This window comes from Salvelinus namaycush, chromosome 22 (assembly GCF_016432855.1).
Source record: "Salvelinus namaycush isolate Seneca chromosome 22, SaNama_1.0, whole genome shotgun sequence".
NCBI lineage: Eukaryota > Metazoa > Chordata > Actinopteri > Salmoniformes > Salmonidae > Salvelinus > Salvelinus namaycush.
The window spans coordinates 29,825,766-29,897,854 of record NC_052328.1 but is presented as its reverse complement, the minus strand read 5'-3'; the positions used below and the strand labels follow the sequence as shown (position 1 = coordinate 29,897,854).

The 72,089-nt window shown below is 43.5% G+C and overlaps 3 protein-coding genes and 1 long non-coding RNA gene across 7 annotated transcripts in view; 1 reads left to right on the top strand and 3 right to left on the bottom strand.

The window, feature by feature from the left end:
- Window positions 1-12,866, bottom strand: part of LOC120017963 (protein Wnt-8b-like) — a 14,252-nt gene extending 1,386 nt beyond the window's left edge. The window contains exons 1-5 of the mRNA XM_038960923.1: window positions 12,793-12,866; window positions 11,903-11,936; window positions 10,156-10,294; window positions 2,450-2,575; window positions 2,012-2,154 (exon numbers count right to left, since the gene is read on the bottom strand). Coding sequence (XP_038816851.1) covers window positions 2,012-2,154; window positions 2,450-2,575; window positions 10,156-10,294; window positions 11,903-11,936; window positions 12,793-12,866 — 516 coding nt within the window. The remainder of the gene's footprint in view (window positions 1-2,011; window positions 2,155-2,449; window positions 2,576-10,155; window positions 10,295-11,902; window positions 11,937-12,792) is intronic.
- A 24,760-nt stretch (window positions 12,867-37,626) lies between these two features.
- Window positions 37,627-46,223, bottom strand: LOC120017745 (acyl-CoA desaturase-like). Of its 4 annotated transcripts, none has more exons than XM_038960705.1 (6): window positions 45,995-46,223; window positions 45,449-45,723; window positions 44,219-44,349; window positions 42,860-43,065; window positions 40,532-40,764; window positions 37,627-40,102 (listed from the first exon to the last, which is right to left on the bottom strand). In XM_038960705.1, the coding sequence occupies exons 2-6, from the start codon at window positions 45,672-45,674 to the stop codon at window positions 39,903-39,905; spliced, it is 996 nt and encodes a 331-aa protein (XP_038816633.1). In that variant the 5' UTR covers window positions 45,675-45,723; window positions 45,995-46,223; the 3' UTR covers window positions 37,627-39,902. The 4 variants fall into 4 exon arrangements, with proteins under 4 accessions (XP_038816633.1, XP_038816634.1, XP_038816632.1 ...); XM_038960706.1 differs by having other exon boundaries at window positions 45,449-45,718; XM_038960704.1 differs by having other exon boundaries at window positions 45,449-45,718; window positions 45,963-46,222.
- A 901-nt stretch (window positions 46,224-47,124) lies between these two features.
- LOC120017962 lies at window positions 47,125-68,029 on the top strand. Its single transcript, XR_005472164.1, has 3 exons — window positions 47,125-47,264; window positions 60,420-60,570; window positions 67,270-68,029. It is a non-coding gene; the product is annotated as an uncharacterized LOC120017962 (long non-coding RNA).
- Window positions 68,030-69,041: 1,012 nt separating this feature from the next.
- LOC120017744 (DNA damage-inducible transcript 4 protein-like) lies at window positions 69,042-71,077 on the bottom strand. Its single transcript, XM_038960701.1, has 2 exons — window positions 70,784-71,077; window positions 69,042-70,496 (listed from the first exon to the last, which is right to left on the bottom strand). The coding sequence occupies exons 1-2, from the start codon at window positions 70,959-70,961 to the stop codon at window positions 69,982-69,984; spliced, it is 693 nt and encodes a 230-aa protein (XP_038816629.1). The 5' UTR covers window positions 70,962-71,077; the 3' UTR covers window positions 69,042-69,981.
- Window positions 71,078-72,089: the final 1,012 nt, after the last annotated feature.

The window sequence follows — 72,089 nt, the reverse complement described above, 5'->3', positions numbered from 1 at the left end:
TTGTTTGGGATAAATTATAGATGGGCTATGTACAGGTGCAGTAATCTGTGAGCTGCTCTGACAGCTGGTGCTTAAAGCTAGTGAGGGAGATAAGTGTTTCCAGTTTCAGAGATTTTGTAGTTCGTTCCAGTCATTGGCAGCAGAGAACTGGAAGGAGAGGCGGCCAAAGGAAGAATTGGTTTTGGGGGTGACTAGAGAGATATACCTGCTGGAGCACGTGCTACAGGTGGGTGCTGCTATGGTGACCAGCGAGCTGAGATAATGGGGGACTTTACCTAGCAGGGTCTTGTAGATGACCTGGAGCCAGTGGGTTTGGCGACGAGTATGAAGCGAGGGCCAGCCAACGAGAGCGTACAGGTCGCAGTGGTGGGTAGTATATGGGGCTTTGGTGACAAAACGGATGGCACTGTGGTAGACTGCATCCAATTTATTGAGTAGGGTATTGGAGGCTATTTTGTAAATGACATCGCCGAAGTCGAGGCTCGGTAGGATGGTCAGTTTTACGAGGGTATGTTTGGCAGCATGAGTGAAGGATGATTTGTTGTGAACTAGGAATAATAACATGAAAATTACAGAAATGAAGTAAATACTGTGTAAACTCCAGACAGAATCTGTTGTTGCCATTTAATTATTATGTAAATACCAGGCAAATACCAGGTGAAACAGGAGTGTAGAAAAATGTATAATTACTCAAACTTCTTTTTAAGATGGGGACGTGGCAACATTGTCTGATTTGGTCTCAGGAAATCAGTTGTGTAAGTATATGTGGCTGAGTATGAATTTGTTTTAAAGAATCAGTTGTGTAATGTGAAGACCATTGGCTCTTGATTGATGTGTTGTCAAATGAACCCATTGCACACTCAAGCCTTCCCATTTGACAAAAAGACGATGTATTTACTAAGGGAGAAAGGATAGGTTCAAGGTTCATGCTGGAGTTTTTGTGGTCCCCCTCAATATTTCCTGACTTCACCCCGACACAGATGTCAACAGATGTCGGTTGAAAAGGAACATTTATTTTCAGGGAGGGGGGGGGGGGGGGGCTTTCTCGCGAGGTGAGTGCCGAATCAAAGTTTCACATTGAGACACTGACTGTCCCTCCTGGAATGAGAGGAGTATTTATTAGGCAAGGCCATTGTCAACATGTTTTCTGCCATGAATACACCCAATGAAGAGTCTACGGAGAGTCTATTGAGTGGCAAAATGAAAAAAGGGTGAATTTCTTTTTGTTACAATGATGCTCCAGGTGCTGTGGGGCTCGGAGGGGCAACGAGGCCCCAACAGGAGGGCTCCTAGGTGGGGTAAACAAAGACTACTCCAGCCTCTCGCTTGTGGTCCTCCGTCCCTGACTAAGGACTCCTTAGGGGCCACACAAAGACCAACAGAATAAATGTTGGATGCTTATTGCAAGAATAAAACTAAAAACTACTTAAAGAAAGCGGGCAGGCATAATACTGGCCCTGGTCTGCAGTGTGTGGCACCATGGGATACTCTAATTAAGAACTAGCATCAGTGATCCTGAGATTCTGAAACTTAAGACTTGTCATAATAAAGGACATTCATTGACTGGTAAACAGGCCCTTGTGGTACAGCGAACACACTGTGGTTATTGGAGGACAAGTGGCAGCCCACTTATGGGGACGTGAAAGGGATGCTTGGGTGGTATGCTTGCTGTATGCTGTAATACTCAATGAGCAGACTGAGAAAGAAAGAAATTATTCTAAAGGTACTTTACATTGAGCAGTCGGTCAGTTGGGGGTTGAGTGGGAAACTCAAATATCTGACCCTCCACCTTGAACTACAAGAGCTCCCTCCTATGGCAATTGCACTGATTCAATCTCAACATGATCTGGGTTTTCAGAACAACCAGAAAACCAAGCTCTAAATCTATCTGGAATCATGATAATATTTCACTATATCATCAAAGTTTTTTAAATTGTATGGTATTGAGGGATAGCTTACCCCTTCCATCACCAAGGTGTAAAGTTAAAGTAAAGTTAACTAAATACTGTACCTTGCGTCCAGCCTCGTTGTTGTGGAGGTTCATGGCGGCCCGTGCATCCTGGCCTGTCTCCAGCGTGTCAACAAACTGCTTGGAGATGGCCTCACCAAACCCCACGTTGTCACTGCAGCCCCCCCACTGCCAGCCTGTACCCCCTGGGGAAACAAGCAGGAGACATCAGTTTGTCTGTATGAGAGGATGGCTCACCATTTTTGATGAAAAAACATGGAAGGGTATTATTTCCAAGGTACTTTAAAAAATACCTGTTTTGTTGTTTTGCCTACAACCGAATCACATTACATGAATACAACACATTGTGAATACAACACAGCGTGAATACAACGCAGCGTGAATACAACACAGCGTGAATACAACACAATGTGTACACAGCTGTTTCATCTATGCAAGTCTTGTAATGATCTGTGTGTGGATTTTTAAATCTTCTCTTACCCCTTTGTCCGTTCCTGGTGTCATCACAGGCACAGTTGTCAAAGTCCCCCAGACTGCAGTTCCTCGTCAGAGTGTACATGACCCCTGCTGAACTGATGGCATGGACAAATGCTGTCTCCCTGTTCGCTGTGGAAAAAAACATATATTATATATAACATATATAACATATCATAGTCACTTTACAAATGACCTCGACTAACCTGTACCCTCGCACATTGACTCGGTACCCACTGTATATAGCCTCGTTATTGTTATGTAAATGATATTTGATTTAGTAGCAATGATTACTGAACTGATGGCAAGGACAAACGCTGTCTCTCGGTTCGCTGTGGACAAAAAACAAATATTATATATAATATTATATGACATTATAGTAGTAATGATTGCTGAACTGATGGCAAGGACAAACGCTGTCTCTGTTTGCTGTGTGTGAGAGAGACATTTTAAATGCACTCAGGAATACCTTCTCCTGAAGAGGTCATTCCTCTCCTCTAGTCATTATCTTCAGAGTGGGGCTTCTATTTCAACGCCTCTCACTCAACAGTATCCTTTATCTCCTATCTCTCCTGGTAATTAACACATTGGCTCTAATTGCCATTGGCGTGCCATATTTTCGCAAGGCCCCTGAGCAGTGTCCTGTCGATGGGTGGCTCAGTAGGATGTTGTGAATTGGATTTGTAGCATAGTTTTAGCCAGGGTGACCGTGGGGTTGCTGTAGTTTTAGCCAGGGTGACCGTGGGGTTGCTGTAGTTTTAGCCAGGGTGACCGTGGGGTTGCTGTAGTTTTAGCCAGGGTGACCGTGGGGTTGCTGTAGTTTTAGCCAGGGTGACCGTGGGGTTGCTGTTGTTTTAGCCAGGGCGACCGTGGGGTTGCTGTTGATTTAGCCAGGGTGACCGTGGGGTTGCTGTTGATTTAGCCAGGGTGACAGTGGGGTTGCTGTTGTTTTAGCCAGGGTGACAGTGGGGTTGCTGTTGATTTAGCCAGGGTGACAGTGGGGTTGTGTTGTTTTAGCCAGGGTGAGAGTGGGGTTGTGTTGTTTTAGCCAGGGTGACAGTGGGGTTGTGTTGTTTTAGCCAGGGTGAGAGTGGGGTTGCTGTTGATTTAGCCAGGGTGACCGTGGGGTTGCTGTTGTTTTAGCCAGGGTGACCGTGGGGTTGCTGTTGATTTAGCCAGGGTGACCGTGGGGTTGCTGTTGATTTAGCCAGGGTGACAGTGGGGTTGCTGTTGTTTTAGCCAGGGTGAGAGTGGGGTTGTGTTGTTTTAGCCAGGGTGACAGTGGGGTTGTGTTGTTTTAGCCAGGGTGAGAGTGGGGTTGTGTTGTTTTAGCCAGGGTGACAGTGGGGTTGCTGTTGTTTTAGCCAGGGTGACTGTTACAAATCCCGCCGAGGATGGTGCCTCTTCCCGTTCGGGCGGTGCTCGGCGGTCGTCGTCTCCGGTCTACTAGCTGCCACCGATCCCCTTTTCTGTTTTCTTTTGAGTTTGTCTAATTTGTATCACCTGTTTTGTGTTTAGGGTAGGGGGTTATTTAAACCCAGTTGGCCCGCCGACTTTTGTGCGGGCTTGTTTTTCTGTTTGTGTTGGTGGTGTTTCGTATAGTGGATTTCATTCCTACTTTTATTGGACAGTATTTTGACGCGCCCGTTGTTTGTGTGGCGTCGCCGTTTATGTGATTATTTCTGGGTGAAATAATAAATCCACTCGATTGAGATTACCCTGCTCTCTGCACCTGACTCTTTCATGTCCACCATTGGAATTGTTACAGAAGCCCGCACCAGTCATGGAGTCAGCAGAAGCAGCAACCACCCCTCTTCCATCGATGGAGGAGCGTGTCCTTCATCACACCGCCGTTCTCCATCGGATTGGGTCGGCGATGGACATGATGATGGAGAGGATGGAGCGATGGGAGAGGAGTGGTATCCCGACGTCGCAACCTACTCCTTCAACGTCGGCATCTGGTTCAGGCGCATTGCGTCTCGCGCTCCCAAGGGAGTACGACGGAGCGGTGGCTGGGTGCCAGGGGTTTTTGCTCCAGTTGGAGCTCTACTTGGCCACCGTTCATCCGACTCCCTCTGGAGAGGAGAGTGTTAGCCTCCTCATCTCCTGTCTGACGGGTAGAGCCCTGGAATGGGCTAACGCGGTCTGGAACGGCCCAGACTCGGTTCGAGACCACTACCCAGAGTTCACCCGCCGCTTTCGGGCCGTATTTGACCACCCTCAGGAAGGCCGAGCGGTGGGTGAGCGACTATTCCACCTCAGACAGGAGACGAGGAGTGCGCAAGACTTCGCCTTGGAGTTCCGGACCTTGGCTGCTGGTGCGGGGTGGAATGACAGGGCCCTGATGGACCATTACCGATGTAGCCTTCGGGAGGACGTCCGTCGGGAGCTAGCTTGTCGAAACACTACACTCTCCCTCGATGAGCTCATTGACATGTCTATACGACTGGACAACCTGCTAGCTGCCCGCGGGCGTTCAGAGGGGGTCCTGTCAGTTCCACCTCCCAGCCCTCCCGCTCCAACTCCGATGGAGTTGGGAGGGGCTGCATCTAGGGGGGCCGGAGGAGGTGGCTTCTCTTGCACCTATTGTGGCCGAAGAGGACACACTTCGGACCGGTGCTGGAGGAGTGCCTCTGGGAGTAGAGATGGCAGGCGGAATACTTCTCGGTCACCCCAGGTGAGTAGGCACAAGACTCACCCAGAGCTTCCTGTCGGTCACATGTTTTTGGTTATTTTTTTCCCTGCGTTTTTCCCCTCTCTCCAGCATAAGGCGCTAGTAGACTCAGGCGCAGCTGGGAGTTTTATGGATCGCGGACTCGCCCGTAAGTTGGGTATTCCGTTGGTGCAGATAGACCCACCTTTCCCTGTGCACTCCTTAGATAGCCGACCGTTAGGGTCAGGGCTGATCAGGGAGGCCACGATTCCGCTGGACATGGTAACGCAGGGGGATCATAGGGAGCAGATTAGTTTCTACCTTATTGATTCACCTGGGTTTCCGGTGGTGTTGGGGGTTCCCTGGTTAGCCATTCACAATCCCCTCATTTCCTGGAGACAGGGAGCTCTTCAGGGGTGGTCAGAGGAGTGTTCAGGTAGGTGTGTGGGAGTTTCCATCGGTGCCACATCGGTGGAGAGTCCAGACCAGGTTTCCACTGTGCGCATTCCCCCAGAATATGCCGATTTGGCTATCGCTTTTAGTAAGAAGAAAGCGACCAAATTACCACCTCATCGACGGTGGGATTGCGTGATAAACCTCCAGGAGAACGCTGCACTTCCCAGGAGTCATGTGTACCCATTGTCACAGGAGGAGACGTTGGCTATGGAGACATATGTCACGGAAACTCTGAGACAGGGGTTCATTCGGCCCTCCATGTCACCCGCCTCCTCGAGTTTCTTTTTTGTGAGAAAGAAGGAGGGAGGTCTGCGTCCGTGCATTGATTATCGAGGTCTAAATTCAATCACAGTGGGATTTAGTTATCCGCTACCTCTCATCGCTACGGCAGTGGAATCATTCCACGGAGCACGTTTTTTCACAAAACTGGACCTCAGGAGCGCGTATAATCTGGTGCGTATTCGGGGAGGAGACGAGTGGAAAACAGCGTTTAGTACCACATCAGGCCACTATGAGTACCTCGTCATGCCGTATGGGTTAAAGAATGCTCCAGCCGTCTTCCAATCCTTTGTAGATGAGATTCTCAGGGACTTGCACGGGCAGGGTGTGGTAGTGTATATTGATGACATCTTGATCTATTCTGCCACACGCGCCGCGCATGTCTCCCTGGTGCGCAGGGTCCTTGGGCGGCTGCTGGAGCATGACCTATACGTCAAGGCTGAGAAATGTGTGTTCTCCAAACAAGCCGTTTCCTTCCTGGGTTATCGCATTTCCACCTCAGGGGTGGTGATGGAGAGTGACCGCGTTAACGCCGTGCGTAATTGGCCGACTCCGACCACGGTAAAGGAGGTGCAGCGGTTTTTAGGGTTTGCCAATTACTACCGGAGGTTTATCCGGGGTTTTGGCCAAGTGGCGGCACCCATTACCTCACTGCTAAAGGGAGGGCCGGTGCGTCTACAGTGGTCGGCTGAGGCAGAGGGAGCTTTCAACCAGTTGAAGGCACGGTTTACTGAGGCTCCCGTGTTGGCGCATCCGGACCCTTCATTAGCGTTCATAGTGGAGGTGGATGCGTCCGAGGCTGGTGTTGGAGCCGTGCTATCACAGCGCTCGGGCACGCCACCGAAGCTCCGTCCCTGTGCTTTCTTTTCTAAGAAGCTGGGTCCGGCGGAGCGGAACTATGATGTGGGGGACAGGGAGCTACTAGCTATGGTAAAAGCCCTGAAGGTGTGGAGACACTGGCTTGAGGGGGCTAAGTACCCTTTTCTCATCTGGACTGACCACCGCAATCTGGAGTATATCCGAGAGGCGAGGAGACTGAATCCGCGTCAGGCGAGGTGGGCCATGTTCTTTACTCGTTTTAGATTCACGATCTCTTACCGACCAGGTTCCCTCAACACTAAGGCCGACGCGCTGTCTCGTCTCTATGACACGGATGACCGGCCCATCGATCCGACTCCCATCCTTCCCGCCTCTTGTCTGGTGGCCCCGATGGTATGGGAGGTGGACGCGGACATCGAGCGGGCGTTGAGGGTAGAACCTGTGCCGTCCCAGTGTCCGACTGGCCTTAAGTACGTACCGCTTGGTGTCCGTGATCGATTGATTCGGTGGGCTCACACACTACCTTCTTCGGGTCATCCGGGGATGGAGAGGACAGTGCGGGGTCTTAGAGGGAAATACTGGTGGCCCACCTTGGCTAAGGACGTGAGACTCTATGTCTCCTCCTGCTCGGTATGCGCTCAGAGTAAGGCTCCTAGGCACCTACCGAGAGGGAAGTTACAACCCCTTCCGGTTCCACAACGGCCATGGTCTCATCTCTCGGTAGATTTTTTGACTGATCTTCCTCCATCTCAGGGGAACACTACCATTCTGGTCGTTGTGGATCGGTTCTCTAAGTCCTGTCGTCTCCTCCCATTGCCTGGTCTCCCTACGGCCCTACAGACTGCGGAGGCTCTATTTACCCACGTCTTCCGGCATTACGGGGTGCCGGAGGACATCGTATCTGATCGAGGTCCCCAGTTCACGTCCCGAGTGTGGAGGTCGTTTATGGAGCGTCTGGGGGTCTCGGTCAGCCTCACCTCTGGGTATCACCCCGAAAGTAATGGGCAGGTGGAAAGAGTGAACCAGGAAGTGGGTAGGTTTCTGAGGTCGTATTGCCAGGACCGGCCAGGAGAATGGGCGAGGTACGTCCCGTGGGCGGAGTTGGCTCAGAACTCACTCCGCCACTCATCAACGAACATGTCGCCCTTCGAATGTGTACTGGGGTACCAGCCGGTCCTGGCTCCGTGGCATCAGAGCCAGACCGACGCTCCTGCGGTGGAGGAGTGGGTACAGCGCTCTAGAGAGACCTGGCGAGCGGTCCAGGACTCTCTCAGGCAGGCCAGTGAACGGCAGAAGAGGAGCGCTGACCGCCACCGCAGTGAGGCCCCTGTGTTCGCACCAGGGGACAGGGTCTGGCTCTCGGCCCGAAACCTGCCCCTCCGCCTGCCCTGCCGGAAGCTGGGGCCGCAGTGTGTGGGGCCATTTAAAGTCCTGAGGAGGATAAACGAGGTGTGTTATAGGTTACAACTTCCCTCTTACTATCGTATTAACCCCTCGTTTCATGTGTCTCTCCTCAGGCCGGTGGTAGCTGGTCCCCTGCAGGAAGGTGAGGTACCGGAGGTCCCTCCTCCCCCTCTCGACATCGAGGGGTCCCCGGCGTATAGGATACGAGCCATTCTGGACTCAAGACGCCGGGTGAGGGGCCTGCAGTACCTCGTGGACTGGGAGGGGTACGGTCCGGAGGAGAGATGCTGGGTACCGGTGGGGGACATTTTGGATCCGTCCCTCTTGAGGGACTTTCACCGCCTCCATCCGGATCGCCCTGCTCCTCGCCCTCCGGGTCGTCCTCGAGGCCGGGGTCGGCGCGCTGCAGGAGCCGCGCGTCGGGAGGGGGGTACTGTTACGAATCCCGCCGAGGATGGTGCCTCTTCCCGTTCGGGCGGTGCTCGGCGGTCGTCGTCTCCGGTCTACTAGCTGCCACCGATCCCCTTTTCTGTTTTCTTTTGAGTTTGTCTAATTTGTATCACCTGTTTTGTGTTTAGGGTAGGGGGTTATTTAAACCCAGTTGGCCCGCCGACTTTTGTGCGGGCTTGTTTTTCTGTTTGTGTTGGTGGTGTTTCGTATAGTGGATTTCAGTCCTACTTTTATTGGACAGTATTTTGACGCGCCCGTTGTTTGTGTGGCGTCGCCGTTTATGTGATTATTTCTGGGTGAAATAATAAATCCACTCGATTGAGATTACCCTGCTCTCTGCACCTGACTCTTTCATGTCCACCATTGGAACTGTTACAGTGACAGTGGGGTTGCTGTTGTTTTAGCCAGGGTGACCGTGGGGTTGCTGTTGATTTAGCCAGGGTGACCGTGGGGTTGCTGTTGATTTAGCCAGGGTGACAGTGGGGTTGTGTTGTTTTAGCCAGGGTGAGAGTGGGGTTGTGTTGTTTTAGCCAGGGTGACAGTGGGGTTGTGTTGTTTTAGCCAGGGTGACCGTGGGGTTGCTGTTGATTTAGCCAGGGTGACCGTGGGGTTGCTGTTGATTTAGCCAGGGTGACAGTGGGGTTGTGTTGTTTTAGCCAGGGTGAGAGTGGGGTTGTGTTGTTTTAGCCAGGGTGACAGTGGGGTTGTGTTGTTTTAGCCAGGGTGACAGTGGGGTTGCTGTTGTTTTAGCCAGGGTGAGAGTGGGGTTGTGTTGTTTTAGCCAGGGTGAGAGTGGGGTTGTGTTGTTTTAGCCAGGGTGAGAGTGGGGTTGCTGTTGTTTTAGCCAGGGTGAGAGTGGGGTTGTGTTGTTTTAGCCAGGGTGAGAGTGGGGTTGTGTTGTTTTAGCCAGGGTGAGAGTGGGGTTGCTGTTGATTTAGCCAGGGTGACAGTGGGGTTGCTGTTGTTTTAGCCAGGGTGACAGTGGGGTTGTGTTGTTTTAGCCAGGGTGACAGTGGGGTTGTGTTGTTTTAGCCAGGGTGACAGTGGGGTTGTGTTGTTTTAGCCAGGGTGAGAGTGGGGTTGTGTTGTTTTAGCCAGGGTGACAGTGGGGTTGCTGTTGTTTTAGCCAGGGTGACAGTGGGGTTGCTGTTGATTTAGCCAGGGTGAGAGTGGGGTTGTGTTGTTTTAGCCAGGGTGACAGTGGGGTTGCTGTTGATTTAGCCAGGGCGACCGTGGGGTTGCTGTTGATTTAGCCAGGGTGACCGTGGGGTTGCTGTTGATTTAGTCAGGGTGAGAGTGGGGTTGTGTTGTTTTAGCCAGGGTGACAGTGGGGTTGTGTTGTTTTAGCCAGGGTGACAGTGGGGTTGTGTTGTTTTAGCCAGGGTGACCGTGGGGTTGCTGTTGATTTAGCCAGGGCGACCGTGGGGCTTGCTGTTGATTTAGGCGAGGCGACCATGGCGGCTGTTGGGTTGCTGTAATGATCCTTTTGACTGATGAATCTCATGACTTAACAAACAAATGCCATCCTTCGGTCTGTTATTAAAGGGCAGATCAAATGAGTCAGCATATACAGTACTACATTACTTTTGAACATATAGTGTCCTACATATCTTCTGGTCAAAAATAGTACACTATATTCATTTGCTCTTACCGCTGCGGAGGCTTCTGTGTGTGGACAGCTGCAGGGCTCTCTCAGGGCAGTTCCATCGGTCCCAGGCAAACTGATACTTACACTCCTCGATGCCGCTCTGAGCCCCGGCCGCTACGCTGCTGGAGTAAATCAGGTACACCTTGAGGAACACAGAGTATATCATCAGGTCACTTAAAACTGAATAGGTTCAATCATGACCATGGGAAGCAACACATTCTAGGGACATTTACTTCCATAACCCTAAAAGTCGTAGTGTATACAAGATTTTTGTTTTTTTTAACAACGGTGGGAAAAGTCTTAATACAATATTAATTCAACTTTTTTAACCTGTTTCACAACCCCTGAATGAGTTGGAATCCCAAGCCCTATTCTTTACAAGTTCACTATGTCCACTTGGCTTGTTCGCCTAGCTCTCTGGTCCTTGTTGAGACTGTGTGAATGATATGTCTCAAGTGGCTTGTGCAGAGACTGAGCCACCACCTCTCTGCTTCTCACTGCGGTCTGGTGGGCTAATGATGACCACCCACCACATCATAGTACTGCACAGGCCAGCACTGCCTTCCCTGCCACTACTGCCTCTAGTTTATTCACACGCAACACACATTATCTAATGCCTCTCCTCCTCTAGTCTAGTCTAGATCTATCAACCCAGGGAATCCTACTGCCTCTAGTCTAGATCTATCAATCCAGGGAATCCTACTGCCTCTAGTCTAGATCTATCAATCTAGGGACCTCTACTGCCTAGCCTAGATCTATAGGTCCCTGAGTTGATAGAGCCAGCCTGGTCTCATAGACTAGACACAACATAGTAAATGTAAATCTGGGACACTCAAATTAGTATGATATGTTACGTTTGGTATGGTTACATAAGGCAGATGGTTACTTAAGGAAAAAATGAAAGTAGGGTGGTTGGTCGGGCCTATAACGCAAACGTCTAGCGACCCAAAAGTTGCAAGTTCGAAAGTCATCATGGACAACTTTAGTATTTTAGGTAATTAACAACTTTTCAACTACTTACTAGTTTTTAGCTATTTTGCAACTACTTATCATGTTAGCTAACCCTTCCCCTAACCCTAACCCTAACGCGTTAAGCTAACTTCTAAACTTAACCCTAACCTTAACCCCTAACCCCTAGCCTAGCTAACATTAGCCAGCTAGCTAATGTTAGCCACCTAGCTAGAACTCGTAACATATCATAGGTTTTGCAAATTCGCAACATATTGTATGTTTTGCAAATTCGTAACATATATAATACGAATTGTATACAAATTGTATACAAATGGATACATACCATACAAAACGTAACATATCATACTAAAGGAGCATCTTTGATTTACATATAGAATATAAGAATTGCTCTAAGACCAGGTTGCCTCTATACACACTGAACAAATAACTCTCCATGCCTCTACTATCTCAGCCCATGGACATTCAAAGCTTCTCAGCCTTAATAGAGTCAAGAGCCATAGATAGAAACCCAAAAGGTCACCATTACACTGATTAGGCCTACCCTTGCTGTTGTTACAACAAATCAATGATGAAAGGACATATTTATATTTATATGTACCCATGACAATCTCATTCTGGAGAAATGCAGTCTATTTAGAAACAGAGGGGAAAGAGAGTAATGTTCGCAGACAGCAATATGAGATCCTTACAGGGGTGGTCTTTGCTCTCTTTTTTGGGATAGGGAAGAAGGGAAGGGAAAGAGGGATCTGGCCAGAAGATCAAAAGAATGTTGGCTTACCTTAGGTCCAGTCATAAGGAAATTATTCACTGACCTGGAAGAGGAGACAGCTTATTAACTCTGGGAATTAAGAGTTGTCCTTCAGCCAGGGAAGGAATTCCACAGCTCCCTCACTTAAGTCTCTCATTAGTTATCTTTAATAACATTTAATAACATGGTACGATAGCATCATTGGCTATCTTAAATAACATGGTACTGAAGCATTTATTAGCATACTCTCAGAAATTCCGTGTCCTTCAGTAAAGGGAGGGATTTCTTTGCTCCCTCATTAGATAACTATCTTTAATAAAATGTAATAACATGGTACTAAACCATCATCAATCTAAATCATTGTCTCCCATATGAATGAAACCCCCGCCTGCTGGTCAATAACCATGCTGGTAAAGTGACATTTCTTGGGGATGTTATATCCAAAATACCTAAAATAAAGCCCTACGCTAATTATGATAAAAGTATTAATTTATACTGACAAAATACATTGTTACTGGTCACATACACAAAAACTCAAGAAAATACAGTGGGATGAAAGTATATTCATGAGTAATAAACATGCAACAAACAAGAATTTTAGGAAAATATTTAATTATAATCATTTAATAATTGTCCATGCCTACATTCTCATAAAGGAAAATCAAGAAGCCTAACTGTTTCCCAGTCCTGCACCAAATGATGTCATTTGGTAAACCATTTTGGAAGGTAAAAAAACTGAACAGAAACTCACTTTTTAATTTGATCAGTAAATAGAAAAACATTTCAACATATAAATCATGGAATTATTTATACATTCCAATAGGCCTATGTACCAATATTTCATGAACGACCTTCCTATCACATACATTGCATCAAATCAATGAGGCAATCACAAAGAATCCAAAATGGTTCAAACTCACCAGCTGCAGCAAGACGTTGTCATGTGAGACATCAAAATTAAGATACAGTAAAAGACCTCCAAATGCATGAACATCCTGCCAGAAGAGACGAGAGAGGATAGAGATGGCATGCACATTCAGCAGCTCTCTAAAGGAGAAGAGAGGATATAGCGAGAGGCTACCAACCCTACATACATACACAACTCCACTGGCTGTATATGCCAAGGTTCTCATGCGGGACTCACTCGAGGGGGGCTCTGAAACGGACCCACTCTCATCCCAACAAGAGATTATCTACTTAATTAAAGATGTTCCCCTTCTTACTCCCTCGACCAATCAGAAGGAGCACACCGAGGAGAGACTGAAATTATCAAAAGGGCACCCTGGGCCTCGCGCGGAAAATAGCAGCCCGAAATCTCTTTTTCGTTGCGCGGCCTTCTGAAGGATTCAGGATAAAGTTAATTAATATTAAACCGGCTGAAAACGACTGATCTCTAATAGATCTGTCGGTGTTTGCGCCCTGAAAAATGTATTTACACACCGTCTTGAAAGAGTTTGATACAGTGGGAGCTGGTAACAGTCACGGATTACTGGTATTATATCAATGGAACAAACATGAGATGTTATTTGGATACTGTGTGATTTTTGGAGAGTTGTGCTTTTTTGGAATTTTGCCCGATTTTACAAATGCCACGTCCGATTTAATCAATTGTTGTCCCTCTAAAAACAAACATAGCCTAGGCCTAATTAACATCCCATTGTTTTAAATTCAATGTTGAAGCATTGTTGACATTTTACATTTTCAAGAAGGCGCTCAGTTTCCCCCAAGTTATTTTCGAATTTTTGATGTAAAAGAAAATATAGGCCTATTAAAACGAATTTTAAATGATTTAACCAAAAATACATTTTAGGGAAATAGTTTTAAAACAACATCAATCAATCAATCAATCAATTTTATTTTATATAGCCCTTCATACATCAGCTAATATCTCGAAGTGCTGTACAGAAACCCAGCCTAAAACCCCAAACAGCTAGTAATGCAGGTGTAGAAGCACGGTGGCTAGGAAAAACTCCCTAGAAAGGCCAAAACCTAGGAAGAAACCTAGAGAGGAACCAGGCTATGAGGGGTGGCCAGTCCTCTTCTGGCTGTGCCGGGTGGAGATTATAACAAAACTATGCCAAGATGTTCAAAAATGTTCATAAGTGACAAGCATGGTCAAATAATAATCATGAATAATTTTCAGTTGGCTTTTCATAGCTGATCATTAAGAGTTGAAAAACAACAGGTCTGGGACAGGTGGCGGTTCCATAACCGCAGGCAGAACAGCTGAAACTGGAATAGCAGCAAGGCCAGGCGGACTGGGGACAGCAAGGAGTCACCACGGGCGGCAGTCCCGACGCATGGTCCTAGGGCCCAGGTCCTCCGAGAGAAAGAAAGAGAGAAGGAGAAAATTAGAGAGAGCCAAGATTTTCAAAATGTTCATAAATGACAAGCATGGTCAAATAATAATCAGGAATAAATCTCAGTTGGCTTTTCATAGCCGATCATTAAGAGTTGAAAACAGCAGGTCTGGGACAGGTGGCGGTTCCATAACCGCAGGCAGAACAGCTGAAACTGGAATAGCAGCAAGGCCAGGCGGACTGGGGACAGCAAGGAGTCACCACGGGCGGCAGTCCCGACGCATGGTCCTAGGGCCCAGGTCCTCCGAGAGAAAGAAAGAGAGAAGGAGAAAATTAGAGAGAGCCAAGATTTTCAAAATGTTCATAAATGACAAGCATGGTCAAATAATAATCAGGAATAAATCTCAGTTGGCTTTTCATAGCCGATCATTAAGAGTTGAAAACAGCAGGTCTGGGACAGGTAGGGGTTCCGTAACCGCAGGCAGAACAGTTGAAACTGGAATAGCAGCAAGGCCAGGCGGACTGGGGCGGACATCAGGCGGACATCAGATAGCCTATTCATATTGATAATTGTTTAGCCTAACATAATCAATAATGCACTAACATTTCCACATCAGTAAGATCCAAATTAATTAGAGATCGAGTATTCATGTTGATTGTTTTGGTGGTGGTAAGGCATATTAGATCCCTTAACAATGAACTGAAGACATATTATGCCTTCTCGAAAATGAGTTGATAATTAGCCTAATACAAATCGAGGAAAAAACTTGTTTATTTATAGCATAAATAGCTAGGTTTACATTCCATTGTAAACAGATTTTCATGAAAATATTTTAATTCCAGAAAACTGACTTGTGGATTTTAAAAAAACAGTACGTAATGACAGTGCACACAAAATGTACTTTCTCTGCTTAAGTTTTCATGTACCAAATAGCATTTTAAAGTTCAGTGTTTTCCATCACATTTTAAGCTCTACTGATATTTTGTCACAAAAACTGTTATATTAAATAGCAAATGTGCCTCTTTGGTCTTGCCATGTGCGCTCTAGCCAACAGCTTGCAGATACAGTGCAGGTAGGCTGTGTGGCTAGTCTTACAGTACATGATCAGATTATTATGGATAAGAGCAATAATATTTTTATTTGTCAAATGGCAGTCAAGCATCAATCATCATGTCACCAGAATAAGACCCTCAATATTTATTGGAAAGGAGCATCAAGATCACCTTGCACTTTCACCACCCTGTCAAATTCATCATAAATTATTTCATCTGTAGCCGAATAAACGGCATGCTTTCCCAACAAGTAATAGTGGGAAGACCACACATGTCATCATTTGACTCCAAGTTTAATTAGATATTATGGTTATTATATCAATATTTGCCCATAAAAGCGTTTCCACCCCAATTTCTCGCATAATTAATGTTACTGACACAAAAAGATCCCACGATGTCAAATGAACGAACAAATTATCTGTTGGCATTCATAAAATAGTGCCGAAACGTCCTGTTTCCGTCACAGCTGTAGTAAGGAAAGTGCAAGTGATGTGCTTGATACTCCTTTCCAATAAATATTGAGGGTCATATTCTGGTGACATGATGATTGATGTGGCTGCCTTTGATAAATAAAAATATTATCCCTCTTATCCATAATAATCTCATAATGTAGGTAGTTTACCAGCACTGTATCCGCAAACTGTTGAGTAGTTGTCTAGAGCGCACGTCAAGTCCAGAGTGGGCACATTTGCTATATAACGCAACAGTTTTTGTTACTAAACCATCAGTCGAGTTGAAATGTGATGGAAACCCATTTAACTTGTATGTTTTATTCTGTACATGGGAATTTAATGCAAAGATTTTTATGTGCACTACGTCATCACGCACATACTTTTATCCCGCAATAAGTCAGTTTTATGAAAACACATCTCTTGTGGGAAAATGTGCATATTATTTTATGCACATTTAAAAATATTCACATGAAAATCAGTCGCACATTGGATGGAAACCTAGCTAGTGTTGCAAATTACTGTTGCGCATTACCGTCAATGTCCTTCCTCAAAATTATGACATTAGTCCTTTATGAGAATTCCAAGCCCCCTAAATTTCCATCCAATTTGCAACAGATTTTCGTGCGAATATTCTGAAATCCGCATAAAAACATGTGCATTTCCCCACCACATATGTGTTTCCATAAAATGGACTTGTTGCCGATAAAAGGCTGTGCGTGGTGACATAGTGGGCCTACACATACAAGTAAATGTTGAGTTAAATTCCCATGTACCGATTAAAAAACACAAGTTAAATGGGTTTCAACTGTATGTTTTTTTGTTGTGTTATTTAGTGTGTGTGCCCACTCTGGTGTTGGCACGTGTGCTCTAGCCAACAGCATGCAGATAGTGTGCGCAGATAGCACGGTTGGCTAGAGTGCATGTATTATAGCCTACATAATGAGAATATTATGGACAATGGAGCGAGATTCGTCAAATGGCAGCCAAGCATCAATTTATCATGTCACTAGAAAAATTGAATAAGACCCTCGATATTTATTGGAAAGGAGCATCAAGCTCATCACCTTGCACTTTCACCACCCTGTGAAATTCATCATCATTTATGTCATCTTCAAGTTTTAATGTCACATGCACAAGTACAGTGAAATGCCTTTCTTGCAAGCTTTAAACGCAACAATGCAGTAACCATAATTTATTTAATCTGTAGCCTAGTAAACTGCGTGCTTTCCCAACAAGTCATATTGGGAGTAACACACGTCATCCCATGACTCCAAGTTTACTTAGATATGATGGTTATTATATCACTATTTGCAGGGGGGCAACTTTGGATTTAAAACATTTTTTAAATCTATTTATTAAAAAATAAATAAGGGATAGATCAGCTTTATTATTGCATAAATGTAATTGTCTGCATCATTTCCAATATACCTTATATATTTTTGTAAATACTTATATATATGTAAAACTATGTTTTCCTTTATTATTTACCCCTAACCCAACCATCCCTCCCCTAATTGGAGTAAACTAATGGACAACAACACTTAGACTTCTACTTACAGCTTATACATACTATATCCATTTTACGGACACAGTATATTTTACAATAGTTATCTTTTGTTTGTTTTTAGTCCCATCCTTCAGCTCCACTCAAACCCTCCCATCTATCTCTGAACACCATCCAGTTTGGATTTCTATTTGCCATATATTTGTCAACTGTGCTGTGATGTTTCACAAAAGTTCTGGACCTTTTTATTCTCATAGATTCTACATATTGTAAAATATATATATATTTTTTGTTGCTAAGAGTATTATTATATTATTGAGCAATTGACTATGACTTTTTAAATCAGCCAGCAGTGCTATTTGCAGAGGGGGACGTAACTTGGCAGGGGGTCTGGGGGACCTCCCATGGCCCTTCTAGCCATCTCTATTTAGAACAACAAAAAGTAAACAAAAATGCCCACAGTCATCAAGCTAGGTAAGAGATTATTAAATATGTTTAAGTGATTGATATGACTGAACTAGATCCATGATAATTCAATAATCAATATTGTGTTGCACCTTTAACCAATAGCTTAACAAATGAACAACTCCTACAAATAAAGTACAAAGACAACTTTTGATCCTCTATATCAAATTTCAGCCAGATCGCCCAGCCAACCCGAGCCGCCTACACGCCCGACCCCCACCAGTCTATTCAATAACTCAACCCTCGCCCCAACACAACTTCCTTCCCATCTTTTTTTTATGTCTCAAGGGAAAGGTTTGGAAAACAAAATGTTAATAAGAACACAGATAAACCTACACATTAACACACAGAAGCAGTACACCCTCCATATAATTCATAGCATTGGCCTAATACTACTACAGAGCTCTTTTTACTTCCACACAATATAGCTGGGTCACCCCGTCCTGCCCCTATGGGTCCATGGCCCTGCAGCGCCCCAACCCAAAACACCCCACTCAACATTAGGATCTTAGTGAAACATTCATTATTGGTTTCAGGTGTGTTAGGCCAAGGACAGAGTGACAACCAACAGTACGGCAGACACCCAGGCCCGTTACTGAGCAGCCCAGCAGCTAGGGATTGCCTAAATAGGTATCTCCCCTGACGTGGGCATGTTTTCAATACAGACTCCTTTTGTCGTACAGTATTCCACAGAAGGCATTCAGACCTTATGAATGTAGCACAGTATACCCTCAATCTTAAAACACATCTAGTGAAACTGTATATAACTGTACATTTCTTCCATACATTGTGGGAGAATAACCAACCGTCCCATTAATGGCAATGCATTTGTTAGTCACTATAAATACTAGGTTACACAGTTTCTTCTGATAACAGTCTCCAGTATCAACATTTCCAAGCAAACAAAAAAAGGGAGAAGGGAGAATCTGTAGACATGCTGAGATAAAAGAAAATACTCTTTGCCAGAATTCAGCCAGCCTTCACAAGACCACAGCATGTGCAAATATGTCCCTTTTTGTGCTTTACACCTCCAGCAGAATAATACAATTTCTAAGTGTATGATATTCAGTTTCACTGGCATATAGAACGTTCTATGGATGGTCTTAAACTACAGTAATTTATGTCTGAGATGATATGAACATGACTGGGCATTCTAACACATCTGTATCCATTCATCATCAATAGCGTCTCCCAGGTCTTCCTCACATTTTTGTTTTACATGTTTTGTGTCATCGGGAAAATCCTCTATCAACCCCTGATACAGTCTGGAAATCAACTTTGGGTGTTTGTCAGGCTGCCTTAAAATAGCATCTGGCTTGTCCAGTGTTTGCTGGACAGAGAGAATAAAGTGTTGTATCTGCAAAAATTCACCTCACCTCTGTCACAGACTGGTCTTCCCTGGCTGCCTGACCCTGATGAGACCCCTGTCACCATCTGATCCTCCTAAAATGAGGCATGACAAAGAAATACCTTGGTGTACATTTATACATTATATTATCCCAAATAGAATCAATGGTTCAATAATTGAAATGACCATTATTCCCAGATCCCAGACTTTAGCTTTAAGCTGCTGTCCTGTAGCTACTGTAGGTCTACCTTTTAACTCAAGATGGAACTTTGTATCATTCACTGAATATACTGCAAAATTCACCTGAGCTCCATGGACTGGTCTTCCCTCGCTGTCTGATCCTGCTGGGACCCCAGTCACCATCTAATCCTGCTAAAACATGATGAGCATAGTGCTGTGTACTAACTGCACTAGAGGGCTGCGGTCCAGACGAGATCATTGATCATTGTGGTGCGGTCTGCATTTTTCATGCTCTAGGCAGGAGCAGGCGTGTCACGTTCTGACCTTAGTTCCTTTTTTATGTCTTTATTTTAGTTGGTCAGGGCGTGAGTTGGGGTGGGCATTCTATGTTGTTTTTCTATGTTTTTTCTAGTCGTTATATTTCCATGTGTTTGGCCTAGTATGGTTCTCAATCAGAGGCAGGTGTTGATCGTTGTCTCTGATTGAGAATCATACTTAGGTAGCCTGTTTTCCCACTATGGCTTGTGGGTAGTTATTTTCTGTTTAGTGTTTTTGTTTGCACCTTACAGAACTGTTCGTTTGTTGTTTTTGTTCAGTATTCATTCTTTATTAAAATATTATGAATATGTACCACGTTGCACTTTGGTCCTCTTCTCCTTCCACCAACGACAACCGTTACAGAACTACCCACCAACCAAGGACCAAGCAGCGTGGTAAACGGGAGAAGAGGATTATGGACTCATGGACATGGGAGGAGATATTAGACGGTAAGGGACCCTGGGCACAGGCTGGGGAATATCGCCGCCCCAAGGAAGAACTGGAGGCAGCGAAAGCTGAGCGGCGGCGATATGAGGAGGTAGCACGGCAGCGCGACAGGCACGAGAGGCCTGGCACGAGGGGGGACACACGGGGAGTGTGGCAGAGTCAGGTTGGAGACCTGAGCCGACTCCTCGTGCTTATCATAAGCAGCGCGTTACTGGTCAGGCACCGTGTTATGCGGTTAAGCGCACGGTGTTGCCAGTACGCGTTCATAGCCCGGAGCGCTATAGGCCAGCCCCCCGCAAGTGCCATGCGAAAGTGGGCATCCAGCCAGGGCGTGTTGTGCCGGTCAGCGTGTCTGGTCTCCGGTACGCCGTTTCTGTCCAGGGTATCCTGCGCCGGCTCTGCGTGCTGTGTCTCCGGGGCGCTGGGAGGGTGCAGTGCGTCCTATGCCTGCGCTCCGCTCGTGCCGGGCGAATGTGTGCATTGAGCCTATGGGAGAGGTGCGAGTGGTATGCACCAGATCTCCAGTACTCACTCACAGCCCGGTTCAACCTGTGCCTGCACTCTGGAGGGTCCGGGCGAGAATAGTCATCCAGCCTGGGGGAGTGGTGCCAAGGCTGCGCACCAGAGCTCCAGTGCTCCCCCACAGCCCGGTCCTTCCGGTGCCTCCTCCAAGCACCAGGCCTCCTATAGGTCTCCCCAGCCTGGTGGGTCCTGTGGCAGCCCCACGCACCAGGCTGTCTCTCCGTCTCCTCCCTCCAGGTTCTCTCTCCAAGCCTGAGCCGCCCGTCTGTCCTGAGCCGCCTGAGCCGCCCGTCTGTCCTGAGCTGCCCGTGTGTCCTGAGCCGCCTGAGCCGCCCGTCTGTCCTGAGCCGCCTGAGCCGCCCGTCTGTCCTGAGCCGCCCTTCAGTCAGGAGCCGCCTGAGCCGCCCTTCAGTCAGGAGCCGCCCTTCAGTCCAGAGGCGCCCGTCAGTCCAGAGGCGCCCGTCAGTCCAGTGGTGCACTCTACTAGGGTCTCCAATCCGGAGTCAGTGGCGAGGGTCGCTACTCCTAAGGTGCCACATAAGTGGGCCGAGACTATGGTGGAGTGGGGTCCACGTCCCGCTCCAGAGCCGCCACGGCGGTAAATGCCCACCCAGACCCTCCCCTATAGGTTCAGGTTTTGCGGCCGGAGTCCGCACCTTGGGGGGGGGGAGGGGGGGGGGTACTGTCACGTTCTGACCTTAGTTCCTTTTTTATGTCTTTATTTAGTTGGTCAGGGCGTGAGTTGGGGTGGGCAGTCTATGTTGTTTTTCTATGTTTTGTTCTAGTCGTTATATTTCTATGTGTTTGGCCTAGTATGGTTCTCAATCAGAGGCAGGTGTCGATCCTTGTCTCTGATTGAGAATCATACTTAGGTAGCCTGTTTTCCCACTATGGCTTGTGGGTAGTTATTTTCTGTTTAGTGTTTTTGTTTGCACCTTACAGAACTGTTCGTTTTGTCGGTTTGTTGTTTTTGTTCAGTATTCATTCTTTATTAAATTATTATGAATATGTACCACGCTGCACTTTGGTCCTCTTCTCCTTCCACCAACGACAACCGTTACAAGGCGGTCAGACAGACGACTTTGGGATGAAAATATTTTGGTTGTCCAACAGATTCTTTTGTCACGAACCGGCTCCAAGTTCGTAACAAAAGGGAGACGACGTGGAGACAAGGAATAACAGAATATATTTATTAAATAAAGAACTAACTAAATACAATTAACAATGGTGTGTGTAATCAGTAGTGTAAGTGAGTGTTTGCATGCATAAATGTGATAATGCGGGGTGTTGAAAGGTGCCAAAGAAAACAAACAAAAGGCCACAAAAATACCACAGCAAAATCTATAAAAGGTGTCTGCGTGGAGAGAGTCTCTTCCATGAATGGGGAAGTGGTGTATTTATCCTGGGACACACCCGGGCCCAGATGTGTCCCATGTCGCTGACGACCCTCCCGACTCCACCCACCGGCGTCCTAATAAGGAAAACAAGAGCAAAGAGAAAGAATATGGCAGACAGAGTGGGAGGGTCGTCACACTTTTGAAATGTCCTCTTTCTGCTTTATATGCGTTAGCCTACCTATTGTATTAAAAGCACATATTTTTCGCATTATTCACACACTCAGGATTCGCTGCTTCAACTTCAGTAGCCTACATCTCCTAGTTGGGTGTGAGAGTTCAAGTACGCCTAACGTGTGGTCTCATTGAAATAGAGTAGGCTGCCTACAGTACATGAGCGGAAATTCACAAGGCAGTTCACTTAGATATGAAATTAACTTAAATATGATTAGACTGTAGTTAACTACAGAGTCTGTAAATAAATAATGACAATGAAAAGAAGTGGAGGGCGCTCAACCAATGTGAGTCGAAGTGCAATCACAATATGTAATCATGATTGAAAAGGAAAAGCCACAACGCACACATACTGTAGGTTAGGTTACTATGGTGACCGTAGGTTAGGTTACTATGGTGACCATAGGTTAGGCTACTATGGTGACCATAGGTTAGGCTACTATGGTTTACTACATTGCCTAGAAATAGGCCTAAATATTGAACACCCATATTTCTCAGTCTGAAAATATTGACACTCCTAAAAGGTAGGCAATAAAAATAGCTCAAGAGAAAGTGCAAGTCTCTCCAACTCTGCTCTCTTCAAACTACATCTAGCATATTTGCTGATATAGCCCAGTAATACAATGTCAGGGCCATGTTAGAATCTCTGGTAATTAAACCTATTTTTAAAGTTATGTTTGCGCATTTGATATTGCCTGTAACAATTGTTGGGACTATGGCTGGCAAGTGAGCTGCATTACATATGCCTAAAATAACATTGCGGTTGGGTTTGGGACCAGTTCTTGCAGTAGCAGGTGGGAGGGAGACTGACAGAAAGCCAGCAGGTGCCAGCATGAAGAAAGCGGAATGAAGAAATCGGTCCCTCGCAGACCTCTACTGTGCACCATGACAGTGAAGCCTGTAACGTTAGAGCTGTTTATTACTGTGTCAGTGTGAAAAGTAGGGAATTAGCTTGGGAAACTGACAGATCAATAACGTTACATTGACATACTGACTAATACAACTCAAATTGCACAGAAAAAACATCAGAATATCAATCTTCAATCGTTTGGTGATGGTTTCATCATTTGAGTCATGTCTAGCTTGATTGAGCAAAAATAATAGCTAATGTAAGCCAACTTTTGGCCAGCTTTCTGCCTAACAGTACATCAAGTGGCGAAAGCTTTCCAAATTAATTTACTCCTGAAACGGGACAAAACAAAAGCTATAAAACATGTCCATTCAAACAACTGCTGTTAGATAGTAATAACAGCCACCTCATATTGCTATCTGACAGATAACTAGAGGCTAGAGCTGACCTGGCTGTGGTAGCTACTCACTAGCGTAGCTTATTCATTCACCTCAGTCAAGACGGGATGAAACATTTGCTAACGTTACATGTCAGTTACAATACTAGCTCAGCACTGCGAATAAACACTAGTTTAGTTTTTTTCTGTTAAGTTAAACAGCAGTTACCTTGCCAGCTACATCAGTCAACTAAAGAGTAGCCAGTTTCTGTTCTTTTTACAACTCAATGAAAGAGCGCAACGCGTACACACTGAACTATGCTCAACTCTCCCGTGCTGGTCCAGCCAGCCTTCCAGAAGCTTTGACTTCACACAGCCTGTCAGCTCACTTTGTGGTGTCCACGTGGTCCTAAATCCAGTTGGATAAATGCTCCAAACAACCTACCCGACTGCTCGGAGGCACCCGCATGGTCCTAAAGCACACCGTTGCCTTGTTTTGTATCACATTCCAATGTATCACATTCCGATGTATCACATTCCGATGTATCACATTCCGATGTATCACATTCCGATTCCCCCAACCCCAGTGAAAGTTGCGCCCCTGAATATTTGCACATAGAAGCGTTTCCACCTAAATTTCTCACATTATTAATTTTACTAACACAAAAATATCCCAACTTGTCTAGCATATTTTGTTTTGTCTACATTTGGAAAGTTGACTGAAAAATGTTCTGTTTCCACCAGGCCTGTCACGACATTTTTTTATCTGAAATGTACTTGCATAAAAAAGTTGGATGGAAACCTGGTTTATGAAGCCAAACTAATTAATCGATCACTTAATTCTGGCCTTTGCATATCCCATTGAACAGCCTACTGTTGCAGGCCTAACATGACGTGACAACTTCACGCGACAACAATTGCTATCTCAAGTTAACATTTCACCCAAATGCTGCACTAGTTTGTGAGAATTGGATATACGTTCCACCTATAGAGATCCTATTAAATGACTAATTCCTAATTCTATTGTCCCACTTCACAAAACCAAGTGCAATTGAATTGAATGTGATGGCATTTTCAGATAGCCTACAAAAAATAAAAATAAAAGTTAAGGGGATCCGAATAAGGACCATTGATAAGATTGGCTATATCCATCACTAATCCAGATGGTCACTATCTAACTTCTCATACTGGGTTACTGTGCCCAACTAACCCCTACGTCTGACTCATTTCCAGTTTAAAACCATACAGATCTCTGGTCCTTTGACAGCCTTTGACGTCTGCGCATCTTCTTATGTGCAAATTAAGATTAGGGGACAGTGATTTGGGAAGTTTCATTCGTGGGATGTTTTTGGATACATTTTCTGAGCGGATTTAGTGATCAATCGTATTTAGGTATTTTACTTAATTTAGATACGTATATATGCTGATGTATGATTTATTTTGTTGAATAATAATTGAATAATTTATTTCTAGGCTATCGTAGGCCTATCACAGGCTATTGTTTTGATGATTATAGCTTATTTTCAAAAAATGTACTATAATCAAATTACAATAAATCAAATTACAATGTAAGCCTATCCAACCCCCTGCTGGATCATGGACTAATAGTCTACCCTATATGGAAACAAAGTCACTTGTGATGCTAGAAGCATCATATCTTGAGATTTGATCATGTTACAGTCTAAAGCAGGGGTCTCCCAATAATTTCTAGCATGAGAGCTGCTTCAAAAAGGCACGTTTTTCTCTTCTCACCTACGCTGCAACTCTTCCCCGGGTCCTTGGTGTACAAGAGATGTGTTTTCTGTCAATATACCTGGTAAAACAATGGCTAATAAACAACGTCTAAGGGGGCTCAATACAATTATATTTTGTATGTTCCTGAATTCAGTTTTCTTTGTTTTCCTTTTCCTGGTTTACGATATACAGTTGAAGTCAGGAAGTTTACATACACTTAGGTTTGAGTCATTAAAACTCGTTTTTCAACCACTCCACAAATGTCTTGTTAACAAACTATAGTTTTAGCAAGTCGGTTAGGATATCTACTTTGTGCATGACACAAGTAATTTTTCCAACAATTGTTTACAGACAGATTATTTCACTTATGATACACTTTATCACAATTCCAGTGGGTCAGCAGTTTACATACACTAAGTTGACTGTTTTGACATCATTTGAGTCTATTGGAGGTGAACCTGTGGATATATTTCAAGGCCTACCTTCAAACTCAGTGCCTCTTTGCTTGACATCATGAGAAAATCAAAAGAATTCAGCCAAGACCTCAGAATTTTTCTGGTTCATCCTTGGGAGAACTTTCCAAATGCCTGAAGGTACCACGTTCATCTGTACAAACAATAGTACGCAAGTATAAACACCATGGGACCACGCAGCCGTCATACCGCTCAGAAAGGTCTAGGTCTCCTAGAGATGAACGTACTTTGGTGCGAAAAGTGCAAACCAATCCCAGAACAACAGCAAAGGACCTTGTGAAGATGCTGGAGGAAACAGGTACAAAAGTTTCTATATCCACGGTAAAACGAGTCCTATATCAACATAACCTGAAAGGCCGCTCAACAAGAAAGAAGCCACTGCTCTAAAACCACCATAAAAAAGCCAGACTACAGTTTGCAAATGCACATGGGGACAAAGATCGTACTTTTTGGAGAAATGTCCTCTGGTCTGATGAAACAAAAATAGAACTGTTTGGCCATAATGACCATCATTATGTTTGGAGGAAAAAGGGGAAGCTTGCAAGCCGAAGAACACCATCCCAACCGTGAAGCACGGGGGTGGCAGCATCATTTTGTGGGGGTGCTTTGCTGCAGGAGGGACTGGTCCACTTCACAAAATAGATGGCACCATGAGAAGGAAAATTATGTGGATTTATTGAAGCAACATCTTAAGACATCAGTCAGGAAGTTAAAGCTTGGTCGCAAATGGGTCTTCCAAATGGACAATGACCCCAAGCATACTTCCAAAGTTGTGGCAAAATGGCTTAAGGACAACAAAGTCAAGGTATTGGAGTGGCCATCACAAAGCCCTCACCGCAATCCTATAGAAAATTTGTGGGCAGAACTGAAAAACTGTGTGCGAGCAAGGAGGCCTACAAACCTGACTCAGTTACACCAGCTCTGTCAGGAGGAATGGGCCAAAATTCACCCAACTTATTGTGGGAAGCTTGTGGAAGGCTACCCGAAACGTTTGACCCAAGTTAAACAATTTAAAGGCAATGCTACCAAATACTAATTGAGTGTCAGGGTTTGGCCAGGACTATTCAGGTTTTGGTCACTAGATGTCCCCATTGCGCCTTTTTGAACCTTTTTGTTTTTTTCCCTTCTAGTTATTGTTTTCACCTGTGCCTCATTTCCTTGTAGGTATTTAAACCATTAGTGTCCCTCAGTTCTTTGCTCTGTGTTTGTATGTTAGCACCCAGCCCCAGCCATGCTGTGAACATATATTTCTCTTGTTGGATTTTCCAGAGGTACTCTGGTTTTGTTCTTGTTTATTTTTTGATTAGTCTTTTGAGGTTTGTTTTTTCCCTGCTGTTCTTACCACTTTGTGGATTTTCTTTGTATTTTGGAGGATATCCATTTTTTCTCTTGGCTTTACTTTTGACGTTGTGGATTTATATTTTTGCCTGAAGATCTTTTACCTTGATTAAACCACCGTCTCTAGTACTGCTGTGTCTGCCTCATCTTCTGGATTCTGCCGACTATTAGTGACTGTTTCTCACACCGGGTCCTGACAGAAACACAGAGCCATTAAAATGAACCCAGAGGCAGCCAGTACCCAGGATTTTTTTTCAATGCTGTCCCACCACGAGGGGACTGTCCAACGTCACGAAGCTGCTCTGGTTCAGCAAGAGGCCTTAATGGCTAGACATTCTCAACTTCTGTCGGAGATGCTGACTTCCATAAAGCAGATTTCTGATCGACTTTCCCCGGCAACCGCGTCTGCTCCAGTACATCAGATTCAAGTGCCCGTGGCAGTTAACCCCCTGGCTGAACCTCGTCTGCCACCTCCCCAACGGTTCTCAGGTGATCCGAGTGTTTGTAAGGGGTTTTTCACCCAATGTTCTCTCTCCTTCGAGCTGCAACCCTCGTCGTTTCCCACCGACCGGTCCAAGATAGCATATATCATCACCCTGTTGTCGGAAAAAGCCCTAGCCTGGGCTACTGCTGTGTGGGATGCCCAAAGTCCTTGCTGTGCCAGCTACTCTACCTTTGCTGAAGAATTCAAGCGAGTGTTTCAAGGTCCTACCAGCGGCCCTGACTCAGCCAAACAGCTCCTGACTCTCCGCCAAGGACGGCGCAGCGTGACGGACTATGCCATCCAGTTCCGCACGGTGGCAGCAGCGAGTGGCTGGAACGACGAGGTGCTCACAGCGTGCTTTTTGAAGGGTCTTTCCGACACCATCCAAGATGAACTGGCCACTCGGGAACCACCGGACAACCTCGAGTCCCTTATCAAGTTGGCCTCGCGCATAGACCAGCGTCTGAGAGAGAGAGAACTCAACCGTAGACCTCTCACCCTAGCTCCTATCGGTTCCAGCTCCGAGTCTCCACCTTTATCCTCGCTGGCTCCACCAGAACCCATGCAGGTTGGACGCATCTCCCAGGCTGAGAGAGACCGCCGGATGAGGGAGCGATGCTGTCTATATTGCGGCAAACCGGGCCATTTCCGCTCCACGTGTCCCGGGCTCCAGGGAAACGCACTCTCCCTTGCAGGCCTCGGAGGACTGTAACGGGAAACATAACCTCCTCCCATCCATCCAACTCCCGCCTGCTCATTCCAGTTACCCTTTCCTGGGACAACCACGAGCTTCCTCTTCAAGCCTTGGTAGACTCTGGAGCCGCAGGTAACTTCATGGATGGTGTCTGGGCGAAGGAGAATGGCGTTCCCTCTGAACCTCTAAGTGACCCCATAAGGGTTACTACGTTGGATGGAAGCCCTTTGGGATCTGGACTTGTCACTCGTGTCACTACCCCCTTGCAACTTTCAGTTTCCCAACACCAGGAAGTGATGAACTCATCTGATCTCCTGTTCTGAGTTCCCTCTCGTCCTTGGATACCCCTGGCTTCACAGCCATAACCCTCACATCGACTGGTCTGTGGGCACTATCAAGCAGTGGGGTCCTACGTGCCAAGCCACTTGTATCTTCCCGAGTTCCCCGAGTTCCCCTCCCGAGTCTCTAGAATCCATCGACCTGTCCCGAGTTCCCGAGTGTTACCATGACCTCAAACCGGTATTTAGCAAACAGAGGGCCACCAGACTACCACCCCATAGACCTTACGATTGCCCCATCGACCTGTTTCCGGGCACCTGCCCTCCCAGGGGTCGGATCTTTTCCCTATCTCCTCCCGAACGAGCTGCTATGGATACCTACATCAAGGACGCTCTGGCAGCAGGCCTCATGCGTCCATCCACCTCGCCGGCGGGAGCAGGGTTTTTCTTTGTGGCCAAAAAAGACGGTGGATTACGTCCTTGCATCGACTACCGGGGACTCAATGCCATAACCGTCCGTAACCGCTACCCGCTACCCCTTATGGCCACAGCCTTTGAGCTGCTCCAGGAAGCAGTTGTCTTCACTAAGCTTGACCTGCGGAACGCATACCATCTTGTGCGGATCAGACCCGGTGACGAGTGGAAGACCGCTTTCAACACGCCTACTGGTCACTACGAATACTTGGTGATGCCCTTCGGCCTGACCAACGCCCCGGCTGTGTTCCAAGCGCTCATAAACGATGTGCTTAGGGATATGCTTAACATCTTCGTGTTTGTTTACTTGGATGACATCCTCATCTTTTCGAGCTCCCTTCAAGAACACACTAAGCATGTCAGATAAGTACTCAAACGCCTCCTTGACAGCCATTTGTACGTTAAGCCGGAAAAATGTGAATTCCATTCCTCCGGAGTACAATTCCTGGGATTTGTAGTGGAACCCGGTCGAGTCCAGATGGACCCCAGGAAGGTAGGGGCGGTAGCGGATTGGCCCACCCCCAAGTCCGTTAAGGAAGTTCAGCGTTTCCTGGGCTTCACTAACTTTTACCGCAAGTTCATCAAGAACTTCAGCTTGCTGGCAGCCCCTCTCTCAGCTTTAACCAAGGGTGGCAACGCAAGGTTTCTGTGGGGAGAAGAAGCTGAGACGGCCTTCCAAGGACTCAAGCAGCGCATCCTCTCTGCTCCCATCCTGACACTACCGACGGCGGAGGAACCTTTTGTGGTGGAGGTAGACGCATCAGAGGTTGGTGTTGGAGCTGTCCTGTCTCAGAGGGGTGAAGACAAGAGGCTTCACCCTTGCGCCTTCTTCTCTCACCGGCTTACCCCGGCCGAGAGGAACTACGATGTGGGGGATCGTGAACTCCTAGCGGTTAAGATGGCATTGAAGGAATGGAGACACTGGCTCGAGGGGGCTTCTCAACCGTTTCAAGTGCTTACAGACCACAAAAATCTGGAGTATATCCAGCAGGCGAAGCGGTTGAACTCCAGACAAGCTCGATGGTCTCTTTTCTTCAATCGATTCCAGTTTATCCTCACCTATAGACCCGGGTCGAAGAATCTCAAACCGGACGCCTTGTCACGAGTCTACGCTCCTGCCATTCGAGAAGATACTGACATGCCTGTCCTTCCTGCCGCTAAGATCGGGGCTCCGATCTCGTGGCAAGTTGAGGATACCGTGAAACGAGCTCAAGCCATCGAACCGGGTCCTAAAGGAGGTCCTGCCAATCGGTTGTTTGTTTCCAAGGCAGCGAGGACCCAGGTCCTTCTGTGGGGGCACTCCTCTCGCCTCACCTGTCACCCGGGCGTAGGTCGCACCTTGGAGTTTATCCAGCGTAAGTTCTGGTGGCCCACCATAAAAGAAGACGTTGCCACTTTCGTCAAGGCCTGTCCCGTGTGCTGCCAGGGCAAATCTTCTCACCTCCGCCCTCAAGGACTCCTTCACCCTGTATCTATTCCCCACCGACCCTGGTCCCATATCTCATTGGACTTTATTACTGGCCTTCCTCCGTCCCATGGTAATACTACTATCCTAGTCATCATCGACAGGTTTTCTAAGGCGGCCAGGTTCGTCCCCTTGACTAAATTACCTTCTGCCAAGGAAACGGCTGAGTTGGTGATTAACCATGTGTTCCGAGTCTTCGGCATTCCGCAAGATATGGTTTCCGACAGAGGTCCCCAGTTCGCCTCAAGGTTTTGGAAGGCCTTCTGCCAACTCATAGGGGCCACTGCCAGTCTATCTTCAGGGTACCATCCGGAGTCCAACGGCCAAACCGAGAGGATGAATCAAGAGCTGGAAACCACCCTCAGATGTATGGTCTCCAACAACCCATCCACATGGTCGTCCTTCATGGTTTGGGCCGAGTACGCGCACAACACCTTGTGCTCCTCCTCCACTGGTATGTCCCCGCACGAGTGTCAGTTTGGCTATGCTCCTCCATTGTTCCCGGACCAGGAGGCAGAAGTCAGAGTACCTTCACCCTTGAGGTTCATCAGACGCTGTCGGCTTACGTGGAAGAAGGCCCGTCTTAATCTTCTGCGTTCCTCACAGCGGTACCAACAACAAGCCAACAGACGTCGCCGTCCCGGGCCTACCCTGCGCCTCGGTCAGAGAGTATGGCTCTCAACTAAGAATTTACCGCTACGGGTGGAGTCTCGCAAGCTGTCCCAGAAATTCATCGGTCCCTTTAAGGTTGCCAGGAGAGTGAACCCCGTTACTTTTCGCCTGCACTTACCCAGATCCCTTAAGATTAATCCCACGTTTCACATTTCTTTATTAAAACCTGTTGTTTTTTCTCTCCTTATCCCGGCAGGCAGACCTCCCCCTCCGCCCCGTGTCATCGGAGGCCAGTCGGCTTATACCGTCCATCGGATACTGGATTCCCGCCGGGTGCAGCGGTCCTGGCAGTATCTGGTGGACTGGGAAGGCTACGGTCCCGAGGAGCGCTCCTGGGTTCCTGCCAAAGACATACTGGACCCTGACCTCATTCGTCAGTTCAGGGCCCTCCACCCTGAGAAGGCTGGTAGGAACGTCAGGAGACGTTCCTAGGAGGGGGATTCTGTCAGGTTTTGGCCAGGACTATTCAGGTTTTGGTCACTAGATGTCCCCATTGCGCCTTTTTGAACCTTTTGTTTTTTTCCCTTCTAGTTATTGTTTTCACCTGTGCCTCATTTCCTTGTAGGTATTTAAACCATTAGTGTCCCTCAGTTCTTTGCTCTGTGTTTGTATGTTAGCACCCAGCCCCAGCCATGCTGTGAACATATATTTCTCTTGTTGGATTTTCCAGAGGTACTCTGGTTTTGTTCTTGTTTATTTTTTGATTAGTCTTTTGAGGTTTGTTTTTTCCCTGCTGTTCTTACCACTTTGTGGATTTTCTTTGTATTTTGGAGGATATCCATTTTTTCTCTTGGCTTTACTTTTGACGTTGTGGATTTATATTTTTGCCTGAAGATCTTTTACCTTGATTAAACCACCGTCTCTAGTACTGCTGTGTCTGCCTCATCTTCTGGGTTCTGCCGACTATTAGTGACTGTTTCTCACACCGGGTCCTGACATTGAGTGTATGTAAACTTCTGACCCACAGGGAATGTGATGAAAGAAATAAAAGCTGAAATAAGTCATTCCCTTTACTATTATTCTGACATTTCACATTCTTAAAATAAAGTGGTGATCCTAACTGACCTAAGACAGGGAATTTTTACTAGGATTACATGTCAGGAATTGTGAAAAACTGAGTTTAAATGTATTTGGCTAAGGTGTATGTAAACTTCTGACGTCAACTGTATAGGGCAGGTAATCAAGGAAGTGATGGAGTCCAGGTGAGTGATAACATACAGGTGCGTGTAACGATGGTGACAGGTGTGCGCCATAACGAGCAGCCTGGTGACCTAGAGGCCGGAGAGGGAGCACACGTGACAGTACCCCCTCCTGTCACGCGGCTCCAGCCGCAGGACGCCGACTAAAATGACGAACCCGGGGATCAGGAGCGGACCAGTCACCTCTGCTGAGGAGTGGGAAACCTGTCAGTCCGGCTGAGACGCGGGAGCATGGCAACCTACAGCGCCGGAGGGAGCACACGTGACAGTATATCCTTCCCGACACGCGACTCCAGCCGCAGGACGCCAACCAAAATGACGATCCTGGGGATCACGAGCAGGCCTGTCACCTCTGCTGAGGCGCGGAAAACCTGTCAGTCCGGCTGAGACGTGGGAACAGGGCGATCTAGAGTGCCGGAGAGAGAGCATACGTGACGGTACCCCCTCCCCGGCGTGTTCGGCTCCAGCCGCAGGAAGTCAACCAAAGGGACGATCCCGGGGATCCAGAGCGGACCGGTCGCCTCCGCTGAGGCGCAGAAACCTGACTAACCCGGCTGAGGCGAGATTGCTTGATAAGCCGGCTGAGACCTCTCGGTTGCCTCGGTCGAGGCACAGGAACCTGTTCACCAGCTGAGGCATGGGAGCCTATAGAAGCCCCTGAGGCATGGGAGCCTATCGATCCCGCTGAGATGGAAACCCGTCAAGCCAGCTGAGGCAGGGGAACCCGACAAACCGTCTGAGGCCTCCCAGGTAGCTCCGGTTCAGACACCCAGGGAGGGGGTACCTCCAACACCATAAAAAAATGTTTTAAACCCCTGATGCTTCCCTTTGGTGAGGTGTCATTCTGTAACGTGTACACTGGGAGTCGGGAGGCAGGTTTAGGGAGTGAATCATTTATTAAACAAATGAACAAAACAAGAAACACAAACAATGCACAGACAAGAAACACAAACAATGACACCTGGGGAAGGAAACAAGGGGAGGTGATGAAGTCCAGGTGAGTCTGATGACACGCAGGTGCGCGTAACAATGGTGACAGGTGCCTGGTAACCTAGAGGCCGGAGAGGGAGCACAAATGACAGCAGGTACTAGTTTGCATCAAGCATGTCTTGAGCATTTGGCCACTTTCTTGTTTAGGACTTTCTGGATTTTTTGCGTATTGATGTTGTATTACTGCAATGTAGGAGTTAGAAACACAAGCATTTCACGGAACCTGCTGCAACATCTGCTAATCTGTGTATGTGATCAACAAACTTTGATTTGATTTGTAACATACAGTACGTCTCTGATCTTGTCAATATCAGCTTTAAAAAAATTATAATTGTGAAGTAAAATCATATGTCATACTTCTTATGTTTCTACTTTACAGACATACAGTACCAGTCAAAAATTTGGACACATATTTATGACACATATTCATATTCATACTCATTCATGGGTTTTTCTTTATTTTTACTATTTTCTACATTGTAGAATAATAGTGAGGACATCAAAACTATGAAATAACACATATGGAATCATGTAGTAACTACAAAAGTGTTAAAAAAATCTAAATATATTTTATATTTGAGATTATTCAAAGAAGCCACCCTTTGCCTTGATGACAGCTTTGCACGCTCTTGGCATTCTTTCCTTTGAAGAATATAAAATACATTTAGATTTTTTTAAAACCTTTTTGGTTACTACATGATTCCATATGTGTTATTTCATAGTTTTGATGTCTTCACTATTATTCTAAAATGTAGAACATAGTACAAATAAAGAAAAACCATTGAATGAGTAGGTTTGTCCAAACTTTTGACTGGTACTGTACATTTCCATTATGTAGTTCTCAAATCTGTAGTAGACAAATGAGTTTACATGTAAAATCTATAGGTTTACAAAACATTTAAGTGATCATCAATTAAGAGCAGTCGGACAGTAATGTGACCATGCATTCAGAAAGGCAATTACTTTATATGAACAGGCATTGCAATGTGAAACATGTATTTCTCGATGAAACACTGATTAAGTTTGGTTAAAAAGTGACTATGATTTTGTGTTTACTTAGTCAATTGAAAATGTGCTTATAATTTTTAAACAACTGCCTTTTTGATGATTTGTTTAGAGTTTTTGTATTAAGAGTTGTGAAAATGTACCACATTCTTGCGAAAATTGCACCAAAGTGATAAAACAAACTAACATTTAAAGGGGAAGTTCACCCAAGCCTTTTTTTCAGCTATTATTTTCCAGATTTTAATTCGTTACAGAGTCCTCACTTGCTATTGACTACAATGTATTGTGAAAATGTGTCTAAAGTGTGTTAGAAATGTCCACTGTCCCATAAATCCATATTTGAACCGTTGTGTTGTTGGTGTAAACAGTATCAGTCAAACATGGATTTATGGCACAGTGGAATATTTTTTAAGACTTCAGAGGCATCCTTCAGATTGGGAGTTCATGAGTTCATTTGGAGTGTTTTAGAGCATTTTATAACATCCTATAGGCCCCTCCACGCAACTCAAGCTGCCGTGTCACGATACCTGTTACTCTGGTCCTGGATCGTTGACCCGCTACGCACGTAAATTTAGGATTAATTTCAGCCAGGGTTGGTTTGTGTTACACACATGCTTTATAGCGTGGATCAGGGTAAATAGTTTGAAGGATCAACTACAAGCACAGAAAGAGTGAAAATCAGGCCCCATGTAAAAATGGGTGAACTTTCCCTTTAGTTGATTATGGATAAAGTCTACCCACAAGACGGTTATCATTAGCATCGCAAACTGGCTACATACAGAGCGCTAGACAAACACGTGCACCAAACAGACATATACCGGAGCAATATTGCTTGAAATTAATTGGCAGATATTGTGTTCCGTTTAGCTTTTCAGGGGTGGGATAATGTCAATGTGGCTTTGATTGGATAGTAGCCAGGATCTTGATGTTTATTATTCATTTCTGAATTGATTGGCGAGCTACTCATAGGTGGGCTGCGAGCTACTGGCAGCTCGTGATCTACCTGTTGGAGACTCCTGATCTAAACTAAGGTAGCCTCATTTGTTTTAAGAAAATAAGCATTTTGTGAAATTGTTAAACTTATGCCTACATTCCATTTGAATGCACTTTTTGAGGACAAAAAAAAACCTCTAAAGTGGTTGATTTTATTTGTGACCACGACCTCATTATCACGCCCCAATAGCTTCCCAATGTGTGATGAGCAGTCCAACACATCACACCCATCAAATGGTCCAACAAATCACTTCAGTATAGTCCACTCATAATAATCTATTTATATAACCTACACTTGAGTGACTAAATGGAAAATCAAATCAACTTTTATTTGTCACATGCACCAATACAACTGGTGTAAACCTTACCGGGATATGCTTGCTTACGAACCCTTCCCAACAATGCAGTTTAAAAATGTAAATAAAAGAGTAACACAATTGGAATCAAATAAAATACAAGAATCGAGCTATATACAGGGAGTACCAGTACCAGATCAATGTGCAGAGGTACGAAGTATTTGAGGTAGATATGTACATGAAGGCAGGGTAAAGTGACTAGGCATCAGGATAGATAAGAGAAAAATAAAGAACCTGACTTAGAAATTCCTCAGAAGCTTTGCTGTGGTTTTATAAAAAAATACATAAAATAAAAAGTTTGCCATCCTATTTTCTAGGCTAATATTCTAGACCTAGACCTAGTATTGTCCAGCAAAGCAGATCAGAGTTTGACAGTGCAAGGCTAAAACGGTCAGCCTGATGACCACACAAGTGTTACACACAGAGCAGAGGATGGTCTGACACCAGGCAGCCAATGGAGAGAGGGGTGATGTCACTGGGAGCTGGGCTGAGTCTGACAGCAGACCATTGGGCAAGGAGGCAAGCTCACAGACAGGCCGTGGTGCTGTGGTAGGGACACCCACTGCAACTGGACTGAAGCAGACCTGGGATCAAACACTATTTCAAATACTTCAGCTGTACTTGATTGAGCTTGCCTGTTGCAATGAAACCAATAGCAGTCTCAAAAGTACAATCCCTGGCACTCCCGGCAGACTAAAGCAAACGCTCAAAGTATTTGAAAGATTTCAAATAGTATTTGAACCCAGGTCTGGACTAGAGTCAGACAGTTTCAACTCTGACCATGTTTGCATAGGCTAACTCTTCACTGTCCAGGCACAAACTGGCCATTCAGGAATAGTACAAGGAGTGGAATGTTAGCTGAACAGACTGGTAACCAGGCTAAAATAATTAGCCTGTCTATTTAGTTGGACTTATTTAGATCTGAGAAGAGAGAACATTTTCAGTGGTGGTTCTTATCGGCTTGAAACTAATATATTCTCCAGTAGAGGGTGCAGATATGTTCGTTTTTGAAGAGAAGTTGGCCGACTGCCAAACTGAAACCGGTATTTTAGCCGTCTGCGTCCATGCTTTATCAGAACGGTTCATTCAACTCACGATCAGTCAATGCACCAAAATTAACCCATTTAGCAGAGGCTGAAGAACAATACCATAGATAAACCAAGACTCTGGCACACACAGAAGACAGCGATCAGATTAAACAGATCAGATTAAATTGGTGAAGCAGTGTCTTGTTGCTACTCAGTGTTGGCCGGAGAGGACAACATGCATAGCAGGCGCCCACGGCCTGACGTTGTGAGATAGCTTTAATAGGTGAGTGAGTCATGCACGTCCAGCACAAGATGGAACTGATCAGCTGGTGGCTGAGGAACTAGAGGAATGTGAAGAAACAGGAAGCAAGCACATCATGTCCAGAGAGAGAGGGGTGGAGAGAGCGATCTGAGAGAGACAGAGGATGTGTGTGAGAGGGAGAGCTGGTTAGCTGGAGAGGGAGAGTGAGTGAAAGAGCAAATTGCATTTAACCTGAATGACAGTCTAGGGAGCCCAGGGGACCAACACACAATCTTGAAAAGACTGTTTAAGGAAGTGATGACATCTGTCAGCAAACAAGAACTTCAAGTCGTTATGAAAAACACTTAGGCCGACTGGTATGCATGTTGTCTGTCAGCAGGCACACCGACTAAATACAACAAACCTTTAGTTTCAGAGGCCTGCGGTCAGGTTAAGGTTTGAATAAGTAATGTGATAGGTAAATACCACATTCAAAGGAGCTGTACAAGTGTTATGTAATTTTCTGTACTTGGTGTTGCATGTTGATAGTGTAAAGTTTAAATTCTAGTCTAAAATACCATGATTCAGTAAGGGGAAGAGAGATTGTGAGAATAGGTCACAGAATAGTCAAACAGCATCCACCCATCGCCTGGGGACAAGGCCAGTCAGAGAATGGTCTTCTACGATAGCTGGAGTTTAATTTATAATCACTTTAGGCAGTGGTGAGAATAACGCAGTATTATGCTGCATACACAGCACACCTTCACCAGGGGTGTATTCACTAGGAACCAAATGTGCCGAAGTGGGAGGGACTAACCGGAATTGTACATATAAGAAACGCTCGTATTTGTTGCGCAACACTTCCCATTGCAAAAAAAAAAAAAAAAGATCTACGGTGGGCACTTTGCAGAACAATTACTGAGACAATGCAGCTGGGACGGGACCAGTAAATGCTAAGACAACGACATGTCTTTTATTCAATTAGCAACGGAGAGATTACAGAATTACAACAAAACTGACAGCAGAACATACTTTCCAACATGTAGAAAATGTGGTTTATTTACGGTACATACAGTGGGTAAAACATTCATTGAAAAAAAATGCGGCAGTTTTTTAAGGCATTCAGACTTCAAGACGTTAACACTGTACAAAATAATTGCACTGAAAAAAGTAGACCAAAGTGCGACAAATATTATTACAATTTGATGAGTTCATAACTAATCTGGAATCTTGTTTCTTCAGAGCCAAAACATTCGTTGAAATATTATGCAAAAATTGATTCCTAATTCCTCATCAGAATCTTCTGATACTTTAAAGAATATCCCTAGATGCAAATCATATGGTCTTTCCTTTTACTTCCAATTTAAATAAGGGCCATCCGTTACTCGAGCCTTCTCTCATAGATAACACACATACTGTACATCTTGGGATATTCTCTCATACATACACACATACTTTTGCATCTTGGGATATTCTTTCAAGTATAAATATTTTTTTAAGACAGTCATTAAATAACAACTCCGGTACCAAAGCAAATCTCTCATTCCTAGAAAGTGGAATTCCTATAGTTTTCACGATCACTCCTAGAGTGTTCATTTGGTTGGACATCAATTGTTGGCGCTTTCTTTCCCTCCCCTATGTTGCATCCATTTTTTTCTAGACATGTCCATGTCTACAAGCAAAGTACATAACATTACTTCCATAAGGCATCTTGGGCGAGTCCTGACAAAATATTTTTCTTCAAGATATCAAGAGACGACACGTACGCAAATGCTCTCAAAGCCTCTTTCTTTCACATTGTCCTATTGGAGAAGAGAGACAGAAGTCCCATATTCGTATTTCAACTGCAGTAAGAGTAAAAAATAAATACAAACAAGTATTTCTTTGTATAATAAAGACTGATCAGTATGTCATTTCACTACATTTCATTGCAGAGGTGTCTCCGTGAAGCAGGATGGGAAAAAACACCAACTGGCACAGGCACCTTCACCCACACCAGAGGTATAAATCGTATTATACACAAATGACCCCGAGACCTTATGTACGTCCCAAATGACACCCTATTCCCTATATAGTGCACTACCTATGACCAGAGCCCACATTGGGCCCTGGTCAAAAGTAGTGCACTATATAGGGAATATGGTGCCATTTGAAACTTGGAGAACTTCCTTCATCCTCTTCTGCAAGGAGGAAAGACTCCTTTTAAGAGCAACTTGGACAGGAGGAGACCACTGGTGCTTTCATGTGTAATGCCGCAGCATAAGTGAACTTCTATGCCAGCCTATATGGAATAGGGTCTGGTATATAATGACAGCTAAAACAGTACGTTGACTATGAAGTAGATAGGGCTGTTTCAACAGCAGCTTACGGTAAAATAAGACTGAAGTTGGGTGCCTTGATAAAATAAAACAAATAAAATATCAATAAACTTGAATTTTGAACTTGACAAAAGCTGGACTTCTCTCAGGACATAAGACTACTCCACTCTTATGAAATGAACGTCAGCAAAGCGCGACTGATTGAGAGATCGATCCTGACATATCGAAGAGATAATTTTTTGTCCGAATTGAACGAAACATGATCAAAACAAAACTTGCCTGCTTCGCCTTAATGTCAAGAAACCCCAAACTCCATATTTTTTTTTCACTTAACAATTTCAAAAGTGCCACAGAGTGTTAATTAATAATAGCACATGAATAAATTAGAGGTTAATGTTCTTCCATCTTCATTGTTGGTGCACAGGCAGGTAGTTTGGTTGGTGTAATGTTTCACACATTACACCATCTAGCTCCGCCACACACACACACACTTCAGGCTATTCCACAGATAACAAGACTCTCTAATCAAGACTCTTCGAGTGTCTGTGCCAATATGCCCAGCCTTGCCACCCTATAAGCTCGCTTTGGCTAATAGTCACCTCACACAGCATTCATTTCAAAAACACAACATAAAAAAATACACAATTTACTGAAAGGTCTAGGACCGTTTTAAAGCCAATATTAGTCTGAGGAACTCAGGAATAGGTTTTTAACTAATAATACAGAAATGAAACATCAATGAACCATGGTCCGATCACTACTATGTGCAGCACTACTAACTCCATCATCATCGCTGCAATTTACTACAGCTATACATTCTTTCCATCTTTCGTTGGTTTGGCCTGTTTTAACATATCTGGTCTTATCAAGTCCGTAACAGTTTGAGGCGGTCGAGACAACATTACTCAGCCAGTCTTGTGGCTGCCGTCACCGGTTCTCTGGGCGCGGGCCGAGATGAGGTCGCGGGACACCCTCTTGCAGTCCTTGGCCAGGCCCAGGAAGTACATGAGGTCTATGAAGGCGGTGGTGATGTTCAACTTCACGCCGAACTCACTGGTGGCGTAGTCGAAGGGAAAGGTGTGGTGGTAGTTGTGGAAACCCTCACCTGGAAGGAAGGACACAAGACAGGACATTTTTTTTCATAAAAATGTTAAAAAGACCAACAGGCCGATGTGCTATAGTTGTGCATCTATGAGTTACTTTCCCCCCCAATAGGCTTGAAAACATGATTTGATAAGAGTACAGGTGATATGTAAACTAAAGCACTTGGAGACTGAGAAGTTCCACACCAGGGCTGGGTAACTTCAGTCTTGGTGGGAGGCTGCGTGGAAGCTTTCGTTCTAGCCTAGTACTCAAACACATGATTCAACTAAGTTAATTATAGTCTCCAACTTGAAGAACCAGCATTAGATGACTCAAAAACATGCACCAACTACAGCAGCCCTCTGAATCCAGAGTTGTAAGTATCTGAGCTATATTAGTTTAATCTTGGTTGATAGTCAATCTTATGCAAAAAGAGAAAGATGATCCTTACCAATGGCGCTGAAGGCCACGAAACGGTTTTCACTGGGGTTGATGTTGCGGTCGTAGGGTCGGTTGCCCCACATGTGAGCGGCAGAGTTGACCAGCCAGGTAGCGTTCAGCACCAGAGCGTACCTCATGAGGCATGGGATGAAGTAGCCCACCCACAGGGACTCATCCCACAGGAACCAGGGCACCCACATGGGCACCAGGAAACACAGCAGGACCACAGACAGCTTGTAGTACCTAGAGGGCAGAGATGAGACGTTAGAGATATACTGAGAAAAGAGATATTGTTTGAATCTAAACATAGTTACTAACGCTGAAAAGTCAACACCACCCCAAGCACCTAGATTCATAAACGTACGTCACACCTACTTCTCAGTACACATAAAAAACATGTTTGGACAAAATCTTCTGATCAGTTGATTGTGTCTACCACCATATGTTAAATCACCCTTTTCTACAAGAGCTGTGGTGAGACTAGTTTGGGACTGCGTCCAAGAGTACCCGCTGCATGTTGACCAATGGCCAGCCAGTCACTGTACTTTGTGTGGGTATGGCCTGATCGAGGTCCTGGCAGAGATGACAGCTCTTATCAAAAGATCAGCCACCAGCGCCGTCACGGCCACCGCGACCCAGACTACCACTTTCTGTGGTCGTGACTAGAATGGGGAAACTGGTTCAGAGAGCAGCAGTGCAGAGAGCACAGTCAAGCTACTGGGGCTACTCTCATGCAACATACACAAAAGTATAGCCAACTACGGCATAGGTTTCTCTTGTCTGGTCACATGGTCAGGAAAGCACCTGGTCCTAACAATGAGACATTTGTGTGGAGCACTCAAGAGTTTGGTTTACCTTAGATATTGTCATGCATAGACAATGAATTCAAATACATCTAAACGTTGACGAGTAACTGGTCTCACAGAACATACACACGTACAATAATGTGGAACACACCGGTTTTGGGTTGCTTGATTATCTTGTAGTGACAATATATGGTAGAGAGGGGGAAATGCAAAACTCAATGGCATCATCTGATCACTAGTCACATGCAGTCCGAATCTTGATGTGACATTCATTCTGTAACCACCGATTGCTATGGTGGATTTTATACAGAGGTCTTTCAAGTGTTCAATGAGTGTTAAATTGCCCCTCTGTGGTACATTCTGTGCCGTGCCACAGCCAATGGAGGTTTGGTACAACTTTTCCAGAATGCAAATAGGCTTCTAGCTATAACACTGCATGATTCAAAGCAAGGGTACTGCCAAAGGCCTTTAAAAGGGCCCAGTTCAGTAAAAAAAAATCTGTTTTTACTGTGTTTTATATCACATTGTACAACAGCTGATGAAACTAACACTGTAAAAGTGTGAACAATTTGGATCAGTGTTATTTCCTGATAGTTGCTGGTTGAAAATATAATCTACACAGGAACTTCTTATCAGCCTGTTTACATGGGAGGGAGTTTCATCTTGGTTAATAGACCGGTAAATTGGTTAATAGACAGTTCCGAACAGCTTTACCAATAACAGCTAGTTTTAAGTTTTCCCCTCCCACTTAGACCACTCCCAGACAGTCCTAGCAAAATTCTTGCTGAGAAATAGTTTGTTATAAAGCTATTTGTCAGTTTTAATGGAAAACTATTACAGCAAGGTACTTCATTGTTTCCCAGAAAGAGAGATAAAAACAGCTGCATTGGGCCTTTAAAAAAAATACTTCCAACTGAAAGTACAACAAGCTACTGTATGTAGATGTTTTTAAAGTACAACAAGAATCCAGTTCCTCAAAACAAACAAACACTGTTCATAATTGGTGGCCTGAGGGTATAACTGTTCTTATGAAAGGAGAGGGTTTTACGCACATCCAAGAACAAGATCCAATACATGGATCTTTTTGCTGCTCCCAAATGTTATCTTCTGATAAAGCTAACAGGTGATAAAATAACAACGTTGACGGAGATAGTCTCTGTTAGGTCAAGCTTTATCAAAAGATCACGTTTGAGGAGCAGCAATCTCTCTAAAGCAATATCTTTAAGTATTAAGATAACGTTTTATCTGTCTTCACAGAAATGTGCATTGCGTCATAAATAAACTCTTTACAGGAGATTAAACAAACAGACAATATACCAACAGACCATATACCATCCTGTGTGGCTCAGTTGGTAAAGCATGGGGCTTGCAATACCATGATTGCAAGATCGATTCCCGCTGGGGCCACCCATTCAAAAATGTTTTCACTACCATGAGCAACTTTTGACAAACGAGTGTGCTAAGTGGCATATAAGATTAAAGGCATGGAACTAGGACGGTACAGGGCATAGACTGGAAAACTGTCATCTTACTTTCTCTGGAACATAACGACATTATCTGCCTTCAGGTCCGTCAGCTCCAGCTTCTTGCCCTTCTCGATGACGTCGGGGTGCTTGCGTACGAGCAGCCAGCCAATGTGAGCGAAGAAAAAGCCCCGCACTGCATTGTGGGGGTCGGCGTCTGTCTCAGAGTACTTGTGGTGAACCCGGTGGTCCCTCGCCCACTCGTAGATGTCGTTCTGGAAGAAATAATGGTGATGTGGTTGTTTAGGAGCCACTTATATCCAACATAAAAGCAACACAGGAATCTGGGGCCATGTGTATCAAGCGTCTCAGAGTAGGAGGGAGAACCTGATCACCACTCTTACTCTGAGATGCTTGATATATACTGTTTGGCCCTAGATCCACAGTTCTGGTGTTTCTACTATAGAGATAACCATTAACATTGATTGTCATGCAAGTTGAAGGGCTCATACCCGAAACGGTCGGCAATAAAAATGTACATTTAAGTATATTTACTGGAGTGCTGTCCCATTTCTGTTCTTTGTACCATAGAGATAAACCATGTATTTATCTCCATCTCTATGCTGTAATTCTACAAGCAATTGAGATGTCAGAACACACTAATATTAATAGGTATGGGCACAACACCAGAGAGAGGGTTTAAACACAGTATACTATGCATTTATACACCTAGAAAACATATAGTAGAGAATAACAGTTCAATACACAATGTGTATTAAGAGGTGACCATCAGATTAACCGGGCAGCATCAGTCAGTCAGCACAACAAAGCAGATTATACGGAAATTTGTTAACACTCAATCATACTTTATATACCATTATATTGCACAGTGGGTCACTCATTAATTAAGTTGTTGTTATTGGTGGGGACTAGCGTAGACCTTTTTTAACCTGATTGCATTGGTCACTTCTTTAAATCAAGTCATCAGTTTGTAAGGTCGTCATTGGGCCACGTGATGGTCACTTCATACATCTAATTTTGGAGATTTCTAGAATAAAATTGGGTCTATTTCACACAGGGATTTTGTACGAAATTTGGATAAGTATTCTTGTGTTGATGTTTTTGATGAAGGCTGGCTAAAGCCGCTAAATCATTGGCATTTGGCGGTAGCCTCTGCTAGCTCTCTGTCCTGCCGTTTCTAACTTTCCCTCACAGATACGCCAACACAATAAAGGCCTTTTAATTGAAGCTACACTCGAGAAAGAGCCTTGGTGTTTTGGAAGAGCCATGTTGGTTGATCGCACAAGTTTAGCCTTCAAGTTTATGATGTGTGTGTATGCCTGTTTTTGTCCCTGTAGGGGTCCTATACTGCGTCCTCTCTGGGGTTCAATAAAGTTGATTCAATTCAAAAAGTTTTCCTTTGTTTACCTGAAAGGCCATGGAGTTAGCGAGGGCCAGAAAAACACGGAGAGGGGTGGAGGCCTTGTAGGACTTGTGACTCCAGAGGCGGTGGGCCCCCGCAGTTATACCCAGGGCACTGAGCAAGAAGCACAAAGCAGCTAGGGGAAAGAAAGAGAGAGATTAGGCTAGATATACAGACGCCAATGTCTGGCTCACACACACGCATACACAGAATCATGTGAAACACAGAGACATTTGACTCCAAGTGGTTACAAGGGATATCATGTCCCATGCCTGTTCCTCATCCCTGCCTAGTTTCTGTCATTATAGAGTTATTTCTGTTGGGAACTGGCAATGGCAGTACGTATGCATGCATGTCTACTCTCAGGGTTGTTGTTGTAAAACTGCTGAATGCGTTTCTATGTGCAGCCACACAAGGCTGCTTAGGATGTGAGAACCTGGGACCTCCAACTGGTCCAGGCAGCAAAGAAGAGACATTCTGTTGTGGTGCCATGTAGCCTCACAATGGAATGTCTATTGGAATGCCGATTGTTCTTTGTCTTGCCCAATGGAATAATATGCAGTTCAGCATATGAGAGCTAGAGCGAGAGAGACAACAGTGGAAACACAGTTTTGGTTGTTCAGTATTCATTACAGTATAATCCAAGTCATGAGTTCTATCTATCTATTCCAACTATTCTCACAAAATCAGAATTAAACCCCTGCACGTGTTTTCCTATGTCTAAACAAGCAAATAAAGATGGGTGCAGCTATTTTCTAATACAGAAATATATTTAGAACAGACGTGCCTCAGGCCACACATTCCAAAAGTCTCTCTCCATCTGCACCACAGTAGGCCTAGCCTATGAGCAGTTTGTTTAATTGAAGATAGATGGTCCGTAAACTGTTAGGCTACACATTATATGATACGAGAGAAGTCCCAAATAGGCCCTTATGACTATGTTTGTTGTTTCCATGGGGAAAATATTGAGTAGGTGTGCCCCGAAATAGATTTACCAACATTCAACACTATTCTTATAGGAGGGCGGGCAAGTAGCAACATGTCGGTGTAACACCACCAAACGCCTACTTCACAAATGCATCACCTGGCTCAGCACATTCTCTTCTCGTTGGTCGACCAGATAAACCATACTGCGTAGACCAACAACTTGAACGAGGAAAAGGGCGTAGAAACCGATACAAGCGCAACAAGAACATTTGAATAAAATGGCACATTAAGTAAATGTTGATACTTACTCCAAGCCAGAGTCAGGGGCGACGCGGAGGGCACGAGCATCAGTCCATAAAGCGCTCCAACATGTAATAAAAACATTAATATGATGTTTCTCCACACCAGTCTCATCGGTGGTTTAGGGCCCTCTTTTGCTTTGTAACTATCATCAAAAACATCATCCCTCGTCGACGTTTCTGGCATCACGGCATCTCCGTTTTGTTGCTTGTTGGGGTTTGTCGTCTCTGTCATTTTTGCTGTAGAATTCTGTAACGTGCCCAGTGTTGAGACGAGATCTATACTTAAAAAAGAGGACAGATAGCTATTCAGTTTACATGACAAACACCGGCATCATGGTCCATCCCACCAGGAAATCGAGCACGCACTTCACACAGTGAAAGTGCGTGCTAGCAGCTAGATGAAAGTGCGTGCTTGATTTCCTGGTGGGCAAGCATCACTGGTTGCAATGCTAGGATAGCATAGGCTACTCTAAAACGAACACATAATTTGCTATCAACTGGCATCAAATACATAACTTACTGCGTAGAATGAAGAGAATCGTTAAAATGTACCAAAAGGGGCACAACGCGGAGATGGCTTCTTCGTGCGAAAGTTGACAATTGAACGCGTTGTCAGCTCTACTCGTAGTGATGACTCCGCTTACCTAACCTGCTGCTGAGTTTCATCTTCAGACCTCGTTTTAAAGACTGCAATTGGTCGAGGGGCATTTGATGCCACTTCTACCCTAATCGTTTCATTGGTTGCCCTCGTATCTGATGTTTATTTTACAACCCATGGCAGTGAAATGTTGAAAGACATCCAGATAACACCCCCCACCCCCCTTTTCTATTTGTTTCTATCTTTACAGTCGCGCTCATGTTAATTTATGTGATCACAAATTACGCAACTTGTGTCAACATGGTCGGATAGCTGTTTGTTTGATAGGCGTAGTCTAGTTAGATAGACAGACACCACCTTTCCAAAGTCAGTGCTCAGCAGTAGCCTTTCCATAAATTGGTCATTACAATAAGGAAAATTGCATTTTGTTGTTCATGGAGAGGATGTGGGGTGATGGGAGTTGAATGATACATTCCAACATTATGATTAATCACATCACTAGAAATATAGGCTAGGCCTACTTAATATAATATTGCAGAAAGTAATAACTATTAATATAATCTCATATACATATTCCAAATGTTCATTATTCAAGGTAGAACTTGTCCTTTTGACACTCCTGAATCACTTGAATCAAAAGAGTGAGGCCAAAGGGTGATGGGTATTTTCTGTTATAATGTTACTCATTATGTGTTATGAAATGAGTATAAAAACGATTAATATAAACTCATATACAGTGGGGTCTGAAATCATTGGCAGATAGGGGTCAACATTATTGGCACCTGTTTTCAGTACCTTTTAATACCTAACCTTGCTATGATAACAGCACTGAACTTTTTTCTAAAATGTTTTATGAGATTGGAGAACACATTGGGAGGGATCTTAGGGACAGATATAAATTATTGGGGGAGGGGTGGTCCAAAATAGGGGAGGGTTGTCAAACCATTTTTTTTGCTTTGGGGAGGGTTGTGTGTTTTTTTGGGGGGGGCACAGGGGAGGGTAGTGCGTTTTTTCCCTGGTTTACATATGCTCTTCTGCTCGTATTTTCTCTATAAACAATGGCTTGACTTACTTTGATATTACCCTAATGAAGTTTAGACACGTTTGTGAACGTTTGTGGCTATTATTAAGCTTTAATTACTGTATGCCTGCCTATGATATAAAGGCATGATGTGAAGGCAGTACACACCGGCGCTCCAACTGACTCCGACAGTTGAACTTGAGGTGAGGAAGTCTGTTTTAGACCTACCAGAGTTACTCCTATAATCTAACAATATAATGCTTATCTTTATACAAAATATTCTGAGAGAAAATGTACAAATTAGCCTCCTTCGGTACGTCTATATCTATATAGCAGACGTAGTAGCCATCTGACATAAAGAAATGCATGTCAGTGCCGTAGCATGCCACCACATGTCTCTATTTCTCTGGGGTTAGGCCTATGCTTCTCTTCCTTTATATAGGCTATATACACAGTATATATTTATAAAAATATGAATATCATAGCCTATAGGCCTATGCATGCAATGCCCTGGTACATGTAGTGCTTAAATCTCTGACAGCTGAACCGTGAGGTGGACAATTATTATTTTAGGAAAGTAGACAAAAACAAATGAAAAACAGACTATAAAGTTATGCATATGCTACACATCGAAACACAAGGAATAGTGTTTTTGTAATTTGTTATTGCTGTTTTTAAGGACACGTTAATGTGGCTCATTTGGCCGACATCCCTCATTGTGTCTGTATCTATGTAATGGTATTTATGTAAAAACAGGGACCACAATGGAAATAAATTCCCGACTTTATTGTGCAATCCCGGTATCTTTTAAAAATATTTGTGTATATATGTATTTTTTGAACTGACAAATAAAATCAATCAATCCAAACTGTGCATCGGCCAAATGATGAATGGTAAGAGTTATCTGTTACAAAACATCAAAAAGTTGAATGACAATCGGAGATTGTCAAGCCAAGCCTTCTATACTGGGTAAGCCTACAAGGTAGGGAGGGATGTATTTTCTGTTTGTCCAGATTGACATAGTCTATTTATTGTGGTGTTGAAAACGCAAACCATGATATTGAAGTGCCCGAAGTCGGTATGGTTTGTTTATTGGTTGTGTGGTGCATTGGCACAGACACCTGTTGGTTGAAAATTAGTTGCATACTGTATATTTTATATAATTATAAATATGGCATCAAAATGTTGAAATGTTTTCCTAGCTGATCATTGTCTGCAGCCGGCTCTGATCGTAGTGTAATGAAACAGGTAGGGAGAGCTCCTCTGTGGTGGTCAGCGATCCCTCAACCTTCTGGCCCGTAACCCTGCGTAGCATCAACTGTGCCACAAAAGTGTGCTGAAGAGGCAAAGTTGATATCCACGTTTATAAACGCAGGGTCGTGACAGTTATTGTTATTTTTGGTCGTAAACATTATTTTGAGTTAATTCTGTGAGGGGGAGGGTGTTCAATATATTTTGCAGGGTCGTGAAAATAATTGTAATATTGGCGAGGGGGGCACATTTTTTTGTTGATGACACCTTGACTTGGACCAGCCCCTCCCCCCTAGTACATTTTGATCTGTCCCTTAGGCCATTTCTCCATACAGAATCTTTCCAGATCCTTGATATCCTTTGTCTGCCCTCTTCAATTCAAACTACAGGTTTTCAATGGGCATCAAGTCCGGAGACTGAGATGGCCATTGCATAAGGTTGATTTTGTGGTCAATTAACAATTTATTTGCAAATTTTAATGTTGCTTGGGGTTACTGTCTTGCTGGAAGATCCATGTTTCAGCCTCCTCGCAGAGGCAACCAGGTTTTTGCCTAAAATGTCCTGGTACTTGGTAAAGTTCATGATGCCGTTGAACAAGGGCCCCAGGACCAGTGGAAGCAAAATAGCCTCATAACATCAAAGATCCACCACCAGAGATCCCTCCCAATGTGTTCTCCAATCTCATAAAACCTTTCAGAACAAGGCTCAGTGCCTATATCCTCGCAAAGTGAGGTATTGAAAACTATTGAAAACAGCGTGCCAATAATTTTGAAACCTATCTTTTTCATTTTTATTAATATTACTTGCTCAACAAAATCTCTTTCTCTGAGCAATGGCATTAAGATAATCTAATTTATAAAAATGTTTAGCATACAATATAGCTCAGTATTTGTATTATTTATTTTATACAGTCTTTTTTGCTCATATTTATCAAGGGAGACAATAATTTTGCATCCCACTGTACATATTCGACATACTAATTATAAAAAATGGAACCCTTTCCTTTGACTCTCCTGAATAAGCTGAATAAATAAAGGTATGCTTTTGCATAATGAAAATATGACTCATCCTGTAGACCAGACTCATATTTATATAACAAGGACATTATGAATGAGAGGACTCATGTTTCAGAAGCTGCAGAACATGTGCACATCCAGGTACATTTTCAAGGTGCTGGAGTTATAGGTGAACTCATGAAAAATCTAAATGAAAATGCCGCACACTGCTGTTCATGCTCCCAGGCCCTTTTATTGATACAATGTTTCAACCCTTAGGTCTCCATCAGGCATCCATGACCTAAGGTCGAAACGTTGTATCAATAACATCCCCTTGTAGCAGGAACAACAGTGTGGCGCATTTTCCTTTTTATGTTTCAACACACGATCAGGCAGCAAGGCTCGGGTGTTAGGCAAACACACCATAAAACGTGCCATATTTCACCTGTTGGAACATGACAAGCCTTCATGACTGACATAAGTCAATAATGAGCATGGGCCTACTAATATAATATTGCAGGTAATATGATATGAGTATGATAACTATGAATATATACAATATCATACATATTCAACATGGAACCTTTTCTGTTGACTCTCCTGAATCCCTTGAATCAGTTGAGTCCTAGAGGAACAGGGGGAGGGGGTGTGGCTACATGGTGTACAAGATGATTCATTCCTAGCTTGAAGCCCATTACTTGTAACTATTAGTATGATCTAACAGTGGTTCCCAAAAATGTTATTGTCCCATACCCCTTCAAACATTCAACCTCCAGCTGCGTACCCCCTCTAGCACCAGGGTCAGCGCACTCTCAAATGTTTTTTTGTTGTTTTTTTGTAAGCCTGACACGTACACACTATACAATACATTTATTAAACATAAGAATGAGTGTGAGTTTTTGTCACAACCCGGCTCGTGGGAAGTGACAAAAAGCTCTTATAGGACCAGGGCACACATAATAATATAATAATAATCAATAATTTTGCTATTTATTTAACCATCTTACACTCATCCCCAAAGCCAACACTTTCTTTGGTCGCCTTTCCTTCCAGTTCTCTGCTGCCAATGACTGGAACGAATTGCAAAAATCAGAACAGCTTACCGATCACTGTACCTGTACACAGCCAATCTGTAAATAGCACACCCAACTACCTCATCCCCATATTGTTATTTATCTTCTTGCTCTTTTGCACTCCAGTATTTCTACTTGCACATCATCATCTGCACATCTATCACTCCAGTGTTAATGCTAAATTGTAATTATTTCACCTCTATGGCCTATTTATTGCCTTACCTCCCTACTCTTCTACATTTGCACACACTGTACATAGATTTTTCTATTCTGTTATTGACTGTACATTTGTTTATTTGTAACTGTGTTGTTGTTGTTGTTTTTGTCATACTGCTTTGCTTTATCTTGGCCAGGTCGCAGTTGTAAATGAGAACTATATATAAAACCTTATTTGTTCATTGAAAATTGTGAATAACTCACCACAGGTTAATGAGAAGGGTGTGCTTGAAAGGATAAACATAACTCTGCAATGTTGGGTTATATTGGAGAGAGTCTCAGTCTTAAATCATTTTCCACACACAGTCTGTGCCTGTATTTAGTTTTCATGCTAGTGAGGGCTGAGAATCCACTCTCACATAGGTATGTGGTTGCAAAGGGCATCAGTGTCTTAACAGCGTGATTTGCCAAGGCATGATACTCTGAGCGCAGCCCAATCCAGAAATCTGACAGTGGCATCTGATTAAATTACATTTTCACAGAACCGCTTGTTGCAATTTCGATGAGGCTCTCTTGTTCAGATTTCGGTAAGTGGACTGGAGGCAGGGCATGAAAGGGATAACGAATCCAGTTGTATGTGTCATCCGTTTCGGGAAAGTACCTGCGTAATTGCGCAGCCAACTCACTCAGGTGCTTCACTATATTACATTTGACATTGTGGGTAAGCTTGGGTTCATTTGCACACAAAAAATCATACAATGATGGAAAGACCTGTGTGTTGTCCTTGTTAATGCAGACAGAGAAGAGCTCCAACTTCTTAAACATAGCCTCAATTTTGTCCCGCAAATTGAATGTAGTTGCGGAGAGTCCCTGTAATCCTAGATTCAGATCATTCAGGCGAGAAAAAGCATCACCCAGGTAGGCCAGTCATGTGAGAAGCGGTCAGACAAGTGAAAATTATGGTCAGTAAAGAAAACTTTAAGCTCGTCTCTCAATTTAAAAACATGTGTCAATAGTTTACCCCTTGATAACCATTGCATGTTGTAAAAGTGTTAAATGGTCGCTGCCCATATCATTGCATAGTGCAGAAAATACAGAACAGTTCAGGGGCCTTGCTTTAACAAAGTTAACCATTTTCACTGTATTGTCCAGAACGTATTTCAAGCTGTCAGGCATTCCCTTGGCAGCAAGAGCCTCTCGGTGGATGCTGCAGTGTACCCAAGTGGTATCTGGCGCAACTGCTTGCACGCGCGTTACCACTCCACTATGTCTCCCTGTCATGGCTTTTGCGCCATCAGTACAGATACCAACATGAGCAGCAGCTACGTTTGGCTACATACGGACCGTTAGTGGAATTCCCGCGAGAGAGTAATGGTTAATGTGATTGGATATGAATTATTTGTCTAGGCTTCCTGTATTTGACATTGTGTTGTTATAGCACTGGTTTATATCGGCGGTTTAATTTACATTTTGGCAGTGAAACGAGGCTTCGCAGGTGAGAAAAAAACCTCACCCAAATGTATAGCCCCGTTGGAAAATATAAATGGACTGTTTGAAAATGTGAAGAAAAAAATAAGTATATATAAAAAAAATGTATTCACATTTTTATTTGGCCTACCCCCGACGGCATTGCGCGTACCCCAGTTTCGGAATACCTGATCTAAGTATGATCTAGTATGAGGATATTATGAGTATATATTCCATATTGTCATTATTCGAAATGGAAACTTTTCAATTGACTCTTCTGAATCCCCTTTTTGCACGAGTAGAGCACCACCAGTCATACATGGAGTTTCCCACCTGGTTGAACTTTGACTAAGTATTTTCAAATTCCAATTAATTGGAAGGATCAAGAACACCATATTTTAAGCTTCCTGTTAATCCCTTGAAGCAACATAGTGTTAGAGGTAGCCTATTGCTGCCATAATGTTAGTCAAGCTGTAACGTTAGCCTCATGTCATGTTTATAGAATAATGATTACATAATAACTATGAATAGAATCTCACATATTCAAAAATATATATATTCGACTCTCATGAATCACTTGAATAACTTGAATCCTCAATAGCCTATTTGCTGTAATAACATTGGTCATCCTATAGCCTAGACTCATGTTTATATAATAGGGACATTATGAATGAAATGACTCAAATGTCAACACATGTTCAGGATCAAGCAAACACACCATAATAACGCCCATATTTTACCTGTTGAAACATGGCCTCAATACTCCAATGAGTCAACCAACCATATACAGCTTAGACTGCAGTGCACTACAGATAAAGATCTTATTTCATTGCTTGAAAATAACAGAAATAAAAGTATATGGATGCATAATATATATTTTCCTTTTTGCACGAGTAGAGCACCACCAGTCATACATGGAGTTTCCCACCTGGTTGAACTTTGACCAAGTATTTTCAAATTCCAATTAATTGGAAGGATCAAGAACACCATATTTTAAGCTTCCTGTTAAAGCCTTTAAGACTGTCATTGCAATGCTAGAAAACTTGCTTTCTTGGTCCATTTGGATGGAAATCCTGTATTTGTTGCTTTAACAGTACCCAATCTGACACTTAACACACAATTAAGGGCTGCTGGAGCAAAGAGCCTTGCTCTAGTGCACAACGGTGCTTGGTAGCATACGGGATGTTGAAGCCGGTAAACCATGAGGCTACCTCCGCCAATCAGGTTGGTTGACTCATGGTATGACTCAATCAACTTTATACAGTTTACTTGGTACAGCTACACTGTAGATAAATATCTCATATCACTACTGAAGAGTTGTAAATACATAGTATATGGTTCTGTATTGCACAGAGCACAACCGTCATACATGGATTTTCCCTGCTGGTTGAACTTTAACCAAATATTTTGCCAAAATGGGATCCTTAAAATGATCAAACCCACAATTATAATCATGTGCCATATTTTACCCGTTGGAACATGACAAGTGTTCAAAACTGCCATGAGCCATCCAATCTTACAACTCTTCGTAGGCAGAAGCATGCATTCTCTAATTTCGTTAAGTAAACATAACTTTTGACTGGTCAGTTCGAACTGTCAGAATAAGGCCTTCAAGATAGGCTTGAATATCCTATAAAGTACAGTATACAGAATGTTTGGATAATAAACTCTCTATTGCTCAAGTGGGATTGACACAGAACACCACACATCATATATTGTCTGCAGGTATCCTCGAGGTTAGAGCATTGAGCCAGTAACCAAAAGGTTGCTCGTTTGAATCCCAGAGCAAAGCACTTAACTCTGGCTGTAACCCCACCTGCAGGTGTCTCAGGGGGTGTTGGGATATGTAAAAAATGTGAGTAATTGCAAAAATATAAGCACACCCCAAATTATATGTTGTACATACAATTTACACTCTTGGTTTGATTTTAACCTGATATTTTCTGATTGGTTTTTAACCACGTTCACTTGCTCAATCACTGGATCCGTTAACAGGTGTAGTGTACAATAGATAAGGTATAAACTATATGAATTCAATCACTTTCTGAATGCACCTCTTTTGATTTGAACAAAATCTTCCTTACATGTTTGCCCAGTGGTCAGAAAGTGACTTTTTGAATCTGAATGCCAAAACATCCAGAAGATAGAGGTGCTCAAAGTTGCCCCATTTTGCATACCCCACCAAGCAATGAGACTGTTGGGTTTGATATAATTTGGTTGGGTTTGATATCATTTGGTTGGGTTTGATATCATTCGGTTGGGTTTGATATAATTTGGTTGGGTTTGATATCATTCGGTTGGGTTTGATATCATTTGGTTGGGTTTGATATCATTCGGTTGGGTTTGATATCATTTGGTTGGGTTTGATATCATTCGGTTGGGTTTGATATCATTCGGTTGGGTTTGATATCATTTGGATGGGTTTGATATCATTTGAAAGCTTTACCGAATGCCAACTTGAATGGGAATTCATATTCTATTATCTATACTCCTAGGATTTCAATAGGTTTCCTATGAAAGATTGACAGTTTAATTTAAAACATTGGATATTCCCACTCGAGTCAACATTCTCTGATATGTGTATCTTTGTAACCTATGACAGGGCAGGCAAACCGGCGACCCAGGGAGCTCCAATGTGCACGCCTTGTCTTATCATATGAATGATAATGGCAAGGAGAAGTAATCAACATTTTAAAATGAATAGATTTGGTAGATAGTTTTTCATTATTTTGACCTCCCCATGTTATAATTTAAAGAGAAAGTGTAAACTCTAACATAGCCTATTAGCTAGAAAGGTAACTCCAAAACATTTTCACTAATGCCATGTTCACATACTAGACGTGTAGTTATACACATGCATATAACCAGTTAGCAAGGCATAAGAGCTGCTGTTAAACTGTTTAAAGGCCAAGATGTGTTTTTCCTGTGTTTTATACAGCATATATTTCCACACTATGAGGTTGGAATAATATTGTGAAATTGTGAAAATGATGATAATGGCCTTTTAGTGTTGAGCTGTTTGAAAAGACCACCTGATATGTCAGCCTGTTTTGGTGGCATGGAGTTTTGGCCTTCCATGTGTCGTCACCATGCAGTACATTAATTAATAGACCAGTACGAAAGAGAGTTCCAAACCTCTCTGCCATTAACAGCTAATTTTCCGTTTCCCCCTCTCCACTCAGATCACTCCCAGACAGTCCTAGCAAAATTCTTCCTTGAAAAATTGCTCTTTGCTAAGAAGCTATTTTTGTAACTTTTTGACCATTTTAATTGAATACTCAGATACTCCAGTGAGTGTAATTTCCTCAATATTAGAAATTTGCTCACTAGAAAAACATATATTATCATATTTTCAACAGTAGGTACTGTTTGTTATTCAAATTTAATTTATTCTGTTGGTGCTAGCAATATTCATAAAAATACCTTATAAACATTTTTGCAGACCCCCTGTTGAATACCCCTGACCTAAAAGGCTAAACTGATTCTAGATCAGCACTCCTACCCTAGCACGCTTTATGATTACAAGTTCCGATGTGATGTTGACTGATATATCAGAGAACATTCTAGAACTGTTTGATGCTAATCTAGATAAGCAAAAAAACAGGTAACTCCCCCTGTAAGACATGCCATAAAGTGGCACTGACTAGCACACGCAATAAAGATAAACAAAACATGCCAACTCATCTTGACCTGCTGGAATGCATTTATCTCTTTCTCAACTACATTTGACTATGTGGTCATCTGTCTAGCCAACCTGGCACTATTGTACTAGCCTGGTCCCATATCAGTTTGTGCTGTCTTGTCAACTCAAATGCTGGTTTGCCAACTAATATGGTCATTGTCACAAGACAGCACAAACAGATCTGGGACCTGGCTTCTTATATCCTGGCTTAGTGGCCAGTCTGTGACTAGGTCTGCTGGGCAGCAGGTCTGGTGGTCTAGGTCTGTTGTGACATCATCCCTCTGACCTCTTGTGTGGGGAAAATAACACTCCGTTGTTAGGCAGGCCAAGGGACAATTGTTGCAACACATTACAACACATAGAGTGTAACCTCTCTGGCTCAAACAGTTTTTTCCCCTGCTGTATATTTGAAATGTGCAATAAGTGCAATAAGTCAGTCAACTAGACTGTCAGTGAACTACAGTGAACCAGTACCTTAAAACCAGGGCTCAAACTGAGGCGGTATACCATACCCCTTGTTAAAAAAAGTGCAAAAAGCCTACCCTTTTTTAGTTTAAGATTTTGAATGGGAAAACAAGCTGTAAGTTTTACGAGAAAAGTGGGGTTCTGATGCACATGGGCCATCATTGTAAATAATAATTTGTTCTTAACTGACTTGCCTAGTTAAATAAAGGTTACATTTAAACAATTAAATGTAAAAATATCTGGTTTGTCTCTATGATGGCATTCTGAGGCTGAGCTACGACCTTCTAAAGTCGAGGAGTCAAAGCTGTTCTTGTCTAATGATGTTCTGTATTATGTCATTCTGTATTATGTGTCATGTTTTTTTGTGGACCCCAGGAAGAGTAGCTGCTGCTTTTGCAACAACGAATGGGGATCCTAATCAAATGTCCAATACCAAATACCAAAGCAAAGCAAAAATGGACTTTGCTTGGTCATATGTGACTCTGTCGCTATCAATTGAGCTAATCACTTTTTGAAAAATATGTTTAACTAAATTGATACTTCAATTTTTATGTGAATTATAATATTATAACATATTTGTTAGCTAAATTACACTTGTGAAAATAGTCTAGACTTTTTCTCCCCTATCCTTATTAATATTTACTAGGGCCTCTAAATTAATCATTAATTATAATTGTTTTAATTAAAACTTATTTGGTCTTTCACAATAGCTAGTGTCAGTGGAGCAAGGTGCACCTACTTATTTGAAGTCTGAAATACTTAGTTGTGTCTTTGAAAATACATCTAATGAAGTCAGCTTTTGTGTACGCATTTTCAACTAAGCTATGTCCTGGACAGTGTTGACTGTAAGTCATAAACATTTTGAAAAGGCTGTCTTGAAATGCCCTTTGCCTCAAATATCTTGTTTTGTCCTTTTAGTACTTCAAACCAACTCGTCAAGTTTTGAATTTGGATTCAACCTTTGAAGCATCCTGAATACACCTGACTTGTGATTCTATTTGATTTAAATTCCACTTTAGTCATAAACCCAAGCCTCCCAGGAATCCACATAATTAACCAATTAACAGCTGCTTTTACCAAAAAAGTATCTATATGCATATGCCATATTCTATATTCTATAAATGGAGTATAAAGGGTGAGCTAACCATTCCCACTGTAGGGAGAATTGCCAAATGTGTCATAACACACTATGTATGTTTATACACCATTGATAGAGTATGAGAATGCTTTGAGATGATTTGTGACACATGCTAAACCTGCTAAACTGTATAAGTTGTACTTCATTTAAAATGGGACTGACAATTACTCACTTCCTACATTGACCCCAACCTTGCCAAATTATTAGGTACATCACCCGTTCATGAAAACTGATCGCTCCTACAGACAGTGAGTCACGTGGCCATGGCTTGCTATATAAAGCAGGCTGACAGGCGTCGAGACATTCAGTTACTGTTCGACTGAACGTTAGAATGGGCTAAAGGAGTGACCTAAGCGGCTTTGAGAGTGGTATGATCGTCGGTGCCAGGCGTGCCGGATCCAGTATCTCAGAAATGTCTGATCTCCCGGGCTTTTCACTCACAACAGTGTTTCGGGTTTACCGAGAATGGTGAGAGAAACAAAAAAATCCAGTTATCGGCAGTCCTGTGGGTGAAAACAACTTGTTGATAAGAGAGTTCGAAAGAGACAAACAGACAAATAATGGCGCAGTACAACAGTGGTGTGCAGAACAGCATCTTGGAATGCACAACTTGTTGATCCTTGTCATGATGGATGGGCTATTGCAGCAGAAGACCACACCAGGTTCCACTTTTATCTGCCATAAACAAGAAAATACGGCTCCAGTGGGCACGCGATCACCAACACTGGACAACTGAGGAGAGGAAAAACATTGCCTGGTCCGACGAATCCCAGTTCCTGTTGCGTCATGCTGATGGCAGTCGGGATTTGGCGTAAGCAGCCGTCCTTGTGACCCATCCTTCCTGGTGTCAACAGTACAGGCTGGTGGCGGTATTGCACTGGTGAGGGGAATGTTTTCCTGTACACGTTAGGTCCCTTCGTGCCAATTGAGCAACGATTGAATGCCACACCGTATCTGAACATTGTTGCTGACCAAACCCAATAGAGCATATTTGGGATGAGATGGAATGGTCTGTTCGCAGCATGAATGTACCACCGTCCAATCTGCAGCAACTGCGTGATGCCATTGCGTCAGTATAGACCAACCTCCCTGTGCAACGTTTCTGACACCTTGTAGAATCCATTCCCCGAATAATTCAGACTGTTCTGGAGGCAAAGGGGGGTCCAACCAGGTACTAGATGGGTGAACCTAATTAACTGGCCACCGAGTATGTCCATAATGTCTTTTGTTATTCGTTTTTTTAAATATATAAACCATGGGTTTTTAGAAGGGAGAACTGATCAAATACTGTGATTCAATTTAAGGGTTCCTCCTGTCTTTTATGTCAGCAATAATGTAAAACAGGTAACTCAAGGCTACGCATTGGAAGTTTATAGTTGACTCCGTAGCACCACCTAGTGTACATATATGGAGTTTAAGCCTATGCAGTTCAGGCATGCAACATGACATAACAGATGGAGTACAGCATGTGCCTCATTCAAACACAGAAGAGGGGAAGATAGCAGAGAATCTACTCCAGCATTTTGTGAGCAAGCGACCCCAAACACACGCTGCTCTCCACCCATTTCCTACTCTGATCCATTTATGGATCAGTGAATCAAAACATTAGATAGCAGATAATCTACTCCAGCATTTTGTGAGCAAGCGACCCCAAACACACGCTGCTCTCCACCCATTTCCTACTTTGATCCATTTATGGATCAGTGAATCAAAACATTAGATAGCAGATAATCTACTCCAGCAATTTGTGAGCAAGCGACCCCAAACACACGCTGCTCTCCACCCATTTCCTACTTTGATCCATTTATTATCTGCTATCTAATGTTTTGATTCACTGCTGCTGTCGGATATAGAGACACAACCCCTCACAATGCAGTATCTGTAGTATATGCCTCTGAATAACGTACAACATTGATTTAATATTCTACATGACATTGAAAAGCTCTCAGAATTTGTATTTTTAAGTAATGATCACTTTCCTTTTTGAAAGGATTTTGGAATTGAATTTCCACTGAATCGACTATTTTATCTCTGTAGTCAACACACAATCCAGAGGACAATATTCACAATGTATAAGAATGAGAAAAACTAGAAAAGGTTCAGCTGTAGTGTAAGTTGTAGTGGTAGTGATAGTAATGAACTATCTCTTAAAGACCAGCCACAGTTTGCAGTGTGGTGCACAGTTACAGTCAGACTGAACGCCTCCCCTGTCAGCTTCCTCTATGGGTCAGGACTGCAGCACAGCTCCCTGAAGTTCCTCATGGGCTCTCCTTCGGGTTTACAGGAGATATAGAGCAGCCTGCGGGTAGATGAGGGATTTCTTAGAGCCCGGATCACACGATAATGAGGCCCGGCCCGGGCAGGGTTCACCACAGCTGTGAGTGAGCAAATGTCTGAGGAATAGCCCGGGACCTCCATGATCAATTGATTTGGAAATGTCAGTCCTTGTTCCACAATAACCTACATTGCTAAACTATCCCCATGTAGTTACGAAGCAGTTACTATGTCACTACATGATAAAACAATGTTGTTCTACAGTTATTAGTGAAGGGCAACTTAAAGGGATAGTGTACCCAAATTACTAAATTATATATTGTTTTCTTACCCTGTTAGCAGTCCATGGACAAGCTATGACAGGGATCCATGCTTTGGTTTTGTTTACCTGGCTACTGTTTCCAAATGCTAATTTCCAATCCAATGGAAGTCAATCATACTGATATTAGCATTTTTCGGCCTTCATGTCCAAATCATCCTAAAGGGTGTAAAATGGATTGTGTAGGTCTGTGAAGTTACTTATAGATGATTTGGACATGAAGAGTGATAAATGTGAATATCGGTACCATTGACCTGCATTGGATTTGTGCCACAAAGCTAAAAAGTTTGCATTTGGAAACAGTGGCCAAGTAAACAAAACCAAAGCATGGATTGCTGTCATACCCTCACAGCATTGCTTTCAGGATAAAGAAATCAACATATAATTTTGTCATTTGGGTGAACTATCCCTTTAAGGTAATAAGTTACCGAATAAAACTATACCATCCTCTTACTGTAGCCTTTTTTACACTGTGAATGTTAATATATTGTGTACTGTATTGCATTCTATTCATCACTTCCTGTTGTATGTGTGGCAGGACATGTAGCAGCTTGTAGGGGGATTCCTCGTGGCTGCAGCGACTCGTGGAACTCTCCTGGAAGTACAGGGAGTCTAGCTGGCAGATAGCACCAGGCACCTTGGTGAAGTACTCCACCAGGAAGGACTTATGGACCTCTATCTCCTCCGGGGTGAGCCTCTGTGGGTGTGGTGTGGCTTGCTGCGTTGGTCCTCACTGTCACCTGTGAGCGTGTAATGTATAGGGTACATTTGAATAAATATGTACTGTGTGTCCAAGACGATTGAACGCCCGGGGACAATAAAGTTTAGGCCTATCTTATCCCAGCCTTTCTCATCCCAGTTCTTTGGGCCCAACAGTCGCTCCATATATTTGAAGTATTCCAACACAAACACACCTGAAATGAGTTAACTAATCTGAAAGCCAATAGGCTTGTTCGACATTGCAGCCGTCACTGCAGGCAACTGCCGACTGACTGATTTACAAATCACCTTGCATCATAAATAAACTACTCGTTATTATTTCTAGATCAGTCAGTCACAATTTACCCACAATGCATCATGGATTTGACGCTCTTGACACTGTTGCCCCTAGTTACCGCAGCCACAAAGTCATAAACCATGCCTATTTCTACAATTTCTCTTATTAAAATATGATTATTTAAAATCTAACCCTAACCACACTACTTACCTTATTCCTAGTCTAACCATAACTTAAGACCAAAAATAACATTTTTGTTTTAATGAATTTTACAATATAGCCAATTTTGACTTTGTGGCTGTGCAATCTAGTGGAAACTCTTGAACACAGTTGAGATCCTGCCGTTACAGACGTATGCCAGATCTTACAAAGCCTGGATAGGTATTTAACATATCATCTAACCACATCATATGACATAGCTATCTGATGTCCAACTGCACAGTTGATGACATGGTGTGCAACCATTGGTTGATGCTGATCAATAAATAATATCAACAAACTGATCAACAAATAATATTGAGTTGTTATTTATGATGCAAGGTACTTTGTAGATCAGTCAGTCGAACACGGTTATCACAGCTTTGATGCTCTTGAACACGGCGGTTGCATTGCATCAACCAATGGTTGTGTGCCACGTCATTGACTGCACAGTCGCGCATCAGATTGCTATATTATATGATGTAGTTAGCTGATATGTTAAACACCTATCCAAGCGTTGTGAGATCTGATCAGGCAGGAATGCCACCAGTGTTGATTTGAATCAGTTGTGCTGGTGTTAGGGTACATCAAATATATGGAATGACTGGTGGGCCCTGTGAACTGGGTTGAGAAAGGCTGTCCTATCCTATCCTACCTCCCTCCAGTGGCTCCGTTGTGGAACAGCAGACAGGCCTCCAGGGGTGAGGTGAAAGAAGTCCTGGCAGCACCTGGCCACAAGCTTGTGTCTCTCTGGCATGTTGAGGAGGTGGTCCCCATTCACATACAATGTTGCCCGCCTTGCCCATGCCCATGTAGAATCCCACCATCTTAGGGTTGCCATCCATCCCACGGTTGACTGAGAACGTAGACTTGTTGCAGTACTCATCCCTGACAGGTGATGATAAGATAGGCATCAGAGGGAATCTGGTACTCCTGGGTGGAGATGGTGTCAAGGCCTTATGTTGGTTCGACTTTCTGCATAAGAGGATGCTGAAAAGACACTCATGGGGGTGCCCACAGAAAGTTGCACAGTAACAACAACTGGTACCTAAAAGACACCCACCATGAGCACCCACTAAATTTGCCCACTAAGAGGCAAACAAGAAAAACTCACACCAAACTTAAAGACAGGAAGCAAACCAAAAATAAGGTGTAAAACGAAAACAGGGAAGATCAGACAAATTAACACAAATAGGGCGCGACAACTTAAGGTGTTGACCCTCCACATCTCTCAAGACCACTGGGCCAACACAGATGAAACCAAGCATTTCGCTACACTCGCATTAACATCTGCTAACCATGTGTATGTGACAAATAAAATTTGATTTGATTTGATTTCAACTAACGAAATGGACAAACCAGCACAGGTTGAACACATACTGATCAACGAGGTGACGCCAATCAAATCAAATTGTATTTGTCACATGCGCCGAATACAACCTTACAGTGAAATGCTTACTTACAAGCCCTTAACCAACACTGCAGTTTTAAGAAAAATACCCCCCCCCCTCAAAAAAAAAGAAATAAAAGTAACCAATAATTAAAGAGCAGCAGTAAAATAACAATAGCGAGGCTATATAGAGGAGGTACCGGTACAGAGTCAATGTGTGGGGGCACCGGTTAGTTGAGGTAATTGAGGTAATATGTACATGTAGGTAGAGTTATTAAAGTGACTATGCATAGATAAAAACAGAGAGTAGCAGCAGCGTAAAAGAGGGTGGGGGGGGGGCAATGCGTATAGTCTGGGTAGCCATTTGATTACATGTTCAGGAGTCTTATGGCTTGGGGTAGAAGCTGTTTAGAAGCCTGTTGGACCTAGACTTGGTGCTCCGGTACCGCTTGCCATGCGGCAGCAGAGAGAACAGTCTATGACTAGGCTGGCTGGAGTCTTTGACAATTTTTAGGGCCTTCCTCTGACACCGCCTGGTATAGAGGTCCTGGATGGCAGGAAGCTTGACCCCAATGATGTACTGGGCCGTACGTACTACCCTCTGTAGTGCCTTGCGGTCAGGGGCCGAACAGTTGCCATACCAGGCAGTTATGCAACCCGTCAGGATGCTCTCGATGGTGCAGCTGTAGAACCTTTTGAGGATCTGAGGACTCATGCCAAATCTTTTCAGTCTCCTGAGGGGGAATAGGTTTTGTCGTGCTCTCTTCTGTCTTGATGTGCTTAGACCATGTTAGTTTGTTGGTGATGTTAGTTTGTTGGTGATGTGATGTCTGGCCGTGCAGTCATGAGTGAACAGGGAGTACAGGAGGATACTGAGCACGCACCCCTGAGGGGCCCCCGTGTTGAGGATCAGTGTGGTTGATTTGTTGTTACCTACCCTTACCACCTGGGGGTGGCCCGTCAGGAAGTCTAGGATCCAGTTGCAGAGGGAGGTGTTTAGTCCCAGGGTCCTTAGCTTAGTGATGAGCTTTAAGGGCACTATGGTGTTGAACGCTGAGCTGTAGTCAATGAATAGCGTTCTCACAAAGGTGTTCCTTTTGTCCAGGTGTGAAAGGACAGTGTGGAGTGCAATAGATATTGCATCATCTGTGGATCTGTTGGGGCGGTATTCAAATTGGAGTGGGTCTAGTGTTTCTGGGATAATGATGTTGATGTGACCATTCTTTTAAGGCACCTCATGGCTACAGACGTGAGTGCTACAGGTCGGTAGTCATTTAGGCAGGTTACCTTAGTTTTCTTGGGCACAGGGACTATGGTGGTCTGCTTGAAACATCCTGTATTTCAGACTCAGACAGGGAGAGGTTTGAAATGTCAGTGAAGACACTTGCCAGTTGGTCAGCACATGCTCGGAGTACATGTCCTGGTAATCCATCTGGCCCTGCGGCTTTGTGAATTTTACTCACATCGGTTGCGTAGAGCGTGATCACACAGTTGTCCGGAACAGCTGATGCTCTCATGCATGTTTCAGTGTTACTTGTCTCGAAGCAAGCATAGAAGTAATTTTGTTCATCTGGTAGGCTTGTGTCACTGGGCAGCTCTCGGCTGTGCTTCCCTTTGTAGTCTGTAATAGTTTGTGTAACAGTTTAACTTTATGGCGTCCCCTCGCCCAAACCCGGGCGCGAACCAGGGACCCTCTGCACACATCAACAACGGTCGCCCACGAAGCATCGTTACCCATCGCTCCACAAAGGCCACGGCGCTTGCAGAGCAAGGGGAACCACTACTTCAAGTCTCAGAGCAAGTGACGTCACCGACTGAAAGGCTGCTAGCGCGCACCACCGCTACCTAGCTAAAACCTGTAACATCTATAAGAGGAACAGAAGCTCAAGCAGTAGAACATTTGAGTGGCCAGTACTCAGCTCCCGTCAGCTCCTGCCCAAGTCAAGCACTGTTCATCTGAGGCTTCCGTTGATCAGTTAGCTTGAATGAAGCTCGGTAACTTGTTTAGGGTTAGGGTTAGCTAAAAGGGTTAAGGTTAGTGAAAGGGTGAGTTGAAAGGGTTATCGTTAGGGTAAGGGTTAGCTAACATGTTAAGCAGTTGCAAAGTAGCTAAAAAGTAGTAAGTAGTAGAAAAGTTGCTTATTAGCTAAAATGGTCCGTGATTAGATTTGAAATCACAACTTTGGTTACTAGACATTCATGTTATATGCATACCCATCCACCCCGACCAACCACACCACTTTCGTTTTTGCCTTAAGTAACCATCTGTCTTATGTAACCATACCAAATGTAACATATAATACTAACTTGAGTGTTGTGGATTTACATGTACTATGGACTTACATGTACTATGTTACGTCCAGTCTATGAGACCAGGCTACAATGGGACAACCCCTGATCCTGAATGTATCAGATTAGCCATTATATTGACCAGATACTCCACTTCATGGTGAAGGAAGTAGTAGTACGCTAGTCTAGTAGCCGCTCTAACAATGAAATAAAAAGTCTTAAAAAGTGGAAGACACTCAGGAGGAGGCAAAATCGGGTGGGACCATTTTAGCGAATGAGAGGGCAGATACGACAGCAAAGATGATGGATATACTGACAAGATACATGTCTCTCCGCCCTAACAATGGGAGTCGATCACAAAGCGGCTGGGCGGGTTGTCTAGCTCCCGCCTATCCTTTCTTTGGATTGGATGATACATCTCATTCTTGTAATCTTGTTTGAATATTCGATAAGGGTTGTTGACGTCAACCGCCTGTTTTCAATGGAGAGAGATGCTCTACTAGCCTCAATGCATGAATATGCATAGCCATCTCGAGACAACTCAAATATACAGTGTTTTTTCTCAAAGTTGCCGGGATGTCACGTGTCCTATCATTACACTCGTAACAACTTAAGCATTATGAAACTTATATTCGACCAAATAAACCTCATGTAGCAAATAAACCGTACATTTTTTGTTGACCCAATTCAACACTCTCTCATTGACCTCCATACAAAAACTCCTTGCTTGGTGACCAAGTCAACGAAAAAACGCCGCCTACTGGAGGGAGACAGATTTTCTGCAGAGTTGGCCTCTCTCTTCCACTCTGACGAGACACAACGGTTTCTACTACCACTACCTCAGGTTACCACAGCCACAAAGTCAAAATTGTCTATTTGATAAAAGTTCATGAAAACAAAAATGTGCTTTTCGGTCTTAATTTAAGGTTAGGGTTAGCATAAGATTAGCAGCTTGGTTAGGGTTACCACAAATCATTTTTTTAAGGTTTAAAATTATATTTTAAGAAGATCAGGTTTAGAAATAGGCACTCCAGAGTGGTGCAGCGGTCTAAGGCACTGCATCTCAATGCTTGAGGCATCACTACAGACACCCTGGTTCGAATCCAGGCTGTAATACAACCGGCCATGATTGGGAGTCCCATATGGCGGCGCACAATTGGCTCAGGGTTTGGCCGGTGTAGGCCATCATTGTAAATAAGAATTTGTTCTTAACTGACTTGCCTATTTATTTAAAAAATTGGAAACTGTGTTAATTAATGACGATCAGGCACAACGCCGATAAGTTCATGGCTAGAAGGGATCCATCTTTTGGTTAATTAACGTCAACATTTTTTTTGTGTGCATTTTAGCTAACCCAAACCCATTTCCTAACCTTAACCTAATTATCATAAACTGCTGCGTAAATTATACTAACCTGCTGCTACAAAAAGTAAATCTGACGTTAATTTGTCAAAAGCTGGATCCCTTCTAGCATGACCCTCCGATTTATAGTCCTACTTATATCAGTACACTCATAACAACCTTATCATTACGAAACTTCTATTAGGTCAAATAAGCCACAGATAACAAATAAGCCATTACATTTTTTGTTAACCAAATTTGACACTCGTTGACCTCCATACAAATACTCCCAGTAATCCCTTTCCCTTCTCCTCTTCTGGTGGTTTCAAGTCAGAGATTTCCGAGTCCCAGTTTCCAATTGTTTTAATTGCGACATTAATTTCTGCGGAGATCATATGTCGAGTTCAAAACAACAGGGAACTCTGACATTTAGACTTCAGTGCGTTCAAGACAAATGGGAACTCTGCTCAGACTGGGGGAGAGAGATAGGGCCGGCAATTGCATTGGGGAATGTTCCTCCGTGGCTATTTCCGAAACCAAGTGTAGATGTTGACATGACTGAGGGCAGGAGAGAACGGGGTGAGGACGTGAGATGGTGTGTGGAGATGGATAATCGGTTTTATTTGTTTTTAAGGATGTATACAGATGGTTCAAATGATACAGTCAGTGGAAGGGTGGGGGCAGGTGTGTATATCCCAGATTTCAACGTTAGAGTATGTAAGCGATTCATTTATTAAGTGTCAGTCAGTATATGCAGCTGAGTTGATGGCCATGATTATAGGTTTTAGATTGGTGGAGGAGGTGAAACCACTCAGAGTTGCGATTTGCTCTGATTCTGCTGCAGTGTTGAGTAGTGTGAAGACGGCCAGGTCTGAGCTATATGGATCATTCCAATCCTCTACGGTGCTAGAGGCGGCTCAAAAATGATGTAGAGAACGTGTGTTGCGGCCATGGGGTCTATATATAGGGGCGAACCCCAGCCGAGTATTTCACTGTAAGACTACACCTGTTTGTATTCGGTGCATGTGACAAATAACATTTTGATTTGAACTATGGTGGATGCCTCGCCAGGCCAATGCAGTGAAATAATTCTGAAGTTTAAGATTTTTGATAAAGTGCATAATTATATTTTTCAATATATTGGATACATTTTTGTCTGTTTTTGTCTTCCAGAGGAAGGCTTGCTGTACCTTGCTCATCATTTCGGAGACTCTGACTTGTACCGAAGGGCTCAGCGGATGGGAAGCCTACGACTGTCGGAGATTCAGATCACGATACAGGGATAAGAACCCACAGACATACAGAAGGGTACGTTGTAATGGTGGGCACCAATATCTAAAATTCCCACAGACATACACACATATAAATGAATGCTACACACAAATCACAACTGCTGCTGCCAGACTCCTATTATGATTGCCAAATACTGCACAATTTAAACACTTGCCCCCAAATCCCCCCTTCCCCAAAACACATGTAAATATTGGACTATAAATTGTACCTTACTGTATTATTCTTATGGTGAAATGTTTATTATATTCTACTGAGCCATTTACTTTATGTTCGTATTCTTATCTTTTATTATTTCTTATTGTTGTTGCATTGTCAAGAAGGAAGCTGCAAGTAAGCATTTCATTGGCTGGTGTATACCACGTGTATCCTGTACGACTAATAAAACTTGAAAATTATATCAGTATCGCCTGATACTGTTTTGACTTCAATATTGTTTGATTTGGGTTTGATATCGATATGAGCAAGACCTATTGTGATATTGGTTTATCCTTCCTGTTAACCTATGCTATTATGTAAAAAAAAGCATACATGACTGTTCCTGCATGCACAAAATCCTCTTGCAGATGTTCACATGCTCTCAACTTAATATACTTAACGTGAGCATTTTTCTCCAATTTAAAAAATCCTTGAACATGTGGTAGGTAGCCTAGTGGAGTGTTGGGCCAGTAACCGAAAGGTCGCTGGTTAGAATACCCAAGCTGACAAGGTGAAGTCTGTCTGTGCCCTTGAGCAAGGCTCCAGGGGCGCCATACTACCATGGCTGACTCTGTAAAACAACACATTTCACTGCATCTGTGACAATACATTTGTTTTTTTCAGGTTTAGGCAATTTAGTTCATTTGGCAATGTGAAACCAACCAGACCAAATGTAAATAAAATAGTACAGCTCAGAACTATGTGTGAAATGCCCTTACTTGCCTGCTGATAGATCATTGACAGTGGATGGGTTTCCCATTGCATTTAAGCTGGTTGACTAAAGTTAGGCTCCCAGAACATTCCCACCTGGCCAAATGGGCAATCAGCAACCAGTTCAAATTCACAGATCTGTGAAAGTGAAACACAAATGAACTTTTACACTGTTCCAATATTTTTTATTAACCAATGTGTTATTACATTTTTTTTAACTGAATGATGCCCATGATTAACATTTTTGATGTGTGCTTGCATGACCTGCTGCCCATCTGCTCTGATTTGAACCTCAATGGAAAAGGTTCTGTTGTTGGAGATCCATTTGATGTTTTGATTGCTCCATACTTATTTTCCCCCTCAGATTATTTGGTACTTGAATCGAATGTGAAGAAATCAATAGACAACGCTCTATTCAAGCCAACACACACAAATTGGAGCGTAAGATTGGAGCAGCAATTAGAGAGAAAATGCCTTGCAGACATATGGGCTGTGGGGGGACCCCTCTCTCTCTCTGCACACTCCTGCAGACAGACTTAACTTCCTGTAGAACTGTGAAACAAACTGACAAGGTGATGGCTGGTTTAAATACAAAACACTAGTGTTTATCTCTTTTTTTAAGCCTTGAAATGTATTTTTGAATGAGATACTGCTACAGCTGCTATAATAAAAGCTCTTTCCCATATTATGCTTTGATAAATATTTAGAAGAACCAACTCAAGGCCTTTAAAGATAGACATCTGAGCCAGTTTTTATAACATTTATAGTTAGTACCTGTATATACCATACATTGTTATTACATGGGCTAGATGGAATTATGTAGCTAATGTAATTATATAATTGAATGTACCCTGTGGATTTGCTTGTAGCTTGGTGGATTGCAAATTATTGCACAAATGAATCTGTATTTATTCAAATGAAACAAATGTTTCATTATAATCACTATATAATGACCTAGTGTAGTTTTATTTTATTACAGAGACAAATATTTGATCCACAAACAAAATATTTCACATGGATATTTTAATTTGAAAATGTATTTTAGTTTTTCAGTTTCAAGTTCTTGAAGGAAAGTACAAAAAGCAGTTCAGGTGAATAGGAGTATCAATACTGTCTAATCAAATCCATGGTTCAAAAACAGCAGTTTTGCATTGTCTTAATCGCCATATCTTACATTCAATTGTCTCCACATGTCAATTGATGTGGAAAAGCTGCCATAAGATGCGTTCCCTAGAAAACATTCAATACATTTTAGCATATACAAAAACTACATGGTTAACATTGTTGCACAATCTTTTTTTGCCCCACTATGGGAATTAAGAGCATCTTCAGAATTTGACTATTCAGGGTACCTACACACCCTCAGAAGTGGAGTGAGTTTTCTTTAGGTACATTGGTGACTACATTGGAATATCTGAAATCACTTCTATCACACAGAGCCATACAAGGCTTCTCTCAATGTAGTGTTGTCTTCAGTCCAGAGTCATAGACAATATTATATACATCCGACCAGAGTCAAACTATTGAAGCATGCTTGATTTGCACTTTTGGGAACATTACACTGGTTCCATTGTACCAGGCAAACCAAACAAAGTGCAGCATACTAAGTATATCAAAGTATTTCAGATATGTATTATTAGACTCAGGTCTGATATCTACTACAAAACACCCATAGCTCTTGCCAGGTCAGCACTCTTCAACAAGCAGCTCTCCTGAACTATACAGCTTTCTTTTGATAGCCCTGAACCCGGTACTGAGCCTGAGTGTGTGTCTCCCACTCTGCCTCTGGGGGGACACAGCCCTCCGGCCCCCAAAGAGTCTCTGCACCTTGGGCCACAACCCCCCCACCTCTGGCCGTAGCACGAGGGTGAGATGGAAGGTAGGAACCAGGTTATGGTCAACGGCTATCTGCTCCACACTACACAGTTCTCCTTGTTGGTCCCCCTGCTCCACACACAGGTCAATGAGCGCCCCCTTGAGGCCGCAAGGCTCACTAGCAGCCAGATGGAGAAGCTCCCGACTGATGTTGTGCAGGAGAGGATCTGGTAGGACCAGTTTGGAGCAGCACAGGACAGTGTCCGTAGCGTCAGAGAGGCTCTCGACAATGGTCTTTACAATGTGGGCACAGAGAGACTCCTCCAGTGGGCTGTAGAAGAGACCGCTGTCAGACTCTGATATCATGGACATGTCTGTGACTGATCCTGGAACAGAAAAGAAAACGATAGGGGCACTTTTCATTCATTGTACTGTATAGTGCTGTAACAATCGGTCTTGAGGTGAACTTTTTCATATGAAGCCTATGGATAAGCAACTATTGATGCCAAGAAAAAAAGTGTTATACTTTTAAATCTGTTTTGGAATCAATATTGCTGCATACCTTTTGTGTGATACATTATTTTGCAACGTTGTAGCAATCCTCCTAAATTAGCAAAGACAGTAGGCTACTCCTCACTCAGACAAAAGGCTGCAGTGCTAAACAAACACTCACCAGTGTCACTATTCCAACTGCAATGATCTTTGTCTGCCAACCGTTGATTGATCCTTTTGATTACGGTTAGTTTCTGCACCAGATTCCCCCAGGACAACCGTTGAGAACCCAGGTCTTCCTGTGGGGAGGAAGGGAAACTGTCGTCCAGTGAGTTGTTATGAGAAAACGTAAAGTACATTTTTTAAACCCGTTGACGGTGAAATAATAAATAAGTGCTAAGAGTGCTATGTCTTTCACCACCGACCAGACCAGCTGGACTACACCAAAGACAATAATAGAATGGAACTAGCTAAATAAATAGCCGCGTAAACACTCCTCCCACATATGGCTACCGACCAATCAGATGATCTCACACGTTCCCAACGTCCTAACTTAACGTATTAGCGAGTGCCAAGGTCGTCACTAGTTATCACAGCCACAAGATCATAAAGCCCGCCTATTTCTACAATTCATATTTTTTAAATCTGATTTTATTTTAATCCTAACCCTTTCCTTAACCACACTGCTAACCGTATACATAACCTTAAATTAAGAAAAAAAATTGTTTGCATAAATTTTTCCTATATAGCCAATATTTACTTTGTAGCTGTGGTAACTACTGGAAACCAGCGTGCCCTGTAACATTTTGGGTCCTTTGATGAAGCCCCCCCACCTCCCGGAGCCCCGAGCCCTGTGCCCCCCCCCCCCCCCCCCCCTCTAAGCTCCACCCCTCTCAACTTTACTGTCAAACGCCACGAAACCCACGTAACCCACGTACCCAAAGATAGTATCGACTATCCCCACACCAACCCTTGAAATGTACACAATTTGGTATTTCTCAAGGGAGAAAATGACATTTGGAGACGGTGCATGCACTGTAATACTATGTCATGACCCTGGAACAGTAAACGTTCCCAGTTTTGGGGAAGTGAACTACATGTTGTTCAACTGGAAATGTAACTACATTTTGCAGTAGCTTGGTGGTAGTTTAAAAAGTAGTTAATTTCTTTTTTACATGTAGCAGTGTAGCTAACTACTGGAACTACACACTACTTATTTTGCTGAAATAAAATATGGGTAAAGTAGGTAATAGCCTAATTTCCTTTCTTTTTTTGGTATCAGACCTGCCTAATTCTCACTTGAACATAATTTTTGTGTTTAATATGCTAAATTACAGATTGTATTAACATATAACCCCAAAGTGATTTGTTCTTATAATTTGTAGTCTACGACATTTCAGATTTAGCCTAAATATGATCATGTTTCACAGAGAAGTTTGGATGTAGTGACTACTTTTTCAACTATATGTTTTCTTAACGGTAGCTTT

Coding starts and splice junctions, on each gene's coding strand:
- LOC120017745 (XM_038960705.1), bottom strand. CDS start 45,674: ATGACAGAGACGACAAACCCCAACAAGCAACAAAACGGAGATGCCGTG. Junction 43,066..44,218: donor CTAACTCCATGGCCTTTCAG/GTAAACAAAGGA, acceptor TATTTCTTCCAG/AACGACATCTACGAGTGGGC. Junction 40,103..40,531: donor CGTGGCCTTCAGCGCCATTG/GTAAGGATCATC, acceptor CCTTCCTTCCAG/GTGAGGGTTTCCACAACTAC.
- LOC120017744 (XM_038960701.1), bottom strand. CDS start 70,961: ATGTACTTTACGTTTTCTCATAACAACTCACTGGACGACAGTTTCCCT. Junction 70,497..70,783: donor CAGTTGGAATAGTGACACTG/GTGAGTGTTTGT, acceptor TTTCTGTTCCAG/GATCAGTCACAGACATGTCC.